Consider the following 60,948-nt stretch of genomic DNA (forward strand, 5'->3'; position numbering starts at 1 on the left):
TTAGCGTATAACCTATTTCAGGCCACGTTTTGATATAAAACTTTTTACCCACTGATGTTATATAATATTTTGGGATTTTTGATGATTTTTATTTGATTTTTGGCCGAACGGATCATACGTCGCTAAGTCGATTCGGTTAATGCCGGTTTTGACCGTTTAAGCCATAAAATGAGTTTTATACATCCTTTTGACCCGAAACCTTTTTCTAATGATTTTATTTGTTAAATAAATTATTTTAAGCATTCTGGAAATATAAAAATCTCAGCTTTCCTTTGAAAACCCGGAAACGGCGTTAAATCGCATTTTAAGCGTTTTTAGCATATAGTAGGCGTTATACTCATTTTAAACATATAAGACTCATACCTACTGATGTAATTAGTATATTTTCATATAATAACAGTAAGTATAAATGTTTGAACTCAGATTTCCAATTTGACTCTTTTATAATCTTTTAAATGACCAAAATGCCCTTAGGAGGTGTAAATTGAGTTTAAAATCATTCGGGGCATAATAGAACACAACTTACTGATATTATATCATATTTAAAGCATATTATCTCAGGGAACTTGCATTTGACTCTTTTGGCTACCCGTAACGCCCTTTTAGCGTTCGGTTCGGTTTACGTAACTAGTTTGCGTAAATTGACCGAAACGGGTCAAACGTTATCATTTTTATCTCAAAATCCAGAATGTATTTAGTATACCCATATTATACAAGTATTCAAACTTGTCGGGTCTAAATCACATTCTATCCGGTCTTTCGCTTAATCGTGCGCTTGTACCGTATCGTCCTTAAAACTAACCGGTCTAAGCTAAAGCTTAAATAAAGACCCGTTAGGAATCTAATAGGTTATTATAAACCTTTGTTCCAGATTAGGAGGCCCAGTAAAAGCTACCAACACTTACCAATTGTGATTCATACTTGCTCAGGTAAATACATTTTGACTTATTTTCCCTATACGGGCTTGGGGTACGGTATATAGAATACCGCTTGATCGAGCGCACAAATCCTGCGCCTTGGGTGTACAGTCTTGAATAGTTTGTGCGACTCGTTTAAACAGTCTTGTCTTACTTTAGGCTTTGGGGGGTTATTGACCGTGTCCCGGATATCCTTGGCATTATCTTACGAGATGGCCACGACCAGAGCACGGGGTGTAGGCGTACACCCGACGTGTATAACTCTTTAATGTGGTGTGTCATTTAATCTTTAGCCCCGACAGCAGATCCCGGGCCACCAAAAGTACGAGTACATGTAATTCGTTCACAAGTTTATATTGCATAATTATCCCAAGTTAATAAAAATATTTATGCCTTGTGCATTTAAATCAATTTTCAATCATTTTCAAAATGAGACAGTTGATTTGTATTTACTAGTGTAAACTGACGTATTTTCCCAAAAGGTTAAGTGCAGGTACTAAACGAACTAGGCTGGCTGTTTCCTAAGAGCGTCCACTATAGTCTCGCAAGCTCGGACGACGTATAAACTGTTGAACAATTCATCATATTTTATTGATCCGCCTGTGGATCCGTTTCAACTAATTATGATGTTTATTATTACATTTTAAATAAAGTTGAAATGAATCTATTTCTGCTTCCGCTGTGCATTATTATATTGTGTTGTTTGTCTATGACAATGCCAACCACGTCACTGTACCCCACACCGGGCCCACCGGTGACACGTGGAGATCGGGGTGTGACACGCGGAGAAGAGGAAACGTGAAGATGATAATTCACGTCGGTCGAGCAAGAAGCACAAAGGAAACCATGACCGCAAGAAGGGGTTTGAAGCTAAGAAGGGTGATCAACAATCAGGTGATAGACCCAAGTGCAAGGTTTGCAAGAAGCACCATTTTGGGAGGTGCAGGTATGAGCAGAAATCCCAATCCCAGCCAAAAGCATGTAGGATTTGCAAGTCCTCTGAGCACAGGACCCTTGAGTGCAAAAAGCTGAAGGATGCAACTTGCTATAGTTGCAATGGAAAAGGGCATATCAAGACCAACTGCCCAAAACTGGCAAAGAAAGCTGAGGAAGGGAAAAAGACCAACGCCGGGGTCTTTCAAATGAATGTTCAGGAGGCCATCCAGAACGACAACGTCATAACCGGTACGTTTCTCATTAATGATGTTTTCGCAAGAGTATTGTTTGATTCTGGAGCAGATAAATCCTTTGTAGATAACAAGTTTTGTGAGTTGTTAAGATTACCTGTTAAAGCCTTAAGTGTGATATATGAGGTGGAATTAGCTGATGGGACCATGGAAACAGTTTCGACTGTGCTAGATGGATGTGTCATATCCATTAGGAACCACTCTTTTCCTCGGTCCTTATTACCCTTTTAAGTTAGCCGGTTTCGATATAGTGTTAGGTATGGATTGGTTATCACGTAACCAAGCTCAGATAGTGTGCAACAAGAAACAAGTGGTGATCAAGACCCCGTCTGGTGAACCACTTACCATTCAGGGAGATACTCAGCATAGATTGCCTGAGCAAGTGACTATGCTAAAGGCATCCAGATGTTTGAAGAAAGGGTGTGTCATTTATATGGCACAGGTAACCATTGGTAAGGAGAAACCCAAGATTGAAGATATTCCAGTCATTTCTGACTACCCCGAAGTTTTCCCGGAAGAACTACCTGGTTTGCCACCAGATTAGGGCTGTAAACGAGCCGAGTCGAGCCGAGCTAGACCCAGCTCGAGCTCGGCTCGAACTCGATTCGAGCTGGCTCGGCTCGAGCTCGAATTTCAAATCGAGCTGAGATTTGAGGCTCGAGCTCGGCTCGATTAGAATTCAAGCTAGCTCGAATTAACAAAGAACCGCAAAAGTTATTACTTAAAAAGCCCTTAAAAATAAATTTCTTCATAGCCTAAGGGCCATAATTTCCATTTAATTTAACCATATGGCTAAATATGCAATTATAAATAGTTAATTCACTTTCTCCATTGTCTTTACCTACTTTTATAGGGGAGATACTCACTTACTTTTTGTTTTCTAAGCGATGTGGGACAAAAAGTGAAGGATGTAAACCTTATCGAGCCAGCTCACGAGCTCACGAGCCGAGCCAGGCCAAGCTCGAGCTCGGCTCGTTTACAAATCGAGCCGAGCCGAGTTGGCTCGTTTACAACCGAGCCAATTTCGAGCCGAGCTTTCTTCGAGCTTTTTTCGAGCGAGTTTCGAGCGAGCTGTGAGCCACAGGTTTTTTGAACACCCCTACACCAGATAGACAAGTGGAATTCAGAATTGACATCGTTCCAGGAGCTGCACCTATTGCAAGAGCGCCTTATAGACTAGCACCAACAGAGATGAAGGAATTGAGGACGTAGCTAGATGATCTGCTAGCCAAAGGTTTTATTAGACCTAGCTCATCTCCATGGGGAGCGCCAATCTTGTTCGTCAAGAAGAAAGATGGTTCGATGCGTTTGTGCATCAATTACCGTGAGCTTAATAAGGTCACTATAAAGAATAGGTATCCGTTGCCTAGGATCGACGATCTGTTCGACCAGCTTCAAGGAGCGAGCTACTTTTCCAAGATTGATCTAAGGTCAGGCTATCATCAATTGAAGGTCAAGGATGAAGATGTACACAAAACTGCGTTTAGAACTCGTTATGGTCATTACGAGTTCCTAGTGATGCCTTTTGGGCTCACTAATGCACCTGCCGCATTGATGGATCTCATGAATCGCGTCTGCAGGCCTTATCTAGAAAAATTCGTCATCGTCTTCATCGATGACATTCTCATTTATTCTAAGAGTCAAGCTGACCACGAGAAGCATCTCCGTTGCATTCTAAAACTGCTTCGACAAGAAAACCTCTATGCCAAATTTTATAAGTGTGAGTTCTGGCTTCGAGAAGTCCAATTTCTTGGACATGTTGTGAGTGAGCGCGGTATCCAAGTAGATCCCGCTAAGGTTGAAGCTGTCATGAACTGGCAAGAGCCAAAGACGCCTACGGAGATTCGCAGTTTCTTAGGATTGACAGGATACTACAGACGCTTCATTGAAAACTTCTCAAGGATTGCAGCACCCCTGACTCTTCTCACTCGCAAGAATAGCAAGTTCAATTGGGGGCCTAAGCAGCAGGAATCTTTTAACATTTTGAAGCAGAAGTTGAGCAATGCTCCTGTGTTGACATTGCCTGAAGGAATTGAAGAGTTTGTAGTTTACTGTGATGCATCACACACCGGGATGGGTTGTGTGTTAATGCAAAAAGGCAAGGTCATTGCCTACGCTTCAAGACAGTTGAAATTACATGAGAAGAATTACACCACCCACGATCTGGAACTGGGTTCCGTTGTATTCGCACTAAAGCTATGGAGGCATTATCTGTATGGAACTAAGTGTGTGATCTATTCTGATCACAAAAGCCTTTAGCATCTGTTCAATCAAAAGGATTTGAACATGAGGCAGCGACGCTGGATGGAAACTTTGAACGATTATGATTGTGAAATAAGATACCATCCAGGCAAGGCTAATGTAGTCGCAGATGCCTTGAGCAGAAAAGAAAGAGTAAAGCCGATAAGGATCAATGCCAAGAGCATTGAAATCAAGAATAGCTTGAATGAGAGTGTCACACCCCGATTTCCACGTGTATCACCGGTGGGCCCGGTGGGGGATTACCGTGACATAGTTGGCAACAATATAGTCAAACCACACAATTATATAAATGCACAGCGGAAGCTTAAAGATAAATATATACTTCAACCTCTGGTTGTAATATCAAATGTATTACAGAAGTCGAGTGTATCCATAGCGGATCAAAAATAATAAAATATTGTTCATTCAGATACGGCATCGAGTTTGCGAGACTATTCGTGATGCTTAGGAAGCTAATACCAGCCAATTTCGTATAGTACCTGCACTTAATCTTTTTGGGGAAAATACGTCAGTTTACACTGGTAAATACATTCAACTGACACATTTGAAAATGTTTATTAAAATTGATTTGAATGCACAAGGCACAAACTCTTTTATAACTTGGGAAAATTATTAAAAAATCTTGTGAACGTTTTACATGTTCTTTTATGCGTTCAGTAGCCCGGGTCGTGCCGGGTTAAAGATTTATAGACACACCACATTGCGTAAAACCGTAGTATAAAAACCAACGGCTACGTCTTTTAATTTAATGTCGACAATATATACCGGGTGTACGCCTACACCGGGATGCCGATGGTCGTGGCCATTTCGTAAAATGATGCCAAGGATATCCGGGACAACGGTCATTAAACCCCCCAAAGGCTTTTAAGAAACAAAACTGTTTAAATGAGCCGATCATATTATTTAATTAACCACCTAAGCGATGGAAAAATATAATGCTCAATCAAGCGGTATTAATATACCGTAACCCAAGCCCATATAGGGGAAATAAGTTAAAGTATTTACCTTTGCAAGTATTATTCCTTAGTTTGATTAAATCACCGATAGCTTTTACTGGGCTCCTAATCTGGAACGAAGGTTTTAATTAACCTCTTAGAATCCTAACGAGTCTTTATAATGGCCGTAGCCTAGACTGGTTGGTTCCGATATGTGAATACGGTTTAATCACGCGAAAAGGCAAAAACCGAGAATGGAATGTGATTCGGCCCCAAACAAGTTCAGAGACTTGTTTTATATGGGTTCCAAGTTCACACTCTGGATTTTGGGGTTCAAATGATATAATTTGACCCGTATCGGCTAATTTATGAAAACTAGTTTCATAAGCCGAACCGTGCGCGCAATAGGCGAAACGGTTAACCATGAGAGTCTTACGCTTATTTCCTGAGTCAATATGCCTTAAAGAGGTTGTGGTATCAGTAGGATACCTTCCGTGATGCCCGTAACGAGTTTAAGTTAATATTACGCCCCGTAGGGGTTTTTCGGTCATTTTAAAGACTTTTAAAGGGCTTTTCGAGTTCTACAGGAAATCTGAGTTTCCCGAACAGTTTATAAAGTCTAAAATACTTTATTTATTATTTAAAATCAGTAGCAACTGGAATCGGGTCAAAAGACCTTGTAGAACTCATGTTTTGGCCAAAAAGGGCATATTCGGCATTTACCGAACCGTAGCCATAACCGCAGGTTATGAGCAAGGTAAAAATTATTAAAAATCTCTAAAATTCCCAAAATATTATTTTATAACAGTGGGTAAAAGTTTTGGTGGCGAAATCTTGGTTTAGATAGGTGTTATGCTAATTGCGCCGTTTATTACAAAAGTTTACTTTAATTGCGCTATTTAGCATAACTCTCATTCTAGACCTCGGATTGACGTGAAACTTTAAGGACATGCTTATAATTTAATAAGCAAGGTTCTGGTCCGTTCACGTGTCCGAAATACTCGTTTTATTTTCAAAATGGCGTTACGGTCAACTTTTAGGCGATTAACGGAAATGTGCAAAAGACTCGGATAACTCATGAACCGATCACAGAGGTTTATACCATCATGTAACCTGGTCCTAAGAGAGTCCGAAGGTATATCTATACCTCACTAAAACGGGTCAGAACTGAAGTCAATGCAAAAGTCAAACTTTTGCGACCTTCGGCTCCGAACCGGGTCAATATAGCAAACGGTCGATTCAAACGAGCGCAAACAAGTTTATATACTTATTATCATGTTTTATGATTGTCAAAACAGGTTTCATAGCATATACATTACAGATTATGTACAAAATGGCAAAACGACTTTCTGTTGACTTTTTAAGTGCGCGTTTGACTCGATATTTGACATAGTTAGAGTGGTGATCAGAGGGAACCCTTTTAGGGGTTTATTACCCACATAAATACCAACTCAAAACTACTTTTGATCCGACAATTCACTGGACCATTTGTGATTTATCGCTATGACAACCGTTAGTTACGACGGTTGAGTTTATAAGCTAAAACTATGGAAATATATGACCAAAATGGGTATGAACGACTTACAGAAGTTGTATCTTGCTTAGAGAGCAGAAGAGAATGCTAGAGAGCTTAGAATGACCAGTAGATGAGTTGTTTGAGGTGTGGTGAACATATGCTCACAATGTGGCTATTTATAATGTTTAAAAGGCCTTTAGATCATCACAACTCATGCTACAACTGATCATGGATGATGGGCATGTGTCCCCTGGAGCTATGGGTCAAGTATAGGGTGCCCATGCCTCATTTATTGGTGTTTGATCGTTCATAATGCTCAAAAGGCAAGAAACTACAAACATTCTGCATCTGGGCGTCCCACGCGGCCCGCATGGGAGTTCCATGCATGTTTAATGCGGGTCGCCTGAGTTTTAAATATCAGGCGAGTAAAAGAGGTGGCTCGCGGCCCGCCTCAACTTAGGCCAAAACCTCACTCGGGCCGCGAGAGGTTAAAATTTCAGAATTTTTGAATCTTTTGTAATGATGACAAAATCTGGTAATTAATAACGAAATCTTTCGTAATGATTAACCTGACCTTTCGGGTTTGAAGGGGTAACTTTGCGGTTTGGCCCTCGGTTAATTACAACTAGGGACCTCGTGTTATTTACCCGCGTTGTTAAGTCCCCGGTTAGTTTATTAATTATTCAGAAAGCCTTAACTTTCATTATTGACGCTTTTAACCCTTCTCCTACGAATTCGATCGTAACTTTCTCGTTTCTTAACGAAACTTCGCGAAATTTATATATTATATTTTAGTGAGTGTATAATACCGCTACAAAGCCTTGGGAACGTCAAAGGGTCACTCAGAGGTATAATTAAACATGTTGACACGGTTAACCCCTGTAGCTTGTAATCTCTCACTTTCTTTCGCGTTTCGCTTCTGTACGATCTATGATTTATTCGTTTGAAGGTTCAAGCATTATTTAGGGTTACTATACAGTATATTTACCCTTGTTGACATTTATAACCCTCGAATTTATATACTTTCAAGGTTTGTCAAAATTTGTCCTTTATTTAATATAAATGCCACGTGTAATCAAATGACACGTGTTAACACATTATTGGACGCAAAAATTCGAGGTGTTACATCCTCACCCCCTTAAAATAAATCTCGACCCGAGATTTACTCAAATAAATAGGGGTACTTTTCTTTCATTGTGTCTTCGACTTCCCACGTATATTCGGGACCTCTACGAGCATCCCATTTGACTTTTACAATCGGTACGTGCTTTCTTCGAAGCTTTTTCACCTGTCGATCTTCAATCGACAAAGGTTTTTCCACAAACTTTAAGCTCTCATCTATATGCACATCTGTGTGTGGAATCACCAATGATTCGTCGGCGAAGCACTTTTTGAGGTTGCAGATGTGGAACACGTTGTGAATTCCATTGAGCTCTTCAGGCAAGTTCAACTTATAGGCAACTGATCCGACACGTTCCATGACCTCAAAAGGTCCTATGTATCTCGGACTCAGTTTGCCTTTCTTGCCGAAACGCATCACCCCTTTCCAGGGCGATACTTTAAGCAACACCTTTTCACCCACTTCGAAGTGAAAATCCTTACGTTTTGGATCGGCGTAGCTTTTCTGCCTGTCACGGGCAGCCTTGAGACGTTCTCGAATCTGGACAATCTTGTCTGTCGTCTGGAAAACTATCTCTAGTCCCGATAATTGGACCTCTCCTACTTCCGCCCAACAAACAGGCGATCTACATTTCCTACCATATAATGCCTCGAAAGGCGCAGCCTTTATGCTGGTATGGTAGCTATTATTGTAGGAGAATTCGATTAGGGGTAGGTTCTTATCCCAGTTACCGCCTAAATCGATCGCACATGCACGAAGCATGTCTTCTAGCGTTTGGATAGTATGCTCACTTTGACCGTCCGTCTGTGGATGGTAAGCCGTACTAAAGTTTAAACGCGTGCCCAAAGATTGCTGGAAACTCTTCCAGAAATGAGACGTGTACCTGGTATCCCTGTCGGAGATAATGGTCACAGGTATGCCGTGTAAGGCTACAATCTTATCAACATAAAGTTGGGCTAACATATCGGAGCTATACGTCTCCTTGATGGGTAGAAAATGAGCTGATTTAGTCAGCCTATCGACTATGACCCATATTGTATCGTTTCCTTTCCTGGTTTTGGGTAACTTGGTTATGAAGTCCATAGTTACGCATTCCCACTTCCACTCGGGAAGCTCAGGCTGTTGTAGCAAGCCAGACGGCTTTTGGTGCTCGGCTTTGACTTGAGCACAAGTCAAGCACTTTGCTACGTGGCGGCCACAGACTTTTTCAAGCCTATCCACCAATAGTTTGCCTTTAAATCTTGATACATTTTGTCAGCTCCAGGATGGACCGAATATTTGGAACTATGGGCTTCCTGGAGGATAACATCTCGTAGTCCTCCATAGATCGGAACCCATATACGTCCGTTCAGTCTAAGGATTCCATCCTTGCTGAGAGTCAACTGCTCCTCAGTTACTCCTAATTTTTCATTAGGATAATTAGCTTCCAACACAGCCTCTCGCTGTGCAGCTAAAATCCTTTCAATTAAATTGTTCTTGACCTCAATGCTCTTGGCATTGATTCGAATAGGTTTTGCCCTTTCTTTCCTGCTTAAGGCATCAGCGACCACATTCGCTTTGCTGGGATGGTACCTGATCTCGCAATCATAGTCATTCAAGGTTTCCATCCAACGGCGCTGCCTCATGTTCAACTCCTTCTGGTTGAACAGGTGCTGGAGGCTTTTGTGATCAGAATAAATCACAAATTTAATACCATAAAGGTAATGCCTCCACAATTTTAGTGCAAATACAACGGCACCCAACTCCAAATCATGGGTGGTGTAATTCTTTTCGTGCACCTTTAATTGCCTTGAAGCATAGGCAATCACCTTGCCCTTCTGCATAAGCACACACCCCATGCCTGTGTGTGATGCATCGCAGTAAACTACGAATTCATCTGTACCTTCAGGTAGTGTCAACACAGGTGCGTTGCTTAGCTTCTGCTTCAGAACTTCGAAGGACTCTTGCTGCTTTGGGCCCCAAATAAATTTTTCTTTCTTCTTGGTTAAGGAGGTCAGGGGCGCAGCAATCCTTGAAAAATTCTCAATAAATCTCCTGTAGTATCCTGCTAATCCCAGGAAACTACGGATTTCGGTAGGCGTCTTTGGCTCTTGCCAGTTCATGACCGCCTCTACCTTAGCGGGATCCACTTGGATACCACGCTCACTCACAACGTGCCCTAAAAACTGAACCTCTCGTAGCCAGAATTCACATTTCGAGAATTTGGCGTAGAGTTTCTCACGCTGTAGTAATTCGAGAATGCAACGGAGGTGCTTCTCGTGGTCAGCTTGGTTCTTGGAATATATAAGGATATCGTCGATGAAGACTATGACAAGTTTGTCCAAATACGGCTTGCAGACGCGATTCATGAGATCCATGAACGCAGCCGGTGCATTTGTGAGCCCAAAAGGCATCACTAGGAACTCGTAATGACCATAGCGAGTCCTAAATGCTGTCTTATGTACATCCTCATCTCTGACCCTTAGCTGATGATAGCCCGACCTCAAGTCGATCTTCGAGAAATAGCTTGCTCCTTGCAGCTGGTCGAACAGATCATCGATCCTTGGCAAAGGATATCTGTTCTTTATGGTAACTTTGTTTAGCTCTCGATAATCGATGCACAACCGCATCGATCCGTCCTTCTTCTTTACAAATAGGACTGGTGCTCCCCAGGGAGATGAACTGGGTCTGATAAAACCTTTCGCCAGTAGTTCATCCAACTGGGTCCTCAGTTCTTTCATTTCCGTTGGAGCTAGCCTGCAAGGTGCTCTTGCTATCGGAGCTGCTCCAGGAATGATGTCTATTCTGAACTCCACTTGTCTATCTGGTGGCAAACCAGGTAGTTCTTCCAGAAAAACCTCGGGGTATTCAGAAATGATAGGAAGATCCTCGATCTTCGGCTTAGGTTCTTCTATTATCACCTGAGCCATGTAAATTACGCAGCCTCTGTTCAAACACCTTGAAGCTTTGAGCATAGACACGTCCTCGGGTAATCCGTACTGCGTGTCTCCTCGAATGGTAAGCGATTCACCACCCGGAGTCTTTATTACTATATGCCTTTTGCCGCAAATGATTTGGGCCTGATTACGGGATAACCAGTCCATGCCTAGGACTATGTCGAAACCCGCTAGTTTGAAGGGAAGTAGAGATAGAGGAAAAGAATGGTTCTTAATGGACATTTCACATCCCTCTAGCACAGTGGAGACGGTTTCTATCGTGCCGTCTGCTAACTCTACTTCGTATTTCATATCTAGGGTTTTGATCGGCATGTTCAATAGTTTACAAAACTTTTGGTCTACAAAGGACTTATCAGCGCCAGAATCGAAAAGTACTCTTGCAAATATATTATTTACGAGAAAAGTACCTGTAAGCACATTGTCGTTATGTACTGCCTCCTTTGCATCCATGCGGAAGACCCTCGCGTTTGTCTTCTTGGTCTCCTCCGCCTTCTTGGCGTTCTTAGGGCAGTTACTCTTGATATGCCCCTTTTCGTTGCAACCATAGCAGGTTGCATCCTTGATCTTCTTGCATTCCACAGTCTTATGATCCTTAGACTTGCACAGTCCACAAGAAGGAGTCTTTGGTTGTGACTGTGAATTCGATGCAAACCTGCACTTCCCAGAGTGGGGTTTCTTGCAGATTTTGCAGTTGGGCCTTTCACCAGCTTGCCCATCTTTCTTTGCCTCCGACCCTCTTTTGCCTTCACCGTTTCCACGGTGCTTCTTCCCTGATCTTCGTGAGGTATCATCCTCACGTTTTCTCTTCTCAGCCTCCTTGCTGCTTAGTGTCCTCAGACGGACAGCGTCTAAGGTGAGAGACAAGGAGAGGTCAGTAACTGACCTGAAGGTCGTCGGCCGGGAGGCCTTTACACTCGCCTTTATCGCAGGCTCCAAGCCCCCAATGAAACGGGTGATTCTTCTAGACTCTGGTGTCACAAGGTACGGAACCAGGCGAGACATCGTATTGAAGCTCGTCAAATAAGCCTGGCAGTCCAGGTTCGTCATAACCACTGACACAAAGTCAGCCTCGATCTTCTCAACCTCATGCTGAGGGCAGTAGTTTTCCTTAATGAGAGCAATAAATTCCTCCCATGTCATCTTGTATAAAGCAGACTTACCTGATGCCTGCACCAACGCTCTCCACCATGCCAGGGCCTCGCCCTTAAATGATTGGGACGCATACTTCACCACATCCCTCTCTGCACACCCGCTGATGTCCACAATAGTGTCCATCTCATCTAGCCAGGTGATACAATCAACAGCACCTTTCTCCCCTGTAAATTCCCGGGGCTTACAAGATACAAAGTATTTGTAGGTGCAACCCTTAGCATTTGATGCATCAGTATATTCCCTATCGCGATGAACGCTGTTCTCAGTGGACGAGTGTTTGTCGTCATCTTTCTTGGGTTGAGAGGGTGGTTTGGAGTGTGTCTTTGGTTTAGAGGGTGGTTTTGATACGGTTCTGCCTTGGGACTCAGTATATTGACGATCAAGAGCTGCCTGAACAGCATTGTCAATCAGAGCCTTTAGCTGTGCGCCTGTCAGATGCACTGGCGCATTGTCGTAGTCATCTTCATTTGTATGGCTGTTCTCTCCATTGGGATCCGCCATTGTAACTTGAATCTGCTACAGAAGATAACAAAATTTTATTCAGGAGATTATTATATAATTGTCTTTTACGACAATTTGTCAACCATGGTAACAGAGACCATATTTGGTTAACTTATTACTCATTAATTATTAGGATTTGAATATATCCTATTTCAGCTATATCAATAACATTGGCGGCATAAGCCTAATTACGAGGATGTTTTATATTATTAGCCGAGATTTCAGAGAATCAAAGGCATAGAGATTTGAACCGTAGTTCTTTTATCTCTTTCTGACAGAGAGTCATAGACCACCACTGCCTTTTGTCTTTATAAGACAATTATTATGGCCCATAGGCACTACACCTCTAATGGATGTTTCAATATGGTTGGCCCGTAGGCACTACATCACTAATGGATGTTTTAATAAGATTGGCCCGTAGGCACTATATCACTAATGGATGTTTTAATAAGATTGGCCCGTAGGCACTACATCACTAATGGATGTTTTAATAAGAGTGGCCCGTAGGCACTACATCACTAATGGATGTTTTAATAAGATTGGCCCGTAGGCACTACATCACTAATGGATGTTTTAATACGATTGATCACTTGCATAGGTGATTTAACCCACGATTTATAAATCATTTAGTTGGGCTTTGAAATCCTTAAAGGATTATTGTATAAGAATGACGCGCGTGATTTTAACGAATCACATCTGCCATGGTTGTTAACATGCTTGCAGCGGTTAACAAGGAATCTGAATCTTTTAATTAAGTCCTACCATCTTGACCGGATCTTAAAAGACACCAGGCTAGGTTTCACTCGTAAGATTCTTTATTTAGGCAGATCAATTTAAAAGGATTGGTTTTGATTTATTTCATACATATTAAAACAAAACTCATAACATACATTCCATAATCTTAAATACAATTACATATTGCCCTAAACGGGTCTTTCAAATAGTACATACCTCCATAGAGGTTTAAAATAAGTGACAAGTCCACGCAGGGACTAATACAAGATAGGTGTCTATGTAAGGACTAAAAGATAAGTCCACGTAGGGACGGAAATACGATAAGTGTCCACGCAGGGACTTATTTCAAAATAGAAATTACATTAGTACAACTATTAAGGGCTAATGGTCACGTTTCTTCTTCTTGCCCTTTAGTAGGTTCGCCAAGCCTTTGAGAAATCCTCGGTGGCTCTTTTTCTCTTCTTCGAACTCTCTCTCCACACGATCTAGTCGATGGAGTATCTCTTCCTGTTCAGGAGGAGAAAATCGTGGTTGTGGCGCGTGTTGCGGAGCTGGGGGTCTGGGAGGTATTGGATACCCATGAGCTGAGTAGTCCGGTGGTCCCATGTTCCCATGAGCTCCGTCAGGGTAGCGTGCATTATATCTAGCCGACACCACATATGGGTCGCGTTCATAATTGTAGTTGTATTGTGCTTGTGACGGTTCGAACGGGTTGTAAGCCGTTGGACCCGTGTAAGCAGGTATGGGTTGGTCATACCCAAATGGTGGCGAATTTGGTGCAACTGGTGCGGAGTTCGCCTCCTGTATAGGACTTGAAGGTCCTTCTTCTTGTAGTGGCGGATAGTGGCTACTACTAGAGTGTCGAGGGGTGCTGAAGTGGATACCCCCTCCTCCTCGTGTGGATATACGAGCATTTGTCCTCCTACGCCTTGGCGGATCAGGCATTACTGGTTGCGCCGGTGGCGGAGGTGGTGGCGTAATTGCCTCAAAGCGTGAATCCTCAGAGGGATCCCGCGGATGTCGCGGTTGTTGTGATGTCTGTTGAGGTGGCGTGTAGTACCACTCATGTCGGTCAAACAATGCTTGGAAACTGTCTGGTCCTGATAGGGTGTGCCATGGAAGGATGACCCATCAGAGACTTCTATCCGATGCGTGGGCGTACCACGAGCAGGTTCAGTTGGATCAGTATCTTCATCCATATGGTCTTCGGAGAAGTGATCTTGTGGCCCTAATGGAACAAAGCCTGAAGGTTCCTGTATGTAGTCAGCCGGATTAAACTGACCTATGAAGTATGGAGTAGGGTCGTCATAATTCCGGTGCGATACCGAACGTTGTAGAGGTATGAAGGAAGGTTGTGGGTTGTTGGGATCATTTTCTGAGTTTGGCCCAAAGGAGTGCCAGTAGGATGGCGTCGAGCTGTGCGAGGTGGAATGCCTCGCGGGTTCGTAAAGGTCTCTTCGTCGTTGTGGTTCTTCGCTCCTTGTCATTGAAGGAGGTCTTGTACCTGACGGTCCAGCTTCGTGATCGTGATGTGTCACGACATCTCCTCTACCTCTTCTTCCCCTTCCTCTTCCTCGGAATATTACTGGCGGCATGTTTCCTGCTAGACTCAAGTATTTGCAATTGTGTCATTGAGATTAAACACATTAGGATAGTGTTTAATTCACTCAATGTTGGTTCTGATACCAACCTGTCACACCCCGATTTCCACGTGTATTACCGGTGGGCCCGGTGGGGGATTACCGTGACGTAGTTGGCAACAATATAGTCAAACCACACAATTATATAAATGCACAGCGGAAGCTTAAAGATAAATATATACTTCAACCTCTGGTTGTAATATCAAATGTATTACAGAAGTCGAGTGTATCCACAGCGGATCAAAAATAATAAAATATTGTTCATTCAGATACGGCATCGAGTTTGCGAGACTAGTCGTGATGCTTAGGAAGCTAATACCAGCCAATTTCGTATAGTACCTGCACTTAATCTTTTTGGGGAAATTACGTCAGTTTACACTGGTAAATACATTCAACTGACACATTTGAAAATGTTTATTAAAATTGATTTGAATGCACAAGGCACAAACTCTTTTATAACTTGGGAAAATTATTAAAAAATCTTGTGAACGTTTTACATGTTCTTTTATGCGTTCAGTAGCCCGGGTCGTGCCGGGTTAAAGATTTATAGACACACCACATTGCGTAAAACCGTAGTATAAAAACCAACAGCTACGTCTTTTAATTTAATGTCGACAATATATACCGGGTGTACGCCTACACCGGGATGCCGATGGTTGTGGCCATTTCGTAAAATGATGCCAAGGATATCCGGGACAACGGTCATTAAACCCCCCAAAGGCTTTTAAGAAACAAAACTGTTTAAATGAGCCGATCATATTATTTAATTAACCACCTAAGCGATGGAAAAATATAATGCTCAATCAAGCGGTATTAATATACCGTAACCCAAGCCCATATAGGGGAAATAAGTTAAAGTATTTACCTTTGCAAGTATTATTCCTTAGTTTGATTAAATCACCGATAGCTTTTACTGGGCTCCTAATCTGGAACGAAGGTTTTAATTAACCTCTTAGAATCCTAACGAGTCTTTATAATGGCCGTAGCCTAGACTGGTTGGTTCCGATATGTGAATACGGTTTAATCGCGCGAAAAGGCGAAAACCGAGAATGGAATGTGATTCGGCCCCAAACAAGTTCAGAGACTTGTTTTATATGGGTTCCAAGTTCACACTCTGGATTTTGGGGTTCAAATGATATAATTTGACCCGTATCGGCTAATTTATGAAAACTAGTTTCATAAGCCGAACCGTGCGCGCAATAGGCGAAACGGTTAACCATGAGAGTCTTACGCTTATTTCCTGAGTCAATATGCCTTAAAGAGGTTGTGGTATCAGTAGGGTACCTTCCGTGATGCCCGTAACGAGTTTAAGTTAATATTACGCCCCGTAGGGGTTTTTCGGTCATTTTAAAGACTTTTAAAGGGCTTTTCGAGTTCTACAGGAAATCTGAGTTTCCCGAACAGTTTATAAAGTCTAAAATACTTTATTTATTATTTAAAATCAGTAGCAACTGGAATCGGGTCAAAAGACCTTGTAGAACTCATGTTTTGGCCAAAAAGGGCATATTCGGCATTTACCGAACCGTAGCCATAACCGCAGGTTATGAGCAAGGTAAAAATTATTAAAAATCTCTAAAATTCCCAAAATATTATTTTATAACAGTGGGTAAAAGTTTTGGTGACGAAATCTTGGTTTAGATAGGTGTTATGCTAATTGTGCCGTTTATTACAAAAGTTTACTTTAATTGCGCTATTTAGCATAACTCTCATTCTAGACCTCGGATTGACGTGAAACTTTAAGGACATGCTTATAATTTAATAAGCAAGGTTCTGGTCCGTTCACGTGTCCGAAATACTCGTTTTATTTTCAAAATGGCGTTACGGTCAACTTTTAGGCGATTAACGGAAATGTGCAAAAGACTCGGATAACTCATGAACCGATCACAGAGGTTTATACCATCATGTAACCTGGTCCTAAGAGAGTCCTAAGGTATATCTATACCTCACTAAAACGGGTCAGAACTGAAGTCAATGCAAAAGTCAAACTTTTGCGACCTTCGGCTCCGAACCGGGTCAATATAGCAAACGGTCGATTCAAACGAGCGCAAACAAGTTTATATACTTATTATCATGTTTTATGATTGTCAAAACAGGTTTCATAGCATATACATTACAGATTATGTACAAAATGGCAAAACGACTTTCTGTTGACTTTTTAAGTGCGCGTTTGACTCGATATTTGACATAGTTAGAGTGGTGATCAGAGGGAACCCTTTTAGGGGTTTATTACCCACATAAATACCAACTCAAAACTACTTTTGATCCGACAATTCACTGGACCATTTGTGATTTATCGCTATGACAACCGTTAGTTACGACGGTTGAGTTTATAAGCTAAAACTATGGAAATATATGACCAAAATGGGTATGAACGACTTACAGAAGTTGTATCTTGCTTAGAGAGCAGAAGAGAATGCTAGAGAGCTTAGAATGACCAGTAGATGAGTTGTTTGAGGTGTGGTGAACATATGCTCACAATGTGGCTATTTATAATGTTCAAAAGGCCTTTAGATCATCACAACTCATGTTACAACTGATCATGGATGATGGGCATGTGTCCCCTGGAGCTATGGGTCAAGTATAGGGTGCCCATGCCTCATTTATTGGTGTTTGATCGTTCATAATGCTCAAAAGGCAAGAAACTACAAACATTCTGCATCTGGGCGTCCCACGCAGCCCGCATGGGAGTTCTTTGCATGTTTAATGCGGGTCGCCTGAGGTTTAAATATCAGGCGAGTAAAAGAGGTGGCTCGCGGCCCGCCTCAACTTAGGCCAAAACCTCACTCGGGTCGCGAGAGGTTAAAATTTCAGAATTTTTGAATCTTTTGTAATGATGACAAAATCTGGTAATTAATAACGAAATCTTTCGTAATGATTAACCTGACCTTTCGGGTTTGAAGGGGTAACTTTGCGGTTTGGCCCTCGGTTAATTACAACTAGGGACCTCGTGTTATTTACCCGCGTTGTTAAGTCCCCGGTTAGTTTATTAATTATTCAGAAAGCCTTAACTTTCATTATTGACGCTTTTAACCCTTCTCCTACGAATTCGATCGTAACTTTCTCGTTTCTTAACGAAACTTCGCGAAATTTATATATTATATTTTAGTGAGTGTATAATACCGCTACAAAGCCTTGGGAACGTCAAAGGGTCACTCAGAGGTATAATTAAACATGTTGACACGGTTAACCCCTGTAGCTTGTAATCTCTCACTTTCTTTCGCGTTTCGCTTCTGTACGATCTATGATTTATTCGTTTGAAGGTTCAAGCATTATTTAGGGTTACTATACAGTATATTTACCCTTGTTGACATTTATAACCCTCGAATTTATATACTTTCAAGGTTTGTCAAAATTTGTCCTTTATTTAATATAAATGCCACGTGTAATCAAATGACACGTGTTAACACATTATTGGACGCAAAAATTCGAGGTGTTACAGAGAGGTTGTTAGCTGCACAGAAGGAAGCTGTACTAGAAGCTAATTATCCTGAGGAAAAGTTTGGAGTGACTGAAGAGCAGTTATCCTATGGTAAAGACGGAATTTTAAGGTTAAATGGAAGGATATGGGTTCCTGTTTATGGAGGACTTCGGGACGTCATCCTTCAGGAAGCCCACAGTTCCAGATATTCTGTTCATCCTGGAGCTGATAAGATGTACCAGGATTTGAAGGCAAACTATTGGTGGATAGGCTTAAAGAAGTCTATAGCTGCCTATGTAGCTAAATGTCTGACGTGTGCTCAAGTCAAGGCGGAGCATCAAAAGCCGTCAGGTTTGCTACAACAACCAGAGATTCCCACTTGGAAATGGGAAATGGTGACGATGGATTTCATCACCAAATTGCCAAAGACAAAGAAAGGGAATGATACTATATGGGTCATAGTTGATAGACTGACTAAGTTAGCACATTTCCTACCCATTAAGGAAACTTATAGCTCCGACATGTTAGCCCAACTGTACGTGGATAAGATTGTATCTTTACATGGCGTACCGGTATCTATTATCTCTGATAGGGATACTAGATACACTTCGCATTTTTGGAAAAGTTTCCAACAGTCTCTGGGCACGAAATTGAATTTTAGTACGGCTTACCATCCTCAGACGGATGGGCAAAGTGAGCGTACCATTCAAACTCTGGAAGACATTCTTCGTGCACGTGTGATTGATTTAGGAGGTAGCTGGGATAAGCACTTACCTTTGGTCGAGTTCTCCTACAACAATAGCTACCATACCAGCATTCAGGCTGCACCTTTTGAGGCACTATATGGTAGGAAGTGCAGAACGCATATCTGTTGGGCAAAAGTAGGAGACACTCAATTATCAGGTCCTGATTTAGTCTTTGAGACAACGGACAAGATTGTCCAAATTCGCGACCGCCTAAAAGCTGCCTGGGATAGGCAGAAGAGCTATGCTGATAAAAGGCGAAAACCTCTCAAGTTCGAGGTTGGCGATAAAGTGTTGCTCAAAGTATCGCCCTGGAAAGGGGTAATGCGATTTGGTAAAAAGGGTAAGTTAAGCCCGAGGTATATAGGACCATTCGAGATCATCGAATGTGTAGGATCAGTGGCTTATAAGTTAAACTTACCTGAAGAGCTCAGTGGTATTCACAATGTATTCCATGTCTGCAATCTGAAGAAATGTCTAGCTGATGAGTCACTAGTCATACCACACACAGATGTGCACATAGACGAGAGCTTGAAATTTGTGGAAAAACCTGTGTCGATTGAGGATCGACAGGTAAAGAAGCTTCGAAGGAAGCACGTGCCTATTGTGAAGGTCAAATGGGATGCCCGCAAAGGTCCCGATTATACATGGGAGTTAGAGTCCACAATGAAAGAAAAACACCCTCAATTATTTCAGTAAATCTCGAGGTCGAGATTTCTTTTAAAGGGGTGAGGATGTAACACCTCGAAAATCCCTGTCCAATAAAATAAAGACACGTGTCATGTGAGACAAACGTGTCAGAAACGCGGATCAAATAAAAGATGTATGGTAGGATTTTAAAAAGGGCGTCATGTTATTAAAATACCTCTGAACGACCCAAGGGCGACATGTTATTAAAACACCTCTGAGCGACCCAAATTATAAATCCCAAGATCCTTAAATCGTTTGATAAACATCTGATATATTAACCGGTTGTTTCTATATAAATAAAATTCCATCTTTTATATGGAAATTGGATCATTAAGAATATTACTACTAAAGTCCTGATTTAAATCCTTGTAAAAGGTAGTTGGAAATAGTTTAATTAAGCTTGTTCAACCTTTATGAGAATCCAAGATCAATTCTTGTAATTTCCATCACTTTAAATCTTCCTACAAGATCCAAAAACATGTAAGTGGCATGCAAGCATGCAATGGCTGAGCAAAAAGGTCCCACAACTGAAAAGGATGGCTTGACATTCGGAATTGTGAAGATGCATGGTCAATGCTTGGAAGTTTGCAAGATTTTTGGTTCTGGTCAGCGGTTACGGACCGTATGGCCCTAGGCTTACGGTCCGTAAGGTGCATATCTGGGCGATTTCAGCAAAGGTCGGTTACGGACCGTAACCTTTCAAGCATACGGTCCGCAATAGCCGCATACGGACCGCAAGAGCTTAGGCTTACGGTCCGTAAGCCTGTCGCTGGCAGCAGAAAATGAACAGCTGCCTGTTCAGCCAGTTGCACCGCCTTTCATGAATGGTTTTCGAAATAAGGGACTTGCTAGGCAGTATTTAGCCACATAGGGGCACCTGGAATGATCTTGTAACTATCCTAGACTATCTTGGCTTGATCTTGTGGCATCTTGGTCACTATATAAAGGAGTGAAGGTTGCAACATTTGAATCATTCATTTGCAACTCACTTGGAGCATTCTTGGAGCTTCTCTGGACAGCAAACAAGTTCCTCTTAAGTCCCTAATCCTATTTAGGACCTTTGTAAGTGATCCTAATCATTCATGATTAAGTCTAGCTTAGTTAATTAGCTAAAAGTCAAACCATCGTAATTAAGGTTTGACTTCGAGATTAGTCAATAATTACTCAGTAATATCTCGAATTAAAAATACCTAGAAGTGGGTAATTATGTGGGTAACAAACCCTTAAAAGGGTATTTCCAGATTCCCACTCTAACCATGATAGCTTACTTTAAAAAGTTAACAGAATGCTTAAATCCAATTTAACACATAATTAGCAATGTAGGATGCATGCAACCTGTTTAATCATTAATATAACTTGGTAACTAATGTGAGAACATGTCCCAACATGTTCAACTCGACAATTTTTTGTTTAGACCCGGTTTGGAACCGAAAGTCGTATAGTTTGACTTTCGCTTTGACTTTCAGTTCTGACCCGTTTTAGTCAAGTTTAGGGTTGCCTTAGAGCTTCTTTTGGACCTAGTTACATGTTAGTATAACCCTCTGTGATTATACGGCTTGGTTCACTAGTTGTCTAATTATTATGCAAGTTTCCGTTAAATGCCCATATGTTGACCATTATGCCCAAATGACCATAAAATGTGGTTTTTGAAAATACAAAAGGGTAGACATCATAGTTACTGAATTATAAACTTGTACCTAAAATTTGACATCAGTTTGAGGTCTAGATTAAGAGTTATGCTCATTAGCGTAATTAGAAGCTTTCTTAGTAATTAAATAGCATAATTAGCATGTAGCCTATCTAAACCCAAATTTTAATATAAAACTTTATACCCACTGATATGTAATAATATTTTGGGATTTTTGGACATTTTTATTTATTTTTAGGCGGAGCATAACTTAGAATTCTAAGCTTAATTCGGTTATTGCCGGTTATGCCCTTTCAGGCTATAAAATGAGTTTTATAAATCCTTTTGAACTCAAACCTTTTTTCTACTGATTTATTATGTTAAATATAATATTTTGAGCCTTCTGGAATTATAAAAATATCAGTTTTTCTTTCAAAACCTGGAAATGGCTCCAAATCACCTTTTTAGGCATTTTTACGACATAGTATGTATCAAAACTAGTTTATATATAAGAGTTGATACCTACTGATATATATTCAGTAAATTTCTATATTATAACAGTAAACTAAAGTTCCAAACTCAGGTTTCCAGTTTTGACATTTTAGACTTATGTGAAATTACCAAAATGCCCTTTCGGTGCATAAGATGGTTATAATTAATAAGATTCACATATATATGATATTATACTGTTATAACATAGTAAATTAAGTATATTTACTGATTTATTCAGATATGTAACTCAGGTTACTAGTTTAACTCTTTTATACCCTTTAAAATGACCAAAATGCCCTTATGAGGCATAATGTGAGTTTAAAATTACTTTGGGCATAATAGGAGATACCTTGCTGATATCCCAACATATTTAGTGCATATAATCTCAGGAAACTTGTATATGATTTATATGGTTACCCGTTACGCACTTTCGCGTTCGGATCGGCTTTTGTAACTAGTTTACGCATATTAGCCGAAACGGGTCAAACCATATCATCTTTGTCTCAAAATCCAGAATGTGTTTAGTTTACCCATCTTATACAAGTCTCCAAACTTGTTGGGTCTAAATCACATTCCATTCCGGTTTTCGCCTCTCATGCGATTAAACCGTAATTATTCTTTAAAACTAACCGGTCTAAGCTTAGGCTAAGTAAAAGACCCGTTAGGATTCTAATAGGTTATTATAAACCTTCGTTCCAGAATAGGAGATCCAGTAAAAGAAACATGCACTTGCTTGTTGTGGTTTATACTTGCTCAGGTAAATACTTTTAACTTATTTTCCCTTATACGGGCTTGGGGTACGGTATATAAAATACCGCTTGGTCGGGCATTTGACCTTAATCGATTAGTGGTTAAGTATTATCAAGATGACCCGTTTGAAAATTGGTTTTGTTTGTTTTACGCCTTTGGGAGTTTAATGACCATGTCCCAGATATGCTTGGCATCATTCATGAAATGGCCACGACCTTGACACGTGGGTGTAGGCGTACACCCGACAATGTGTCCATATTTATATGGTATAATCCGTTGGTTTTCCCGCCGCGGATTTATACTATGTGGTGTGTCTATTAATCTTAAACCCGGCACGAACCGGGCGACTGAACGCATAACAAACATGTAATTCTTTTACAAGTTTAAAATTGATTAATTATCCCAAGTTATAAAAAGTTTTGTGCCATGTGCATTCAAATCAATTTTTAAATGTTTTCAAAATGAGTCAGTTAAATTGTATTTACCAGTGTAAACTGACGTATTTTCCCCAAAAAGATTAAGTGCAGGTTCTACACGTAATAGGCTGGCTACTCCTTAGCATCGTTAGAGTCTCGCAAGCTTGGATGCCATTTATCTATTGAACAGTTCTCCTTTTTATTTTGATCCGCCTGTGGATCTATTTCAGCTACATTGTGATATTTGGATATTACAGTTTGTTTGGTTGAAATAAAATCTATCTTTTTGCTTCCGCAGTGCATTATAATTTGTGTTGTTTGACTATGATGATATCAACTACGTCACGATACTCCCCCACCGGGCCCACTGGTGACACGTGGAAATTAGGGATGTGACACTTATACTATACTCGACTTGCTATACGATTATACTATGCCATTCGATATGCTATACGCTATCACGATACACGAACGACACGCGAGCATTGAATGATAGGTTTCTGTATTCTGACTGCATCTGTGATTAAAAGTGTTTCTATGTTTATGTGTCTCTGTGCTCTACGTGCTTATGTGCTTCTGTGACTACGTGAATCTGTGACTATGTGCTTAGGTGTTTATGTGATACATGTTTCGACGTGTTCCTAAGCTTTAGTAAGTGGTAGACGTGTGAGGTGAGATTTGATTTTGATGTGTCTGAGACCTACGACGATGTTTGTTGCAGACCATGTCGTCATCTGGACACCGAACCCCTCTTACCCGCCAAGAAAAGAGAGACCGTCGTCTTGCTGCAATCATCGCCAAGCAAGTGGCAAAAGCTGTGAGCGATGTGTATGAAAACGTCAGCAAATCTTCTGAGGAGTCGCGAACTGAAGCTCCTAAAGCTGCTAACAAGACTATTTTCAGCTTCAAACAGTTCAAGGCATGTGGACCAAAAGAGTTTACCGGAGAAGATGGCCCTACCGCCATGTTTCAATGGTTTGATTCGATCGAAGTCACCCTGCGCCAAAGCGGCTGTCCTGAAAATCTCCGTACCCTAAATGCAACCGGCGTCTTCCAGTCTCGAGCTCTAGACTGGTGGACGGTCGAACGAAACAAACGCGGGAATGATGCAGCTTATGAGCTGACTTGGGAAGAGCTGAAAGCCATCATGATGGACGAATTCTGCCCTCCCCATGAACGCCAAAAGCTGGAGGACGAGTTTTGGAACATCAAGCAGAAGGACGGAGACAACGCTGCCTTGACTGCTCGCTTCAAGCAGCTTAGCATTATCTGTCCCGATCAAGTCAAGACGTCGGACATGGCCATCAAGAAGTGCATTCGAGCTCTACCCGATTGTGTTGCCGATTTTGTTCACGCCGCGAAAACCTCATCAATCGAGGAAACTTACTTACTTGCTGCCGAGATCAACGACAAGCGAGTAAAAGCTGGTTTTTGGGACAAGCCTCCCAAGTCTCTGCATCAAGCTACTACTGCACCAACCGCCGACACCACCACTGCTCAACCATCCAAGTCATCACGCCGCAAGAAGAAGCACAATAACAGCAGCTCCAGCAACAAGAACTGTGATGTCGCTACAACTGCTGCTCCTCTGCAAGCCGTACCGGCTCAGCAGCAGTCTCATCATCGACCAGCACCAGTGACCAATGCACCGCCAGCAAAGCGCGCTTACACAGGTCCCCACCCGCTCTGCCCGACATGCTCATATCATCATCCGGTGGGACTTGCATGTCGTTTCTGTGCACATTGCAACCTCTACGGTCATTTCACTGCCAATTGTCACTATGGTCCTCGTCAAGGCCCCAGTTCAAGCCACTGCTCATCAAGCTCTACTCCCAGCCCCTTAAGGCCAACACGCAGCTCAAGCGCCCGCGGTCAATGCTCGAGTCTGCTTTGCATGTGGTGACCCTAACCATTTTGCAAACATGTGCCCAAACAGGGTTGTGAAACAAGAGCCCCAGCAGCAACAGCCTCAGCAGCAGCAACAAGCAGCCCGTGCCAGAACCTTCAACATCAATGCTCGTCAAGCCCAGGCTGACAACAACGTGGTTAATGGTACGTTCCTTGTGAATGGTATTTATGCATCATGTTTGTTTGATACTGGAGCCGATAACAACTTTGTGTTGTTTGAATTCGAGAAGCTCCTTAGTCGTAAGCGTTCTTATCTCCCCTCGTCATTCGAAGTCGAAGTCGCTACGGGAAGAACTGTCGCCGTTAATTCTGTTCTCCGTGATTGTACTCTTGAGCTCAACAATCACATCTTCCCAATCGACCTCATTCCGATGCAACTCGGAAGTTTCGACATCATAGTAGGCACGGACTTTCTTCGCGAAAACCATGCTGAAGTTGTGTGCTTTGATAAAATGATTCGATTCTCGCTCGCGAATGGTGATTTATTATGTGTGTACGGTGAAACTGCTTCGAAAGGTTTCAAGCTCATGTCATGTGTCCAAGCTAGCAAGTATCTCCGCAAGGAATACGGAGCTTTCTTGACTAACATCGTAGTAGCGGAGAAGGAAAAGAAAAAGAAGGCTGAAGTCAAAGACGTCCCAGTGGTCCATGAATTTCCTCAGGTGTCCCTGACGATCTTCCTGGACTACCGCCAAGTCGTGATATCGAAACCCTTATCCGCGAAGCCCAACATGCTTGTTTCAATGAACGCACCTTGAAGAAGGAGAGAGTCTATCACGATGGAGCTCAGCTTGTGAGCAAATCAGATGGGATCTTCTATTATCTAGACCGAATTTGGATCCCTAAGCGGACCGATTTGCGAAAGATTCTAATGGATGAAGCCCACAAATCTCGGTATTCTATTCATCCCGGTGCTGACAAAATGTACCAGGACCTTCGCTACAAGTACTGGTGGCCGGGCATGAAACGGGATATCGCACTCTATGTTGGAAGTTGCCTGACTTGTGCGAGAGTTAAGGCTGAACATCAACGACCCTCTGGCTTACTCGAACAACCGCCAATTCCGATATGGACGTGGGAGAGTATAGCTATGGATTTCATAACCAAACTTCCGGCCACGCCATCAGGTCACGACAGCATTTGGGTTATAGTTGATCGTTTGACCAAATCAGCCCACTTTTTGCCAATACGGGAAGACTACAAGGTAGAACGACTAGCCCGAATCTACACCGGCGAGATCATTTGTAATCATGGTACGCCTCGTGACATCATCTCTGACCGTGATGCTCAGTTTACTTCGCGATTGTGGGAAACGTTTCAAGCAGCTCTTGGTACAACGCTTAACTTAAGTACCGCATTCCATCCTCAAACCGACGGACAGACTGAAAGGACGATCCGTACTCTTGAAGACATGCTCTGTGCGTGTGTCATAGACTTTGGTGGTAGTTGGAACAAATACCTACCGTTAGTCGAATTCTCGTACAACAACAACTATTATGCCAGCATACAAATGGCACCATTCGAGGCCCTATATGGAAGAAGATGTCGATCGCCCATTGTATGGCACGAGATCGGTCACTCGCAATTAACCGGACCGGAGCTATTACAAGAAACGACTGACAAAATCCTCCAGATTCGAGACAACTTGTCGAAAGCCCGGGATAGATAGAAAAGTTACGCCGATAGAAGACGCAAGCCCCTTGAATTTGACGTTGGCGACTACGTACTCCTAAAGGTATCACCTTGGAAGGGTGTGGTCAGATTCGACAAGAAAGGGAAACTAGCGCCTCGATATGTTGGACCTTTTAAGATTATGGAAAGGATCGGAAAAGTCGCCTACAGACTCGAACTACCGGAGGAACTTAGCAATGTCCACCCAACTTTCCACGTATCGAACCTCCGAAAGTGCCTAGCTGATCATGATCTGATTGTACCTCTCGATGACCTTCAAGTAAATGAAACGATACACTTCATAGAAAAGCCTGTCGATATCATGGATCGCCAAACCAAACAACTCAGGCGCTCACGCATACCTATCGTGAAAGTCCGATGGGAAGGCAAACGAGGCGCAGAGTTCACTTGGGAACTAGAAAGCGACATGAAGGCGAAGTACCCACAGCTGTTCAAATAAGGGTCTAGAGAAAGAAAGTAGCAAAAGGTGATTCAAGGTGCTGTGCAGCTTTTAGCCTAATTTCGGGACGAAATTCCTTAAACAAGGGGAAGCTGTAACACCCCGTGTTACCGAATGTCAAAGTCAAAGTCAAGATTGACTTCTTTGACTATAGTTAGTCTATTTTATGTGTGCATTTTCGTTAGTTGTATTATGTGTAGTAAGTGTTGTTAATCAAAGTAATCAAAGTAAACGAATGTTTATCGACGCAAAGCGATTTACGACTGTGAATAATAGGAAGTAACAATGCGATAAAGTCAATCAATCAATAATCAAGCTAATCGAATCATCATCGAACTCGAAACTCGAATTACGCGAACTTCGGTATTATATACGTGTGTGTGTGTGCCTTATGTGTTACTTGTGCGTGTTTACTTTATGCTATGTGTGGTGATCAATCGAATCGAATCGAAACTCGAATCTCAATCAAACTCAATCGAAATCGAATTATAATAATTAGTGGAGAAGGGACAGTGCAAGATATAGATGCTTGTATGTAGATATAGTGGTTGGGATTAAAAGTAATTTGAATAGGAAACTCTAGCGTATTCATATCGTCTTCAATCAAAATCGAAATATCAGAAATCGTCGCACCGAACGCTCGAAACAGGCTGTTGATCGATCAGGCTCCTAGCCAATCGAACAGCCCAGCCGATCGGACGGACTGTCCGATCGAGCAGGCTGTCCGATCGGGATGCCTGGCCGATCGGCCAGCCCTTTCCTCTTCGGGAAGCCTATAAATAGCCCTATCATTGTCATTCTTTCCACTTTTGGAAACTCTCTGACCGACCAGCTCGTGCTCCCCTTCTTCTCTCAGATTTCTCTCAATCCCGGTAAGATTTAATCCTAAATCTTGTACTTCCTTGATCAATACACGCTCCTACACCTTTCTATCTTTCAAATCTTAACTTTTAACTGTGAAATCACCAAGATTCAAGCATTCTAGGATGATGTCATCATGGTGTTCTTGAAGAACTTCATGTTTTGGCCTCAATCCACCAAGAATAGCTTAGATCTAACCAATTTCCACATAAACGAACAAAGATCTATCCTAGATCTAAACATTTACACGATGTAAAGGGTTGAAAGATGGATTTTCCAACTTTCTTTCAACTCTTTTACACTCAATGCCTTCAAACCGGTAGAAACGGAGCTTGAGCCAACTCACTAATCATTCTAATAGTTGTGTGGTTCAGGATTCGGATTCTATCTACGAGGATCACCGATTTCGGGCTAAACTATAAACTCCGTTCCGAACCGTTCACCGGCCGGACTTGGGTGGTTCCTGTCCGAGCAGGGGAAACAAGTAAGAACGAAGGTTCCATGGTTCAACTCGTTGTCAAAATACTTCGATATAACGTCAAACCGTCAGAACAGCCAAGAGTTAGACGAACAGGCCGACCAGGTCAGGATGCTGACCGATTGGACAGGCTGTTCGAACGAAAAGCCCAACTGATCGGACATGTCAGCCGATCGACCAGGCCAGCCGATCGGCTAGCACATGGCCCCACACTTTAACAATTTCATCAAGTCTAGTATTGAACGAAGTGTTGTTCGATCAAACTACGGTTTGAGTTGAATTACTCTTCGGATCATGAGATACTATGCTTCAACACTTAATCGATTTTCAACTCGTTCGACGTATTGGAGTGCCACCCGATCGAACATTCCGTCCGATCATGTGACATCCTACTGAGGACTCACTACTGAAGTACCTAGCCGATCGGTTAAGCCGGCCGATCGAACGGCTCGTTCGATCGATCGACCTGAAAGGGTAGGGACACTTCAATGTTCTCAAATACTACAACGAAAACTTCAAAGGTCAAGCCATCATACACAAACACATCCTACTCAAAAGAAGAAACAATCCACTCGAACAGCCCAACCGATCGAGCCTACCGGCCGACCGAACAGGCTGTCCGAACGGACTGTCAAACCGAACGAACAACCCGTCTGATCGAACCTACCGTTCGATCGACCAGGCTGTTCGACCCATCAACACTTGTAATCGTTTTACGCGTTACTCATCGTTATACTATCGAACTATTCAGGCTAACCCTACTCTTAAGCTCTCCCTTCAATCCATCAATCGCTGTGAATATACTCGAACCCGTTTTGCTTTAGCACTTTTGGGTGTTACATACGTTACTTATCTAAATCACAATCGAACACACTACTCAATTTTTTAAACGCTAACCGTTCTGCATGTATTACGTGACTAAATGAATGCTTGTTGTTATGTTTACACGTGGAATGCTGTCTACCTGCATTAACGACGATAGTACTATAGTTTGGACTCAGCACCCGTTCACACGGGGGTTGTTAACGACAATTACTTGCATGGATTACGGTGGTAATCATGTATTGCGAACCGCCTCGGGCAGTCAACCCGCAATCATTGGTATCGATAGTTCCATGTCGATAATTAACATGCTTCGTTTTCCTCTGTGTACGTGCTGGTTATGCGTAAACTATTTCGAACTCTATATGCTATATCAAACTTGTATGCTCACCTTTACATTTTATGTACTGACTTTATTTTAACGTATGTGACAGGCAATTAGGATGCTTATCTGCTAGGAAGGCAAGCTTAGAATAAGCGTCTAGAGCATAGTTGTCTGTAGATCTTGCAGATCGAGTCTCTAGAAGCATTTGAACAATTTTTATATTTATATTTGAATCTGAGTTGTCAGAACAGAACATTTGACTAGTTGTTATCTGTAATAATTTGTTTTACTATTTTGGATACGGTATGGAACGTATTATTTAAACTGAATGGTAATGACAGTTGTTGTGGAAACTTCTGGACAATCTGTTTCGCTCAATGCCATGCCCCGATGATTCCACCATCGGTTGGGGTGTGACATCAACGTTTGGTAACGTGTTCGTTTATTTCCATTTGTTTATGTTCGGTAACTAAAATTAGCTTTTGTTCGTTTGTTTTTCTAGACACTTTTTTACGTCAATTACGTTTGTCAAGATTATGTTAAGTACTCAAGTATGTTCGAATAATTAGGTTAGTGTATTTTGGGTAGATCTACTTAAAGACATGATAAGCAAGGCCTTAGCGGCATTCTTTTAACAAATTACAGTAAATGTATCCTTACATTTGGAAGTGAAAGCGTCTCCAAGAGCTGTGACCAGCTGCCAAAAAAAAACGATATGAAAATACGAACACAAAATACGAATCTCGGTCGCTATCATCTGGTACTTTATTCGTGTAGAAACAGAAGAAAATATTACCTTGAACCATTATCACCGAGGCCATGCAACCAGACAATGGTTGCCTGGTGTTTGCCTTTAGGTTTCACCACATACGTCCGTCCAAACTCAAATGCCCTTCTGGCAGCTCTACTACCTGTGAGAGAAACACAATCAATGTTGCACTTGATTATAAATCGGTAGACGCAACTCACGCAACATATCAGGAGGAGAAAAACTAACCGGTACCAATAAAAGGGCCGCTGAAGCTCATATTAGTGATCACATATATGCATCCAGCTACAGTAGCCACCTGCGATGAACAAACGTTACATATGCACTTCATCTTTAATACAACCAATGTATCCGGAGAAACCCGTTCTATTATATACACAAATGTAAAGGAATGACCTTATAACACATGACCATATGACATGACTCGAAGAAGCAAGTTTATTTTTACACTAAATCACTGACAAGCCGCACACCCTACGCTAAGCATGTATGCATACCCGTGAAAACAGACCGCACACCTTACCCGAATGGTTCCCCCTCCTCCCTAAACGTAGTACACGTAAAAACCGCCTAAAATGCAGACAAACAATTATCAAATTTGTAGTTCTAGCTAAAAAAAAACTATTTTACAAAATAGATGTTATAACTTATAACCCCCTTTCCCTAATTAAAATCCCATCTTCTTCAAAAAAAAAAAACCTAGTAATTCTGGAAACACAGTATTCACATTTAAGGTTTCAGTTTCATTTTTTAAGACCTCATAGATGTTATTTTGCTACATTTTAAACTGAATAATTAAACATATGAATGTCGCATAATGATGTGAATCTCCAGCTAAGTTTACACCTTCCTACTAAATGATCACGTATAAGGTGTGACACATTCTTTCCACTGGGTTCATTCCAGTAGTAATCAAGAATCCAATTTGGTGCATGTGTCATAACAATCACAGAATCATTCTCTTTAACCTTATCGCTTATGAGCTCTGAGAAAAACTTGAACTGATAACTATCGATATCGCTTTGAAGTGCTAAATCAAGACCAAACACCCACCATCCTTTGGGGAGCTGCAAAAGCAAAGTAGCTTTTCGTTTGGGGCATTAACCATCCACCTAACCAACTCTTGTGACATATATACCTCATAAAAGTTTGAAGTCCATCAAATCAATCTGAAAAAGAACAAAAAACCATGAATTTGAACTTAGAGAAACTAAAATTTCGACAAAGTACCCACCATGGTTTCCGGGGATAACAAAGCATTGTGGCCCGTCGTACTGTTTTAGATCAGAAATGCCAACAGGCAACTCAGGCTTGTTTATAGCTATATGCTCTTCTTTATACCATGAAGGTGGCCGAGGAGCCTCCTCGAAAGGATAAAAGAAACGCTTTTCATAAGTGTCTGGTGAGGGATAAGGGTACCTGAATATGATATTTTGATACACCATTGCTTACATTAATAAAAAGTGATGAAAAAACACTTAAAAAGGTGAACTTACGCGAGATCGCCTACAATAAGAAGAAGGTCCCCACGAGGCAATTTAATCGAAGAATCTTTGGTCCTACCATCAAGTGAAGGTTGAGCAAGAAGGCGAGCAACAGAATAGGAGGAGTTGCCACCATCGCCTGTATCAGCCATAAAGTCAAACCAAAAGTCATCATTTTCCCTAAAATGGTCATATAGGAAATCTTCTTGTTTAGCCCCTTCACGAGTGCCATTCATTGCAGCCTACAAAATGAGTCATACTTGGTAACCCATAAACAAAAGAAAAAAGAAGTAATAGTCAAGAAAATAAGTATAAAAACAGAATAAAAATATCTAAGACCTGCATCATACGCATATCAAATCGCCCCATAAAAACAGTTACAGACACAAGGAGGTCAAAAGCAGTCTTGAATAGATCTGAAGATGTCCTGAAACACAATATTTATCTATTTATACCCCCATTTATAAGTATAAACACCATATGCATGTATGTAAAGAGAGTGGATATACCCTGAGTACCAAGGAACCATATCCAAGAACTTAGGCTTTCGTTGCTCATCCTTCAACCTCTCGATTTCTTCGGCTGATAGAGGGTGGGTAAGAGCCCATCTGATGTAATAAAGACAGATAACTAATAAGATGACAAAATAACAACACAACATATAGACCGGCTTACCCAGTTGATCTTTCCACGACAAAATTTGCAATATATAGACCGATAAATGTTGCCCATAATGTGTATATTGGCGAAAGTTCATCTGAAGACTAAAAGAAAACACAGAAACCAAAGAAAGTTAAATCACAACCTGATAACAGACATCAAATATAGCAAAAAAGAACATGTACCTCTCCAAATACAGTCCACTTAAAAAGAAGTGGATGATCACGGGCTGGCCCAACTTGAGCAAACCAAGATTTGCATTCATCTTTAACTAGCAATTCACTTTGCTCTCAAGTTTTCCAAAGTGAATCTTTTCGCCCAAATGTGTTGCTTTCATTCAAAGCATAATTTCCGCACATGGTATAAAACACACAACAGGCTATACTTATCACCTACGCAATTAGCAATTCAAGCCCACGAGAACAATATTTAATATGTGTAACAAATGGTCATTATAGTTAAACTTACAGTACTAAAAACTAAGAAACGTAGAGTTGTTTTATTTTTTATATACATGAACTAAAAACTGAGAACAAAAAAATCAAAATTACATTCACTACTGCAAGTGAGGTCCAGTACTCCAGTTGCACTACTTAGTGTAAAATTTTAGTCAAATCAAGCCTTAATATACTAATAATAATTAATTATACCTACTATAACGATTACCCACATGAAGATCTGTGCTAAAACCAGCATCATCAGATGCTTCAAATCAACCTGCAATGCATTTTTGTAACATTAATAATCAATAAACAACAAAAAAAAACCCTAAGAAAAATCAAACGTACACCTACCAGCCAAAAAATCATCGTCTCCATCCACAAAACAAAACCCTCCTCCACCTCTAGGGTGTCTAAATGGTTGAAAACCCTCCTCCGCCAAGGCAACCAGAATTTTCCTTTTTTTTACCCAGACGGAGTTTGAAACCTCGTCCACCGCAAGATCTGAACTCCGATCTTCATCCATATGGTGCCACCAGACATGGTTGTGATGTGGGAGACAACCGTGATACATCAGCCACCATGAAATCAAAGGATTAGGTAAAAGGAAAACATACCTGGATCTTTGTTTTTCACCTTGCGGTTCTTGACATCGAACCCTAGAACCGCCATTGAGAGCAAAATCGGAACGGATATGGGAGAAATCTTCATGAAATTCGTCTTGTTACTACCAAGCCACTCCTACAAACGATATTAATCTCTATTTAGGCCATCATCCAAATCAACAACACTACCTAACCTGCACATACATATCTTTCCCTTTCATGTTCAGTAAATACATATGCGACATTTGGCACTTATAGAAAAGACATTTTATGTAGTTTCCAAAGTCATGTTTGATTAAGATCTTTAAGACTTTTTAACACACAGCCTGCTAAATACAGAATATTCAGCCGGCAGATATTGTCATATATGCACAGATTTCCTCAAGCAAATTAGCACTTAAATAACCGCATTCACTACTGTTTTCTGTTTCATCTTTCCGGGATATCATCTTCGTTGCAAAGAGAATGGGAACTCAATATACAGACGACGTAAAGTCAAGCTTCGACCCAAACAGTCAAACCGAAGATACACCCAGTTTTGTAAGGCTCTTATGAGGTTATTCTTCCATCATGTTTCAAACTATCTTTATTAAAATATCTACCTACATTAGATTGTTGTGAGATCAAATGCACAAAAAGATTATCAAAGATGTGTGCTTGATCTATCTATAATTAGATCCAGCATACGCATAAACTTAGCGAAGCAGAATATATAAAAAAGTCATTAATAAAATAACATGTACCTTTATTGTCTTCATAACTATGTGATAACAGTATGAAAGGACAGCAGAGCAAAAGGCAATAGATGATTGGCTTCCAATTACTTCATCAAGACATGCGAAATGGTATTATGCCACTTTCCACAATGTAACCGCAATGGTTGGAGCTGGAGTTTTAAGTCTTCCATATGCCATGTCGAATCTCGGATGGTAATACTTCGACAATAAGTTAACAAACCCAAATAATACTTTTATCGAAAATCAAGATAATACCAACTAAAGACAAAATCAGTCTGCTTTCAAGTCAAGCATACAAGATTTTCGATCAGGGCATGTACTGTCAAAACAAACATTTATTTTTGGTAACCATGAGAACTTGTTATCAGAAAACTCACGGACCCCATCAATACCCTGCTAACCAATGAGGTTGGGTAAAACGCAATATTTAGAACAAAGAATGATCAGGGTATGTAGTAAACCAACAAAATTAAATAAAAAAGCTAAAAAACTAAAAATATTTCACTACAAAAAAAACATAATATAGATCTTTAAAACATACTAACCAGAGATATTGGTGTTGAAAACAGGGGACCAGGTGTGGTAATACTTATTCTGTCATGGGTAATAACATTGTACACACTATGGCAGATGGTAGAAATGCATGAAATGGTACCTGGAAAACGGTTCGATAGGTACCATGAACTCGGGCAAGAAGCATTCGGTGAAAAACTCGGTTTATATATCTATCTATCTACTACCATTAGACTTGTAGAGACCAAAAATTAAAATAGAAAATAATAATATTAAAAAAAATGCAACTAAATTTTAATTTTAGCCAATCCAGTAATATCCATAATCTACTCTTTTCAAGCATAGATCCCCAAACCTAAACAGAAAATAATAATATTCAAAAAAAAAATGCTACTAATTTTAATTTTCAATCCAGTAATATCCATAATCTATTCTTTTCAAGCATAAATCCCCAAAATTAAAACAGAAAACAATAATATTAAAAAAAATTCAACTAATTTTAATTTTAGTCAATCCAATAATCCACTCTTTTCAAGTATAAATCCCCAAATTAAAAAAATAATTAATTAATAATTTTTTTAAATCCAATCCGGAACTACAAAACAATACTCCTGGAAATTCTCGGATCAAACAATTAAACAAACAAAAGCTGCAATAAAGTAGACATACAGAATAATCAAATGTAGCACTGAATAATCACCGTAACTAAACAGAACTTCCGATTGCTTGAAAGTTGAAACCCTAAATTGGAAACAGATGTGATGAGAGTGTACCCAAAGGATTTGTAGATGGTGCGAAAGGTTGAATTGTAAACCCTAGAAATGGTAGTGAAGGAGTGAGAGAGTAATCTAGAGAGAGAAAAATATCAGAAAAATAACAACCATGAATCTAAATCAAAACCTGATAATATCGAACATGTTATGAAGAAAAAGAAATCATGATACGAAGAAGATGAAGATGAAGAACAAACCATTTACAACCATATGAAGAAGGAGATAGATAATTGCCGATGATAGGGTTTTGTAAAAAAAAAAAAAACGTATCCTGGAAGTCGCTTGAATGAGAAGAATGAGGGAATTAGGTTATTCCATGATTTATATACCCGGGTCAAAAAACCAGGTATGGTTGTCCCAAATTCGGATCCCGTGTAAAAAAATAAGGATTCTCACATTTTCCCACTAAAAATCTAGTAAGGTTGCACCACAACGCGCCACGTGTCCCACACTTTGTTTGTTTATTATATATAGATACACTAAGCTATGCGCATACAAAAAATACACTATCAAGTATTTTAAGTGTGAGTTATAGATTAGATAAGTTTAATATCTCATGCCTTTCGTGAACAAGAAGGATATCCAAATTGAACAAGCTAGGTTGAAGCAATGATGAAATGAAAAGCTCAGAAAACTTCCACATACGTAAATACATGAAAAAATTTCAAATATATAACCACCATAGAGGTAAAATCTTGTCTAACATAAATAAAAGTATTGATATGCCTAAAAATAATTATTTTTATGATTTTCTTTATTATAAATTTAAGATTTAAGATCTAGTGATTGATACATCTATTAAATGGAAAGTATGTCCCACAACTAGGGTTTTTTTAATTAAATGGACACGGACGATACATGTGGTAAAAAAATATATTATGTTATGGGTCCATTCTTTTAAGAAACTTTGGCTTCGTAAAAAGTTTGACGACCGTAACATGTTTGATGTTTAAAATATACAAGTGTCGGTGTTGATCAATAACAATAACCCAACGAAACCGTCGGTGTTGATAAAAAACTCTTATTTACCATTTTGTATGTTTTTCTTTTATATCTTCCTTCATAGTTATATAACAATAACTAACAAACAAACAAACAACCAAAACTGAATGACATTTGAAGGAGACAAACAGGATGGTTGAGCTAATTGGAAACATTTGATTATTGATCCTACCAACTAGTTTTAAACGTTCTTAATATTGATATTATTTAAAAGAGTAAATTGCCACAATCGTTCCTGAGGTTTAGATCTGTTTGTCAGTTTCTTCAAAAATGATTTTTCTTGTGCCAAAGAGCCCTTCACCTTTGGCATTTTTTGCCATTTTCATCTAAACCACTAACTTAGTTTACTTTTTATGTTAAGTTGAAAGATATTTAGATGAAACTGACAAATATAAAACCTCAGGTACGATTTTGGCAATTTACTTAATTTTTTTTAATTTCTTTTATTTAATTAATTTTGTCACATATATATAAAACATAATACACATGCACTTCTTATAAAAAAATTAATAGTTTTGTCTCATAATGTTTATAAATTTTCATCCAACCACTAACTCAGTTATTTTTTTTATTAAGGTGAAGGATCTAATAAGTTTTATAAAGTAAGACAAAAATTAATTTTCAATTTTTTTATATACATCAGTTTTATAAAAATAAAATCTACTTCAACCTCTAGATTTTATAAAACTAAAATGCTAGTGACCATATAGAAAAATGTCAAATAAACAAATCTTATCATCTTCTACTCTTTTAAATTCACTCCTAAAAAAAACAGAAGCCACAGCCCCCTCCTTATCAAACAACGTATCGTTACCAAACCTTAAAATTAACCACCAAATAGTAGGTATAATGTCATGAACCAAAAGTTTCGTTAATCAAACCACTAAGAATAAATATTAGTTAGTTACCCTCATAATCTTAATTAGATAAATATTTTATTTCTGCCAACATATTTCTTAGGTGCTCAACACATTTAAAAATATGTAACGTTTTACAATTTTTTTTCTATCTCTACACTTGATTAAATACTAAAAGTTGTAATCTATTGTTATGTGATGCACACCATTGATATTTATTTTATAATTCGTTTTCTCTTTATAAATCTGATCTATATAAAAAAAACTGGATATTAATTTCTGTCTTAATTTATAAAATATAAAATATCCTTCACTTTAACAGAAAAATAAACTGAGTTAGTGGTTTGGATGAAAATTTATAAAAATTATGTGATAAAACTATTAATTTTTTTTATAACAACTACATGTATATTTTGTTTTATATATATGTGACAAAATTAATTAAATAAAAGAAATTAAAAGGAGTTTAAGTAAATTGCCAAAATCGTTTCCGAGGTTTTATATTTGCTAGTTTTATCAAAATATCCTTTAACTTAACATAAAAAGTAAACTAAGTTAGTGGGTTGGATAAAATGACTAAAAATGCCAAAGGTGAAGGGTGGTTTGGCACAAAAAAGTCATTTTGGATGAAACTGTCAAACAGGCCTAAACCTCAAGGACGATTTCGGCTCACTTTCTAACCGAGCCACACCGAGCGAGCTTTTTCCAAGCTAAATCCAAGCGAGCTATGAGCCGCAAGCTTTTTGGACAGCCCTAAATGTTATTGTTTACAGTCTCGTGACGACTCTTTAATAATTAGGAAAGTCTTGATTTGATCTATCTTCATCTCTTGATTAATTAGTAGGAACTAAAATGTCGGTACCAAATCTTCCGTGGAAACTTATACCGTCCATAACAACTGGCCAGTGACAACTCATTGATAATAAGTTACTAATGTTATTTTCCATTAACAATAACTCAGTCAGTAGAAACTAGTATCTATCAAGTTCTTACTGCTGATTTTTATTAGTAATAAGATCATGCATCATGGTTGGGGTGAATAATTCCTTATCTTTGAGCGTTGTTCGTCACGTGTCGTGCTAGTCAACAAAGGGGCATTTTTCTAAAATGAGCGTAGTGGGGATGTGAGCATTATGTTAAAAGGGGTGTAAAGAATTAAATAAATAAAAAAACTATAAAATAAATGATTGACTAAAGAAGATAGGGCTTACATGTGATTGGGCCATCAAAATGGGGCTTTGGCGTTGTTTTTAAAACGCTTGGGACAAAAAAACCAAAAAAAAAAAAAAAAACGCTCAAGGGGGCCATGAACGGGGCGTGCTTTGGCGTTTTCGGGCAAAAAAAGCCCCAAATCCACACCACTACGGGTTCTCCCGAATACTCTCCGCCTAGGCGAGTACTCCCCGAATACTCTCAACTCTCGTTTGGGTCGGGTCATAGTGAGGTTTGAACTGGATTTAAAAAAAAAAAAAAAAACAGGAAAAACGACCTATAGAAGGCTTGAACCCAAGAACTCTTGTCGGTAAAGTGAGGGATTTACCAATACTCCAGGTTTACTTTTCTTTTTATGTAACCACCTAATTGTATTTTTAGGGTCCTTACACAATTTAATATATCGAATCTACTATTTTTTTTAATATTAGGGTCCAAGGACCCCGACCCACTTTATATGGGTCCACCCTGCACGTATGGAAGGGGAAACCCATAATTTTCTTTGGTGATTTTTTTTTTTTTTTTTTTGCAAAACAAAATCCTTGGTTGTATTTAGTTTTTTTCACCATTCCAATATGTTTTTTTGGATGCGGAGTTTTATTTAAAATTGAGTAATCTTTAGTATTGTATGCTATAGTGGGTGTAATTGCTGTTGTGATACCTAGACGTACCGAACCAATAATGAGCGAACATCATCATTTCCACTATCGATATTTTCAAAACCGATATTTTTATTCATTTCTATGATTTCCGATGAGCCGAATCGATAACGGTCAAAGTCACACTGTGTAGCATTGTAAAAAAAACAACCAAACTCTCAACGCCTAACACTAGGTTCGTATTAAATTTTGTGTAAGATATGCTAATCGAAACTCAGATGATATTACGTTTATGTTTTCCTCTTCGGTTTAATAAAATATCTACTACCAACTTGTCGGATTCTTTGGCGTTGCGGTGTGCTGTGACGTGCCACTCATGTGACTCAAGGCGTGAAGATTGAAGACTGTTGATATTATTATTTTATAATTTGTATATCATAATAAGGACACATGACTTACCTTCTTTTGTCTTTTTAAATGTTTTTTTAACTACAAATTCAGTGTAGCAAATAGTTTTTTTTTTTCTTCAAAATACTTGGTGTTTAAACGGAGTTATTATAGTTTTTTTTTTTCTTCATGATGTGATGACGTCGGTGGACAAGGCAAGCGGCTCCAAAACGTAGAAGAGATTGATCGATGCGGTTTTCTTTTCGACTATGTGGAGAATATGGAAGTATAGGAACGAGAATATTTTTGATGGAAAGACTTACTCGGTGATGAAAATGGTCAACAACATCGAAGAGGACACTTTTATTTGGTTGAAAAATAGGTCTACTTCGGAGGCTTTAAATTGAGAGAGTTGGTTAGGTTTTAATATTAAAGACCTTGTAACTTAATTGTGTTTTTTGGACGATTGTAGGGACTTCTAGCTTCTTTTTGGCCCAGTTTTTTGGCAATAAAATTCTTTGCTTTGATCGTTAAATAATAACAATAATGATAATAATTTAATATTATTTAAAATTAATCTTTATGTTTTTAATTGTGTATTTTACTACAAGTTCAGTGTAGCAAATATCTTTTTTTTTAATTTTAAAATAACTGTATTTAAATTGATTTATAATCAAATTAATTTAATATTCTTTACTAATACTGTTGGTTTTTTATGTGAAAAGGTCTAGAAGGCAACTCCAAGGGTCTCTTTGTGAGCCTTCCGAAAATGAGGTGCAGGGCCAATTTTGAGCCTTTGCAAGTTGAGAGACGGCACGAGGCTCAAATTGCTAATGGGCTGTTTGTTTAGCTTTTAACGGGGTTTTTAATGGTTTAAACCTCTTATTGGTTCAGACTTTTTGTTTCGTGAGCAGATGTCTGAATGGTTCAGACATTTGCCTCCGAATGGTTAAATATTATACAGAGTCTGAATGGCTAAGACCACTAATCTGAATTGGTTAGACATTTGCGTCTGAACTATTAAGCATTATACTGGCTCTTAATGGTTCTGATCTTTTACTGGTTCAGCACTTAATGGTTCAAACCTCTTCCTAGTTCAGCACTTAACCATTTATAAGTTGCCAAACAGCCCCTAAAATGCTCAAAGTTTAAAAAAAAATTATATGTTATATATAATAAACTAGGTTAGCAACCCGTGTACTACATGGGTAACATATATATATAATGTGAAAATAATTTGTTCATATCTCGTAATTACACAACTTATAACGATAATTACGCACATCGTACATCCATAATTAAATAAATTATAAAAATTATTACGCAACAATAATAATTAAACATGTTATACACACAACACAACAACTACTTTTTTATGTTATAAACAGTTGATTTTTTAATGTATAGCAAGACTATACTTCAATTAAAGATTTTTTTAAAATAATATAAAACATGTTACAAATAATTGTAATAAAAAATTAAAAGATACCATAAATATGGATGTATTAATTTGCTATTTAAGAGGTATATAAAAAGATTTCTAGCTTTTTACCATAAATAATAAAAAATAGTGAAAAGTAATATGAAGTTAACATAAAAAAGTATATCGTACATTATATATATATATACTAGGTTATAACCCGTGAATACTCACGGGTTATTAATCTATCTTTCTAAACAAATAATAAATAAATATATATTACTAAATGAAAAATTGCATGATGAATAAGGTGGATGAATAAATGATAAGAACGTCTGTATGAGTAAAAATTAATGAAATGTAATACTGAGAACATCAAACTTGTTTTTTATTCATTCATAATCATAGCATAAAGAACACTAAACAATTTAAGCAGCACCTTCTTGTTTGAAATAATATTTAAGAGTTTCTATAATTTGATTAATATATATATTTAAAACAGTTTTAGTAACTATATAAAAATAAAAGTAGATTATCCATTAGATCCATTGTTTATAAAAGTCAAATCATAATGAATTTGAAAACATATCTTTCTTCATAATCGAAAAAATATATTTAGGTTTTAGTTATTTATTTTTATTTTTTAGCTTATATGGTTTAAAGAAAACATATATTTCTTCATAATCGAAAAATATATTTAGGTTTTAGTTATTTATTTTTATTTTTTAGCTTATATGGTTTAAAGAATATTAAAACAAAATTTTAAAAACAACGGCAGTAATGACGATTTCTAATGTTTTATTCCTCTTCTTTTGAAAAATAAGCAAGCAAATATTAAGAAAACAAAACACGCTTGTAATAATGGTTTGTGTATAAAATTTGAAGGATAATCAACTGCATTTTATTGTGGAATCTAATTAACATCAATAAATCATTCTTACATAGTATAAAGACAATGATAATAACATCAAACACTGACACCATTCAACCACATATTTAATTAAGTTTTTTGTACCATTACAAAATGTCACACCCCCAAATTACCACCTAGGGCGTGTCCCTAATGGAGGTGTAACGATTCAACAAAGAGCCACTAATCATATCAAACACAAGTTATAATGTAATAAAATGCCCAATTGAAAGAAATGTATCGTTTGAAAGTTAAACCAAAACCAAAGTACTGAGCGGAAGCATAAAAGTATAAATGTATAAATGTATCAAACCCAAATCAATGTAATTGTTTATCATGACCATAACCACTCCAGCAGCATCAGACGGCAAGTTCCCAAGTTCCTTCAATAATTACCTACAAGCATGTAAACAAGTGTGTCAGACTACGCTGGTGAGTTCAAGGTTTGTGTTTGTTTACCAAGTTGCGTTACCAATCATGTGCGTAAAACAGTTTACAAAGCGTTATGTTGTTTGTTGTTAAGATGTTTGATGTTTCGATGTTTTGATGTTGTTATTACTCGAGTACCGAATGGCCAGATGATATGTGATTGCCAACCCCAATGCCTCTATCAAGCATTGGTCATGTTTTAAGGTAATTAGTTCACGCCCGTTCCCCTTGAACGTCGTGAGGGTGCCAAACCTAATAGCGCTATCAACTAATAACCCCCGTTGCCCTACAAGCAACGACCCGGTAGATGTAGTGGTCTTACAATGATAGAAAAACTGAGTACAATAACCAACATCCCGTTACCCATGCATTCCTCATCGGAACGTTACCCGTTATCCCTTCCCTGGGATCCATGCTTGAGAAAATAGCAATGAACTCACCTTGGGTTTGCTCGGTAGGGTTATCTACGAGTCTACCAGTTAATCAAGTACGTCCTAAAGGGGTTACGATATCAGTTAGTTTTACGTGCATATGAACCACAGTTTTCATTTCAAAGCAAATTCATGTGTACATTGATCACACAAAACACATTTACTGTACATGTAACGCATGCATGCAATAACAATAACTCATAACCTAGTCATCCAGATCATATGTTTTGCACACAGTAAGTCATGTAAGGTTACACATTCACATCTAGCAATAAGATCACATACCGAACAATATTGAATTAAAAGACTAATGGCCGACAACCCTTTTAAAACTGTTATGCATTTGTACCATCAAAAGTATTTGACCATCGTTTATTACCTGTTCATTACACTCATTGCAACTAAATCAATTCAAAATTACACTAGGTTGCGGCCCAACCGAATTAACGGCCCAAAATCATACCCACTACCCGATCCATTAGCAATCATGCACTTCCCGTGTTAATTGAGTCCAATTTTACCCAGTGAAATCTTGGGCTCCCTTACCCAATACTGGTGGCCGGCCCAACACAACTAAGACCTCGGTTTATGGCCTTCATGAACACACTGTGTCAACAACAATTAAAGCATGCAATCAGTGTAGCAAATGAGTCATGCGATTCCCATATATCCATAAACAATCAGACGATTTTCAATTACTATAACCAGCTCCTTATCCTAATCCTATTAACTAGCATGCCTTAGCAATCCTGTTCAATTCATTCTCATGCATTATTTGATGACACCATATATTAGTTCGGACCACTCGCCAAAATCGCATTCGACAATCATAAGGAATTAATCAAGATTAACTACTATTCAATTAACACCCTACATCAAACACAATACAACCGATTTCATACGAACACCCAGACCCGATTATTATCCCCCCCCCCCCTTATATATATGAAATTCCATTGTCCATTAACCAAGGCATTAGTATAATCATCGCATCTTATTTCAGTGTGCAATATCATCAGGTAAACATCAGGTAAACATCCTACTCGTTACACCAACTTCACGTACACATGATTATTAGGCAGGGACTATTATAACCAAGAATCATCCGGCACGTATAAATCATGATCATCGATTACAACCCACATATAATTCAATTGACGACTTGTAAAATTATTTAACGATTACTGGATGATCATTTATCTCAAATAACTAAATCATTCATGCAAAACAACTAACCAGGATACAAGATGAGAGCTGGATTGTTGCAATTAGAGAACAATTACTTCGAGGGAAGGGGTCCCCACTGAATTCGTACGATCAGGAAATCAAAGATGAAGAGAGGTAGGGTTTGTTATGGTTTTATATTTAATCGGAGTTTGATTTAGTTTATAATACGTACATATGATCCTTTAAGGAGTTGGGCCGGTTACAAACACATGATCCTATAAGGAGTTGGGCTGATTATTCGATCTAAACAAATCAATAAATGAGTTGGGCCGGTTTCCTTTCCTAACAAACCGTAAACAAATCAATAAACGAGTTGGGCCGGCTGCAAATGATTCCACAGTGGGCCGATTTTCTTTGCCATACCTCTATTAGTATATTGGGCCAAGGTTATGTTATTGAGCCAATGTTATATTTAAATAAATGGGCTATACGAATAGAATGCTTTAACGTATTAAAGAAAGATAACGAAGAGTAAGGATCAAAAGATGGAGCGTTACTTGCCTTGAAAGTTCGGGTTGTCACATCATCCCCAACTTGAAAGAATTTTCGTCCCGAAAATTGGCAAGCGTCAAGCGTGAGAGAAACGAAGTGAGAAATCAGAGTTGTTGCGGGTTTTGCTCAGTTGTGGCATCATCCCCAACTTGAAGAGGAATCTCGCCCCGAAATTTAGCAAACAGTCACTGAGGAAGCTAGTTTTGTTAAGCGTTTTCGCGGGGTGTCACATCATCCCCAACTTGAAAGAATTTTCGTCCCGAAAATTGATCTAAAACAATGGTTTGAAGTAAGTTCCGACGAACTCGATCTATAGATACTTTACAACGTCTGGGGGGCTAATCTTGTGATCAGTGGAAATCATGGTATGGTGGTTAGCGTGTTGTTATATCATTTGCCGATCAAAGAAACAGGGGATTAATGAGGTTCGTACAAAGAATCGAGCGAAACAGGGGTCCATTAAACATCCGAAGGAAGGAATGAGAATCTGGCTATGTCAGTAGTAAAGGCAGCTGTGGCATGCACAACAGGGAGGTTCGTCACATCGCGGTCGCGCGAGTGTATCATTTGTCCAAAACAGAGTTTGGTGGGTAAAGGTTAGTGTTGCAAAACGACATACGCGTGTAACTGTGACTGCTTCACTTCTAGCGGCGATGACAAGTGAAAGTGATAAGGTTCGTCTACAGGGATGCGTGGGTATAGTTCTCCTAATCCCGTGTTCGTTCGGAAGTTCCATTCTAGCGATGCCTTCACATGATTAGCTCTATTGAAACAAGGGTGCACTGAAGGCCCTTGTGATCGGTCTAATTGGTGCCTTCGGTACCGTCCAAGCAATGCCTCCCACTTAAATCCAATGACCACGGTTTCCACCGGAGGTTGTAGGTCGTGCAGTTCCTCTCCGTAACACCATCATGGTATATCGCTGGATCATCGGTACCCTCGGATAGAAGCGATGCTTCGCGTGTTGTAGGGTTGGGTTTCGAAAGCTGTAAGGACGTTCTCCGATTTTATTTCTCAGGAATTCACAGCTCCCCGCTATGCTAAGGGGTTGAAGTTGCGAAACCTTCGAAAATCCTATGGTGAAGCTGTGATAGTATCTAGCAAACCTAAGGGATTTCTGTTTCCCATAAGGAATCTGAAATTGCATAAGGTCAACCTGAAATTCCGCCTAACGATGTGGAAGTAAACCAGCTCACTCTTCAGGATGCATGTTAGAAAATTCATGGATAAGTGGAAGACACTCGATCTTCCTTTCTTAAAGCGGCAAATCGGTGGCAAGAGTTAGTATGGCAGGGTAGCCCTTCCGTAGACACTTCTGGGCTTTCATGACTGTGACAATGCCAACAACGGCACCACTACGATGATCTTAAACTGATAAGGATTCCCTACTGGGGAGAGGGGACGCGCGATTTTTCTGTTTGCAGAGAATTTTTCCGCTTGATATCTAGATAACCAAGTCCATGTCAACGACCATGTCAAAACTTACAAGAGTGTCGCATCAACCAATAGAGGCATTGCATCAACCCATAGGCACCGGATAGTACAAAGGCCAGCGAGAGGTTTACCATAATTAAGGTAACTGTCGTAGAGTCAAAGATGTGACTCTTGTGGTGCAAGGGTAAAAAGAGGTAAGATGACGACTCAATACAAGAAATATCCCTTAAACGATAGAATAAGAAATCCATTCAAATTAAACCATATAAGTCACTACATCGAATATTCGCAAAAGTTTTAATCACCATGATTGTTTATACGAAAACAACTGAAAGAAAAACAACTAGATAAACGATTGAAAGACGAGTCAGTCGTCCACGTCACCATCCCCGAGGTCACTACCATCATCATCGTCTCCGTCATTATCCGAGACCTCCTCTGGCTCTTCTTCCTCCTCTTCCGGCTCTTCCTCCTCCTCTTCGGGCTCTTCATCAGACCCTTCCGCCTCTGGTTCGGGAGGTGCCGGGACTGGGGCTGGCTCGGGTTCAGGTGCAAAGCGGGCTTCCTCCAACTGATGGACCCTCCAATCCATCATACCTATGCTTTCGGCATGCGAGTTAAGCCTTTCATGATCCACTCGAGCGTCTCTCAGTATCAGACCTTGTACCTCACGCCCTTTTAGGGCTTCTGCCTTCAAGTCAGTAGTCCTCCTAATAAGTTCCTGTATCTGCTTCTCTTGAGCTTCCAATCGCCCTCCTTGGGTATCAACCTTTCTTAGTAATTTCTGATTTTGCTCCATTAAGACTTGGTTTTGTTCTATTAGAATCTGGTTATAATCTCGGAGGGCCTTACTCACAGCCGACTCGGCCTGAGCGCTGAGGGAGTTAACTGGTAGTGCATGCGTAGGTCGGGAGGACGACTCCCCGCCCTGTGCGAGTCTCTTCCTATAAGCAGCACGCGTCTCCATCTGACGCGGGGGTGAGTGAGTATCAGCGGGTGCCTTCCCTGGCGCCCGGGATTGGTCGGAAGATGCGGACGGTGTAGACATGCCTGTCGAGTTGATAACGTAACGCAAGTTAAACGAAAGAATGCACACTCACAACGTTCCAAAAGAGGGTATTAACGCAGAAAGGGAAAAAAATGACAGAAAGAGTAAGCACACAAGGTTTCAACCAATAGTTGCTACGTCCGTTTCTTCGTCCACTCATGTTTCTATATATGGAAATGAACTAATTTAGGGGTCGAAAACGAGGAATGTGTTCAGGTTTATCACGTTGAGAATGATTAACTACCCTGTTCATACACATACAGGGAAGAACCCCTCTTACACTCGTTAAGCCTCATTGGGATTTGCATGCACCACGCGTTATTATTATGTGTGCACCCATGATAATAAGGCGGTTTGCATGCTCCTCTCGATGCTTCTTAACTTATGTTTGAAGTTTCTCCCACCCCAATCAACACAAAACAAGCACTACCAACAAGATTAGGATTTACTAGATGTATGTGTTACGTTACACTATCAATGTGTCATGATGCCTACCATGTCGTATCGTGCATGCTATAAATATAGTTTCTTTTACTAGGTATATAAAGCATAAGCTAACGAGGAACGAACCTTGCAGTCTGAAGCTGAGTGTCATGGTCATCGTTTGGATCAATTCGGTTATAGTCTGGTTTTATGAAAACGTTTTTAAAACCGAGTTCTCTATAACCAGTGGCTCTGATACCAAACTGTCACACCCCCAAATTACCACCTAGGGCGTGTCCCTAATGGAGGTGTAACGATTCAACAAAGAGCCACTAATCATATCAAACACAAGTTATAATGTAATAAAATGCCCAATTGAAAGAAATGTATCGTTTGAAAGTTAAACCAAAACCAAAGTACTGAGCGGAAGCATAAAAGTATAAATGTATAAATGTATCAAACCCAAATCAATGTAATTGTTTATCATGACCATAACCACTCCAGCAGCATCAGACGGCAAGTTCCCAAGTTCCTTCAATAATTACCTACAAGCATGTAAACAAGTGTGTCAGACTACGCTGGTGAGTTCAAGGTTTGTGTTTGTTTACCAAGTTGCGTTACCAATCATGTGCGTAAAACAGTTTACAAAGCATTATGTTGTTTGTTGTTAAGATGTTTGATGTTTCGATGTTTTGATGTTGTTATTACTCGAGTACCGAATGGCCAGATGATATGTGATTGCCAACCCCAATGCCTCTATCAAGCATTGGTCATGTTTTAAGGTAATTAGTTCACGCCCGTTCCCCTTGAACGTCGTGAGGGTGCCAAACCTAATAGCGCTATCAACTAATAACCCCCGTTGCCCTACAAGCAACGACCCGGTAGATGTAGTGGTCTTACAATGATAGAAAAACTGAGTACAATAACCAACATCCCGTTACCCATGCATTCCTCATCGGAACGTTACCCGTTATCCCTTCCCTGGGATCCATGCTTGAGAAAATAGCAATGAACTCACCTTGGGTTTGCTCGGTAGGGTTATCTACGAGTCTACCAGTTAATCAAGTACGTCCTAAAGGGGTTACGATATCAGTTAGTTTTACGTGCATATGAACCACAGTTTTCATTTCAAAGCAATTCATGTGTACATTGATCACACAAAACACATTTACTGTACATGTAACGCATGCATGCAATAAACATAACTCATAACCTAGTCATCCAGATCATATGTTTTGCACACAGTAAGTCATGTAAGGTTACACATTCACATCTAGCAATAAGATCACATACCGAACAATATTGAATTAAAAGACTAATGGCCGACAACCCTTTTAAAACTGTTATGCATTTGTACCATCAAAAGTATTTGACCATCGTTTATTACCTGTTCATTACACTCATTGCAACTAAATCAATTCAAAATTACACTAGGTTGCGGCCCAACCGAATTAACGGCCCAAAATCATACCCACTACCCGATCCATTAGCAATCATGCACTTCCCGTGTTAATTGAGTCCAATTTTACCCAGTGAAATCTTGGGCTCCCTTACCCAATACTGGTGGCCGGCCCAACACAACTAAGACCTCGGTTTATGGCCTTCATGAACACACTGTGTCAACAACAATTAAAGCATGCAATCAGTGTAGCAAATGAGTCATGCGATTCCCATATATCCATAAACAATCAGACGATTTTCAATTACTATAACCAGCTCCTTATCCTAATCCTATTAACTAGCATGCCTTAGCAATCCTGTTCAATTCATTCTCATGCATTATTTGATGACACCATATATTAGTTCGGACCACTCGCCAAAATCGCATTCGACAATCATAAGGAATTAATCAAGATTAACTACTATTCAATTAACACCCTACATCAAACACAATACAACCGATTTCATACGAACACCCAGACCCGATTATTATCCCCCCCTTATATATATGAAATTCCATTGTCCATTAACCAAGGCATTAGTATAATCATCGCATCTTATTTCAGTGTGCAATATCATCAGGTAAACATCAGGTAAACATCCTACTCGTTACACCAACTTCACGTACACATGATTATTAGGCAGGGACTATTATAACCAAGAATCATCAGGCACGTATAAATCATGATCATCGATTACAACCCACATATAATTCAATTGACGACTTGTAAAATTATTTAACGATTACTGGATGATCATTTATCTCAAATAACTAAATCATTCATGCAAAACAACTAACCAGGATACAAGATGAGAGCTGGATTGTTGCAATTAGAGAACAATTACTTCGAGGGAAGGGGTCCCCACTGAATTCGTACGATCAGGAAATCAAAGATGAAGAGAGGTAGGGTTTGTTATGGTTTTATATTTAATCGGAGTTTGATTTAGTTTATAATACGTACATATGATCCTTTAAGGAGTTGGGCCGGTTACAAACACATGATCCTATAAGGAGTTGGGCTGATTATTCGATCTAAACAAATCAATAAATGAGTTGGGCCGGTTTCCTTTCCTAACAAACCGTAAACAAATCAATAAATGAGTTGGGCCGGCTGCAAATGATTCCACAGTGGGCCGATTTTCTTTGCCATACCTCTATTAGTATATTGGGCCAAGGTTATGTTATTGAGCCAATGTTATATTTAAATAAATGGGCTATACGAATAGAATGCTTTAACGTATTAAAGAAAGATAACGAAGAGTAAGGATCAAAAGATGGAGCGTTACTTGCCTTGAAAGTTCGGGTTGTCACACAAAACATCTACATAAACTAAACCATAACAAACTAACCAAAGTAATAATGTCCATCACCACAACCATCAAAATGTAAACCACAAAAATACTAACAAACAACTTAGCAAACCATAGTTGTTATAAACAAAATGCAAACCATTCTTGCTTAGATCGAGGTTACATCATTCAAGACAATCTTCTTCTGGGAAGTTACATAAGTGAAGTGCAACATATGACCAAACTCCAAGTGGTTATCTGCCATGAACTTCCTCCAACCATCAATGGCGTAACGTAATGTACCGCTGTTTAGCTCGGTCTTCGTTTCATAAACCTCAACATCCCTGGTCATATTTTGAACAGATAAAGGTTGCAAGTTATCAGAATGTCCTGCTCTATTTACAACTTCAATAGGAAGACGCTAAATGCGTTAAAAGAAAGACAAATATAAGTCAATAGAAAAAATGAAATAAATATGATGGTAATTCATGTAAAAAAAACATACCAGCCTATAGTCTTCTTTACGACTAAAGTTGAAGAATTCAGCATCCATGCCATCACCAGAAACTTTTCTTGCATTTTTTGTCATCTTCTTTCGATGCTTCACATTTTGAACAGCCTTTGCCGGTTTCTTTCCCTTGTTTATGAAAAACAAATATGTAGAGGTGGTTAAGAGCAAATATAGTATATATTGTAGAATTAAAGTTTTCTTGTATAAAGAGTATTTATGAGATTGGCTAACAAACTGCTTTGTCTTATTTTCAATTTAATTGTTAATGTCAATGTATGTATATACTATGATATTAGGGAAACTTTATTTGGATCAATAAATTTTCACAACAATATTTTTCAAGTAGAGAACAAAAAAGACATAAGTTTATTGGATTCACAAAGTTATAAATTAACATACGACGATAAGGGAACGACAACTAAGCAGTCAATGACAATAAAAACGGATATTAGAGAAATTGTGAAAATACATTAAATAGTTCATACCTTGACATAACCAGCAGATGGACGATATGAACTACAATCAGATTTTTTAATACGTTGTCGGACTTGGCAATCTTTTTTCATTTTCTCGACTGTCTCAGATCCGTCAGCAATAACTTTAGCTTTTCCTTTTCCTTTAACCTGTTGTGAAAGAAAAATGTTAGCACATCCAAGTTTTTACATCTTAAATGTTTATTGAAATCTATTGATATACGATTCAAAGAAGACATAGCATTAGAAAAATGTGGTACACTTGGAACTTGCGAACGTATGTTTGTAATACACGAAGCTGGTGTTATGTTTAATTTGTTTGCCCTCGTGGTACGTCGTGTTGATGAAGAAGAATCTTGCAAAACATTTGTCTTCCTATTCTGATTTGAAAATGCTCCAGATGAATAAGTTACATTTCTCGAATAATTAAAATTATTTCCTAATCCAAAAAAAACACAAATATGATAATACAAATAAGTATTTAAAAATAATTTGTTAACATCTTTTATGTATTAAAAAACAAAATGTGAAACATCACCAAGTAGTCATTGTTTGTTTTTGGTTTACAAACCTGGTATTATGTTTTCTCTGTTTGCAAACGGTGTACGGTTGGGTGTTGTATACTGATCTTGTAGTACATTTCCGTAAGTAGAAGGTGTTATAATGGAATAAAATTTTACATATGTAACAGTAAACATTAGAGATCATACAATAGTTATAAAATTACTTTCTTTATTGACAAAAATGTGAAATCTACAACTTAAATATGATTAAATATATTAAATACATATATGCATAGAAAAATGATAGAGAATTTACCACTAACAAAATAAGCTGAGGTATATTTTGATTTTGATTTCTTATTATCAAGATATAGTTTTCTAATTTTCTAATTTTTATATTATCGCATGATTACATTATGATAAAAACTTAAAATAAATGTAGTCTCATCAAATAAGGAATATAACCAAACATAATTTCAAACCAATGATATGATTGGATAACTCAAAATGTCATAATATATATGCATACCATAAAAATGTCTTGAAACATCAAAAATTCAAAACCACAAAACAAATTTCCAATAGTCGAATAACAAATAAATTGTTTTTTATTATAACCACCATTTGCCATATCTCCTAATTCTTGCCTACATCTTCGTCAAGATGATTTTTCTCAACACACATGTGAGGCTTACTTGCTGACGACCCCAATCCCTCTTCAATCAAATAAACATCATCAAGGTTACGCTTCAAATCAGAAGATGATTGCTTCAACTCACCCACGTAATCCTTTGAAACAGGTGTGGTGTTATCCCCAATGTAAGAATCACCATCCTTAAAAAATAAACAATTTTTAATAACACAACTATTAAAAGTATATATAAGTATATTTTTTTTAAGTTAAACCTTAGAGCATTCACCACCAGCAGATTGGAACTCAGACTGACTCATACCAAAGGAATCAGAGACATCAAGCTGTAAGAAAATGGAAAGCAAAAGACAATTTGTTCAACATATTTAAAACGGTTTTGAAAGTGCAAATATATCAATAAAAATCGCTTACTTGGTCAATTTTCCATTTTTTGTTGAGCTTATCCAAGATGTCATCATCAGTGGTAACAACTGATATTCCATAATTCTCCACAGCATTGACAATATTAAAGTCTGTTACTTTGATCACGAAAGCACACTTTAGGTTAACCAACGTTTCAAATTCAACTGGGTATTCTCTTGGAATCTCATTTGTCTTCGGTAACTATATTAAAAAAATATAATATGATGACAGAATAAATATATAAAATTTTAATTTAATTAAATATAAAGTAGTACTAAATATAACCACGTCCTGAATTTCTGTTAGTTCCTTTGCAGTTTACCCAACAAACTTCAACGCCTCATGGTCAAACAATGTAAGTGTCACCGTACCGGTTGAATCTTGAACCCGAATAGGTATTTTAAACCTTTAAAAGAGTATTTAAATAATTAACAAACATACACAAATAGATAATATAAACGACGTACATTGTTGAATTAACAATAATTAGAATTATGAATAACAAACACTTTACCTGGACAATGGGAAAACTTTTGTTCCATTACAATCCTTGTTGGAACATTGATACAACTTCTCATCTCTAACATCACTTGTTCAAACACTGACACCATTCAACCACATATTTAATTAAGTTTTTTGTACCATTACAAAACATCTACATAAACTAAACCATAACAAACTAACCAAAGTAATAATGTCCATCACCACAACCATCAAAATGTAAACCACAAAAATACTAACAAACAACTTAGCAAACCATAGCTGTTATAAACAAAGTGCATACCATTCTTGCTTAGATCGAGGTTACATCATTCAAGACAATCTTCTTCTGGGAAGTCACATAAGTGAAGTGCAACATATGACCAAACTCCAAGTGGTTATCTGCCATGAACTTCCTCCAACCATCAATGGCGTAACGTAATGTACCACTGTTTAGCTCGGTCTTCGTTTCATAAACCTCAACATCCCCGATCATATTTTGAACAGATAAAGGTTGCAAGTTATCAGAATGTCCTGCTCTATTTACAACTTCAATAGGAAGACGCTAAATGCCTTAAAAGAAAGACAAATATAAGTCAATAGAAAAAATGAAATAAATATGATGGTAATTCATGTAAAAAAAACATACCAGCCTATAGTCTTCTTTACGACTAAAGTTGAAGAATTCAGCATCCATGCCATCACCAGAAACTTTTCTTGCATTTTTTGTCATCTTCTTTCGATGCTTCACATTTTGAACAGCCTTTGCCGGTTTCTTTCCCTTGTTTATGAAAAACAAATATGTAGAGGTGGTTAAGAGCAAATATAGTATATATTGTAGAATTAAAGTTTTCTTGTATAAAGAGTATTTATGAGATTGGCTAACAAACTGCTTTGTCTTATTTTCAATTTAATTGTTAATGTCAATGTATGTATATACTATGATATTAGGGAAACTTTATTTGGATCAATAAATTTTTACAACAATATTTTTCAAGTAGAGAACAAAAAAGACATAAGTTTATTGGATTTACAAAGTTATAAATTAACATACGACGATAAGGGAACGACAACTAAGCAATCAATGACAATAAAAACGGATGGCTACGACGATAAGGGAACGACAACTAAGAACACATCATATATGACCCAGCATAGCCACTTGACTCAGTTGAAGCAGCAAGTTTTGAAAGAAACCTACATAAAATTTTGAATAAACAAAAATGTGTAATTAAGAAAAAATACAAACAATACGTAAAGTTGATAAAATTTAAAAAAATAAATAAATAATAAGACTCACTTTTCCTTGAAGATAGCATCTCATCAAAATTGTCGTTAATGAAAAGTTGTGAACCATCAAAGTTATTAGAAATGCCCCATTTACCTATTTTTAGTTAAAAATAAATTAAACAATAAATCGGATATATATAAAGTAAGAACATCTATATACATTGTATGGTATAATTGTGCTATGAGTAAAATACAATTATTACAATTTTATATATTTTACATATTTTCTATATATATAGAGACAGATATATAAAATATATAAAATATATAAAATATAAAATGATGAAAATTACGGCAATTTCAAATGTATATCTATAAGATTATATATATAAAGTTTATAATGAAATTAAACATAAAAGATACATTAAAATTATTAGTCTACAAAAATTAGATTCCATATTACCTAAAAATGAATGTAAATTAGTAAACACATCAATTTAAGTAGCATACTTTTATATTATATAACAACATGATTTCAAATAATGTTTAACATATTTTTGTTTAAAAATCGATAGAAAAAATCACAAAATCTATATATGTAAATAAATTATTACTGTTTCCTTTTTGGTTTGACATAGATAAAATTTTCGAAAAATATATTATGTAAATAAAATAATATAGATTTAAAAAACCTAATTCAATATAAAAATAGAGTAAATAAATCAATAACATTATTTCAGTATCGGTTTGGAATAGGTGCAGAAATAGTATGTGACATGTTAACTGCTACTTTATGAAGTTTAATTACCAGGTAAAAATTATTTTTAAAAAATAACAAATCAACAGTGAAGATACTCTTTTTAAGATTAAAAAAAAAACTTAGAACAGAATTATTGGTATCGTACAAATATATTTAGAGGTTCGGATGGTTGATTGTAGGAATCAATGTCATAACCAAAACAACTTTTCGATGTGAAAATAAAGAAGACAAATATTAAAAGGAATGTAATACCAAAATGCTGTTATGCATTCAAACCAACACTAATATATATTTGTCAGACTTTTCACAAAAGAGCTTTGTTTACGTAACAACAGTTCCACCGATAACATATCCAACTATCCACCTTCAACCATGTCAACAACAACTACAAACTACCAACATAACCGTCTAACCATACTTGACTAATACCCATCAAATATCAATAAACAAAAACAAACCACCACATTAAATGTTCATCCCAAACCAAGCAAAAAAACCACAATTTCAAACAGTCACGCACGACCTCTTTTCTTTGTCGTCTTGTGTACAACTTTGGTCAACATCAAAAGCTGCGAAGACTTGACGTACTTAAAGAAAAGAGTGGCGCCGAACCAGATGTGATTTGATTTCAAGAAAGATGACCACTTGGTAAAACCATAACTGTAACCATCACCAGACTTCTCGGCTCTTGTTTTCATATCAATTAGCTCACGCCTTAGGTTCTGGATACTAACGTCACGCAAGTTGTCAACATAAAGACAGATAGAACATGAAACATCAACAGGTAAACACTGAGAAATGAACAGAACAGGTTAATTATTAAACTCATTAAACAAAAAAATTGTAGACATTTACTAAATAAAAATGATTATAACCATATCAGAACGTATACCAGTTTGCTTTCAGCAACTTTGGTGAACTCTAAAAATGAATTGGTTTTCGACCTTTTGACTTTACGTTTAGGACGAACATCAGCCGACGCAGTGGTGGATCTGCAAGTCTTACGCTTTTGGTTTAACCTAAATACTAAAAATATATAAAATAAGTTTAATAGTTAAAAAGAACTATAATGATTTCATGAATAAATTTTATTAATAAACATTATACAATGTGTACTTACAGAAATGTTTTCAGCCGGCTTCATCATATCAATGTCAACACACTCATTCTTGTTATGAATGTTTGAACGCGTACGATAGGCGATATTATCGAGATCCATATCAAGCTTGCTTTTGCCCTAAAACAAAATAAAAAAAATATGATAAAGTAAAAGACATAATATGATACAAAATAGAATTTACATATTTAAAAAAATATATTAAATTATGTTATTAGTTCATATAAACCTTTGAAGAAACAGTTTCATCACCACAGAGAACCTTTGATTTCCCTTTCGTGTCTAAAGACATGGTATGTACATGCAATTTATTTTTTTTGGTATCAAGAAATTATCGAGATCCATATCAAACCTGCTTTTGACCTAAAAGAAAAACAAAACAATATGATAAATTATCAGACTTGCTTTTGACCTAAAATGTATTGTACATGTTGAAAACAAATATGAAATTATGTTATTAGTTAATATAAACCTTTGGAGAAACAGTTTCATCACCAGAAACAACCTTTGACTTCCCATTCGAGTCAAACTTCACAACAATGAATAACAAACAAATAAATATATCATGAAGTAATTAATATTAATAGAATCTATATAATATATAAACAAACTTATAAAAAAATATTACATGACATTGAGAGGTAGCAGACAGAGTATTTTTCAAAGAATCATTCTTTGTATTCCAACCATCCTTGAACTACATAAAATAAAATAGTAGCACAATTATACGTATCTAATAGATATAATAAGATCTGTTACTAATCTGAACTTATACACTTACCAGGTTCTTAGCATCTTCCATCTCAGTTTGAGCAACTATATGTCGATCAAACTTGGAGTCGTCAGTGTCCTAAAAAATGATATCATAAATATAAAAAATAAGAATACAACAATGTAATGGTTATTAAAGTTTGTTAGTATATATTAAAAAATAGTTATATACATTAAAAATAAACTCAAAATTTGGAAGTTGAAAGTCACCAACACTATCTCCAGAAAGACCTTGTTCAACATGACTTTCGTTAGTCTCATGCTTCTCCTTTTGTTTAGACTACATATAAAAAAATCCACATTAGTAACAATGTTAAAATAAAGTTCAACTAATAAGATAGTTTTAATAAATAATTAATAACTAATAATAAATTATATAACACTAACCGCAGTCAATAAATCAAATCCTTCATCTCCATAAATAGAATCGTCCAAAACAATAACTTAAACTTTCTTGAAACATATTTCAGTACCTGTTAAGTGATTAAAAATAGATACCTCGAAAGTTTTATATCCAACACTCGTAAACAACATAGTAGAGCGAGTATCTAACGAAAGATCGTCAATCAGCTTAGAGAAACCATCAGTGAAGGCACTTTTGTCGGGCCATCCCTCCATCTTAACATTCTAATACCTATTTCCAACATACAGAGTTGCCTCTCCACCTTTAAACCTTTTCCCGTAAAAATCTTTCCAGAATTTGTCAGCCAGGAGCTGAAAATTATTTACAAAATAACATAAACAAACCGTAAAAAACAAAAAAAAAATTCTAAAACAGACTTATTATATTATAAATATAACTTACAATAAAGGTATCATCAGGAGAAACCTTAGAGATGAAGGAGTTCTCGAAAACGCATGATTTAAATATAGAAACATAAAATGTCGATGTTCCAATAGCCTTGACCAATAGATAATCATTCTTTTTGAGACCAGAATCTTTAACGAATTTGGTGAATCCATCACCTAAGACAGGTCTCAAAACATTTCTTTTAAGTCTAACGACCCAGGATAAATCATCATCAATAAGTTCAAGACATTGACCATATAGAACTTTTCCTCCCCACAATAAGTTTGCAAAATAATACGGTATTTCCTATGAATCGAAACAAAAAACATATAAGCTTAAATAACTTCTTGTCTGTTGATAAAATGAAAACCAAAGAAACATACCAAAAATATAGGATCATAGTCATTAATCAACTTTAAAAACGAAGGAGCGTTTTTTTTAGGATCCATAACTGCAAAGGAAATAAGGAATTTAAAAAAAATATATAACGGTAACTTATTTATAGAAACAATGTCTAATTACAAAAACCAAGTTATAATTGGGAATACAATAATTAACCTTAAAAACAGTAATGTGTTTATGGAAACAAAAACATATTTAGAAAGAAATTAAAGGTATCTTTAAACCTAAATAGAAAAACTCATAACTGACAAAACTAACAATATGAAGTTCAAAATATAATGACATAACGTTTCAAAATTATGCCTAAATAGAAAATTTAATAAGAAATAAGAAAGAGTATACATATCAAAAAACAAACAATACCAACAACATTTAACTAATCTCTTTTGGTAGACGAACATTCCGAGTCCGAATTTCAAAAAAGATTGAGGGTTCACCATGGGAAAATACAAACAATAAATCATTCAGAACATATATTACTAATTTAAAAAAAATAGTGACACAAAATTTAATAAGAAATAAGAAAGACTATACATCAAAAAACAAACAATACCAACATTTAACTAACCTGTTTTGGTAGACGAATATTCCGAGTACGAATTTCACAAAAGATTGACGGTTAATCATGGGAAAATACAAACCATAAATCATTCAGAACATATATTACTAATTTAAAAAAAAAATACTGAACAGAAAGGATAAAATTAAATATTACAAACTTAAAAAAGATAAAAATATATATATAAAATTTAACTAACCTCTTTTGTTTGAGGAATTATCGGAATCCGATTTTTATCACAGATTACGGATTTACAGAAAAACAAATTCAACAAAATTCAATAATTGTCATAAATGGGGAAGATATGATAAACAACTAACTAAAACAACTACCTTTAATTTTTTTGTTCGGATCTACAGAAATAAGAACAAAGAAAACGTTATTAGCAATTGAAACAATCTTTACAAAATCAAATTTGTATACAATCGAATGACATAAATAACAACATACCTTTAATTTTTTGATCGGATCTACAGATATAAAAAAAATGGTTTTTAGCAATAGAAACAATCTTTATAAAATCAACTTTGTATAAAATCGAATAACATAAATAACGCAGATCTTGGTTCGATTTGTTATATTTACCTTCGATTTGATCCGGATTCTTGGTTGAAGATTGTGATCGAAGAAGTTAGGTAGAAGAGAGAGATTAGAGAAAAAAGGTTGTTCGTATAAAGATGGATAGGGACAATAAACAACATACCTGCAATTTTTATGTGTTCAGATCTGAAAGAAAATAATCGTAGATGAAGTTAATAACAAAATAATTAGTAGCGAATAAAAGAAAGATCCAGAAACATCTAAATAACAGATAAAAATAGTTGCAACCTTCGATCTCTATCGAATGCTTCAAAGAATCAAGAACACCATTAGGTTAAAGTGATAGAAGATGATTGTCGGTAGGTGAGATTTTGTGGAACTGATGGAGGATCTTGCTGGTGGCGATAGGAGGGAGAGAGAGTGCAACTATGTTTTTTTAGGGTTTGTGGATGAGTTGTGTGAAAAAAGAATGAGAAAAAAAGAAATATAAAGGATCCATTATTCCGACCCATTTTCTTTCGGATCCCTTGTCCAAGAAGAATTTAGTGTATTTAGAATGGTTTCCCTCCTAAAATCACCATCTACTCTACCATAAGATGCCACATAAGCAAAATGGCTTCACCATTCAAGGACACATAGCCCAAATCATCTCATTTATTAATATATATATATATATATATATATATATATATATATAGAAAGTATATCGATTTATCTTTCCCATATATATAGAGAAAAAGTATATCGTACATTACGACTTAACGTACTTCACGTAGAACAACGTGCGTGATTTGTTATATAACATGCGTGATTAATGTTTTCAATATGCGTGATTATTGTGTTTCAACATGCGGTGATTTTGGATTTTTGAGTTATAACGTGCGTGATTTTAAAATGAACGTGCGTAATTACCTGTCGTACGTGATGTACGTTAAGCCGTAATGTACGTTAACCTTCCTATATATATATATATATATATATATATATATATATATAGGGTGGGGTTCTAGAGTGAATACTAGTTGTGAACCGAGTGAATAAATCTTGATCATTGATTTACATCATTAAATCGTAAAATACACTAGTGTATTTTAATAATCAAATCCTGACCATTGATTTACACATATATATACACTTGTGTATTGATAATCAAAGGCTGTGATTACTTCACTAGTGTTCACAATCAGGAGGGTTGTTCACTAATGAACCCAACCTCCCCCCACCCCCTTCTATATATATAGGTGTGTGTATAAAGAAGAAGAGAGAGGACCGGCAAGAACATCGAGGGGCCGACGGTGACGACGAGGACGGGGTTAGGGAAATGATGTTGAGACCCGACGCCGCTCCTCGACGCACCAGGGACGAAGCCCATACCGAGTGGTCTAATTGTATTTAAGTAATTTCCCGATGTTTTATGCGATTACGATGTTACCAAGGCAAATGAAGTCATAAAGTGGTTGTAGTGAAAAAGCCATATGAGTCGTTGTCAGATAGATGCCACAAATAAATAAATACGTATGTATGATCCTTTTTATTACTTCCAAACAAATAATTTTGCTATAATTAGAGAAAAAGATGATAAATTGGGAGATAATGCGTATCAATGATGTATTT

General features: G+C 37.8%; 1 protein-coding gene and 2 long non-coding RNA genes across 3 annotated transcripts; all 3 read right to left on the bottom strand.

Moving 5' to 3' along the window:
- Positions 1 to 31,155: 31,155 nt before the first annotated feature.
- On the bottom strand, positions 31,156 to 32,740 carry LOC110943731. The gene is made up of 6 exons (XM_035981238.1): positions 32,661 to 32,740; positions 32,325 to 32,579; positions 32,155 to 32,242; positions 31,828 to 32,057; positions 31,566 to 31,750; positions 31,156 to 31,500 (listed from the first exon to the last, which is right to left on the bottom strand). The coding sequence occupies exons 1-6, from the start codon at positions 32,738 to 32,740 to the stop codon at positions 31,496 to 31,498; spliced, it is 843 nt and encodes a 280-aa protein (XP_035837131.1). The 3' UTR covers positions 31,156 to 31,495.
- Positions 32,741 to 33,374: 634 nt separating this feature from the next.
- Positions 33,375 to 34,981, bottom strand: LOC110941487. Its single transcript, XR_004874649.1, has 2 exons — positions 34,264 to 34,981; positions 33,375 to 33,714 (listed from the first exon to the last, which is right to left on the bottom strand). It is a non-coding gene; the product is annotated as an uncharacterized LOC110941487 (long non-coding RNA).
- A 17,425-nt stretch (positions 34,982 to 52,406) lies between these two features.
- LOC118484839 lies at positions 52,407 to 52,794 on the bottom strand. Its single transcript, XR_004874650.1, has 3 exons — positions 52,695 to 52,794; positions 52,538 to 52,606; positions 52,407 to 52,465 (listed from the first exon to the last, which is right to left on the bottom strand). It is a non-coding gene; the product is annotated as an uncharacterized LOC118484839 (long non-coding RNA).
- Positions 52,795 to 60,948: the final 8,154 nt, after the last annotated feature.

Source organism: Helianthus annuus, chromosome 12 (assembly GCF_002127325.2).
Source record: "Helianthus annuus cultivar XRQ/B chromosome 12, HanXRQr2.0-SUNRISE, whole genome shotgun sequence".
Taxonomy (NCBI): domain Eukaryota; kingdom Viridiplantae; phylum Streptophyta; class Magnoliopsida; order Asterales; family Asteraceae; genus Helianthus; species Helianthus annuus.

Bases quoted from the DNA above. Each gene is read 5' to 3' on its own strand.
- LOC110943731 (XM_035981238.1), bottom strand. From the start codon at position 32,740: ATGAATGCAAATCTTGGTTTGCTCAAGTTGGGCCAGCCCGTGATCATC. The intron at 32,580-32,660 runs GTACATGTTCTT...GTTTTCTTTTAG, and splicing joins AGTGGACTGTATTTGGAGAG to TCTTCAGATGAACTTTCGCC. The intron at 32,058-32,154 runs GTCTTAGATATT...CTCATTTTGTAG, and splicing joins TTGATATGCGTATGATGCAG to GCTGCAATGAATGGCACTCG.